Genomic DNA, 60,948 nt, shown 5'->3' on the forward strand with positions numbered 1-60,948 from the left:
CCTCCATTCAGCTTCTGGTCAGCAGACCTGTGCCCTTTGCCAGTTTCCTCCAGAATCCAATCACACTTAGGATGTCCTGGGATGGGTACCTTTACTAAGATACTAATGGCCAGGTGGGTGGGGCTCCAGGGCTCCCTCATCAGAGGGCTAGGGGGTGGCTCTTTAGCTGGGCTAGAGCTGAGGGCACATTGACATGAAAGTTGTCATCAGCCAACTGAGGACAGCACCAGAAAATAATCCAGAAAGATGTTATTAATAAATACTTTTCCGGAACTTCCCTGGTGGTGCAGTGGTTAAGAATCTGCCTGCCGATGCAGGGGACACGTGTTCGAGCCCTGGTCCGGGAAGATCCCACATGCCGTGGAGCAACTAAGCCCGTGCACCACAACTGCTGAGCCTGTGCTCTAGAGCTCACGAGCCACAACTACTGAAGCCTATGCACCTAGAGCCCATGCTCCACAAGAGAAGCCACCACAATGAGAAGCCTGCGCACCGCAATGAAGAGCAGCCCCCGCTCACCACAAATAGAGAGAGCCCGCGTGCAGCAACAAAGATCCAACACAGTCAAAAATAAATAAATTTAATTTTTAAAAAATTAAAAAAAATTTTTAAATAAATGTTTAAGTAAATAAATAAATACTTTTCCTTACAAACACGTGACTTAATAGGGTTTTTTAAAGTGGAATCTAGAATTTTCCCCTAATGACCGATAAATTACTCTGCCAGTACATTATCGTTTTCTCTTAATTTCTTCCTTTCATGAGTTAACCAGTAGTCCCATCAATTTGGGAACTTGAAACACATACTTTGCCAATTTTTTTATCCTTATTTGTGATTGCTGGAGAAGATGGGAGTGGATAAATCCCCTCCAAGTGCTGGCACTCAGCGTCCCTCAAAAACCAGGTGGCAGGGCCCTTCCCTGGACTTTCTGCCCCTTGAGGGAGGGTCCCAAGGGAGGACCTGTCTATATACCCAACCCTAGCAGTCCGCCTTAGTGGGGTGGGCTGTCCAGGGCTGGTGTGGGCTTTCCAGAGGGGAAGGGGTTGTCTCCTTCCACCTCTGGGGATGTGTCCTGGGAGAGCCCAAGGGGCATGGGGTAGGGGGAAATAGAGGACCAGGGGTAGGGTCTCCATCCCAGGTAGATTTGGTTATGGGTGTGTGAAAGGGTTTAGAGCAAAATCCTGCAAGCATCCACCAGTCCTGTCCTGGGGATGGCGACCCCAGGACCCGAGAAGAGGAAGCTGGAAGAAAACTCAGCATGGCCACCTTTGGGGACCCTGATTAGTACGTTATAAACCGCTGGCAAAGCAAGCTGCAGGCAGCTGCAGGGGCGAGTGTGGCCAAGAGACGGCCAGAGCGGCCGCTCCCAATGCGGCCACGAGGGGGCGCAGCGGTGCCAGCAGGAACTCAGGGAACTGACAATTCCCTCCCGCCACTGCTGTCCAGCTGTCAACCCCCGGCCATCCACCCGTGTCACCTCGGTAACCTTCACCGACGCCCACGGGAGGTGCCATCGCCATGTTACAGACAGCCACAGACTTGGCAAGTTTCCCCGCTGAAAAGTGATGAAGCAGGACTGGAGCCCAGATGCAGTCTGCCCACAGGTGGGAGACCACCCAGCCCTTGTTTTTTATTTTTGCTGCTGCTGCTGTTGTCGGCTGCTCGGCATGTGGGATCTTATTCCCCGACCAGGGATCGAACCCGCGCCCCCTGCAGTAGACGTGTGGAGTGTTAACCACTGGACCGCCAGGGAAGTCCCCACCCAGCCCCTGTTTTACAGTCACCGTTGGCGCCTCAAGTGTCCCCTCCAAGGCTGATGAGACCTGGGGAGATGAGGCTGAACCGGGCAGGCCTGGATGTGGGACAACGGCGGTCCTTCGCCTCTCTAGACAGCCTCTCCTGGGGTCCCTTCTCCTGTGAGCCCCAGCTTTCCTTCTACTCCCAGATCAGGGGGTGATGACCAGGGTGAGGGGTTTTGGGCTCAGTGAATAATTTTTTTTTTTTTTTTTTTTGCAGTACGCGGGCCTCTCAATGTTGCGGCCTCTCCCGTTGCGGAGCACAGGCTCCGGACGCGCAGGCTCAGCGGCCATGGCTCACGGGCCCAGCCGCTCCACGGCATGTGGGATCTTCCCGGACCGGGGCACGAACCCGTGTCCCCTGCATCAGCAGGCAGACTCTCAACCACTGTGCCACCAGGGAAGCCCAGTGAATAATTTTTTACTGGACTTTATATTTTAGAACGGATTTAGGTTCACAGCAAAATTGAGGGGAAAGTTCAGAGATTTCCCATTTTCCCCCTGCTCCCTCACACTCACAGCCTCCTCCACTACCACCATCCACCACCAAGTGTACAGTCAATGAACCTACGTTGACACATCATCACCCAAAGTTCATGCCTGACTGTGCGGTTCATTCTTGGTGTTGTACATTCTATGGGTTTTGAGGAATGTATAAGGACAGGTATCCAACACTGGAGTGTCATACAGAGCAGTTTGACGGCCTAAAAATCCTCTGGGCTCTTCCTATTAACCCCTCTCTCCCCCCATCCCCTGGCAACCACTGATCCTTTACTATCTCCACAGTTTTGCCTTTTTCCAGAATGTCATATATGTAGTTGGAATCATAAAGTATGTAGCCTTTTCAGATTGGCTTCTGTCACTTACTAATATACATTTAAGTTTCCCATAGTCTTGGGACTTCCCTGGTGGTGCAGTGGTTAAGAATCCGCCTGCCAATGCAGGGGACACAGGTTCAATCCCTGGTCGGGGAAGATCCCCCATGCCGCGGAGCAACTAAGCCCGTGCACCACAACTGCTGAGCCCGTGTGCCACAACTACTGAAGCCCACGTGCCTAGAGCCCGTGCTCCGCAACAGGAGAAGCCACCGCAGTGAGAAGCCCCGCACACCGCAACGAAAAGTGGCCCCTGCTCTCCACAACTAGAGAAAACCCACGTGCAGCAACAAAGACCCAACGCAGCCAAAAATAAATTTTTAAAAATACATTTAAAAAAAAGGATGATGTTAGCTGTAGTCTTTTTGTAGATTTTTTTATGAAGTTGAAGAAGTTCCCCTCTTCCTAGTTTGTGGAGAGTTTTAGTCATGAATGAGTGTTGGATTTTGTCAAATGCTTTTTCTGCATCTATTGATATGATCATGTGATTTTTTCTTCTTTACGCTGTTGATGTGATAGATTACATTCACTGATATTTGAATGTAGAATCAGCCTTACATACCTGGCATAAATCCCACTTGGTCATGGTGTTGAGTGAATAATTTTATGCACTAGCCTTGTGACACGTTATGCATCCCAAGTGCTACCACACCCGCCCACCCCAACAAAGTTGACGCATGAGATTGCAATGCTCGTCCTAACTCATGCCTCTGATTTGGAGAACTCCCTCCTTCCCTCAGTTTCCAACTTTTTAGAACAAGTAGATATGGCCAGGAGCCCACAATCCTGACACTTTCCTCCTCTCTCCTCTGCTATCTCAGGGCTCTGCCTACTTGAACTGGAAGCCACCCCAAACCTTAGGCAACAGATCAGGGGCCTAGCAGGTCTGGATCGCCCTTCTGTTGACTCTACATCCCCTACATGGTGAAACACAGGCTCCGTCGCCGAGCCCCTAGGCCCACACAATGTCCCCAGCTGGCCTTTTCAGCCTTGCTTCCTCTTACCTCCCCACTCCACTTCTCGGCCCCTTAAACTCTGGCTACAACAGACAATAAATCAACGGGTGGTGCATTCATCCTGCACATAATTACCAAGAGTCCCTTTATGCCAGGTCCTAAGCTTGGTTCTGCAATACAAGGCAAACTAGACCCAGTTCCTGCTCTCAGGAGCCTTCAGTGCTGTGGGAAAGAGATGTGAGTAAATCAATCCCTGTAACACAGTTGGGGAGTCAGTGCCAGAACAAGGGTGACACGGGGGTCTTTGGAAGCTCTGCAGTCTCCAGCTTCTCTGTTCCTTCTCTTCTACTCACCTTTTTAAATGTTCTTCCTGGAGAATTCCCTGGCGGTCCAGTGGTTAGGACTCAGTGCTTTCACTGCTGTAGCCAGGTTCAGTCCCTGTTGGGGAACTAAAATCCCACGAGCCACGGCCAAAAAAAAAAAAAAAAAAAAAAAGTTCTTCCTGGATTCTTGGTGCAGCAAACTCCTATTCATCCTGCAAAACCCAGCTCAAATGCTTTCTATTTCATGAATCGTTTCTTGGTTGTCCTTCCTGCTCAGGCAGACTTAATTGCCCCTTTGTCTTTGCTTTTACAGCATTTGATGCATGCTCCAAGGCCCACCTTTGGTTCACGCTACACTGGATATTCCTGACCCCAAGTACAACTCCCTAGGAGAGTGTAGTGCTGGTCCCTATGTGGCTACCATGTCCCACTAGGCAGCCTGGGCTTCTGCTTTCAGCTCCAACTGCATCCCCCCAATTCTCCCTCTGGTGCCAGCATGAGACCGTCCCCAGTCCCCCTCCTTTCTGCTGCAAGCACTTTAATCTCCATCCTTCTCCCAAGACTAGAGAAGCATCATTTAAAGCATCCTTGAAAGTGCTCAGTGGCACCGGGCATTGGGAGCCCGGACAGGGCCACCCCGTGCGGTCGGGCGGGATGTGCACATCGCACATCAAAGGGGGTACCATTCACATCATGGGCATGCTGGACATCATAGATTTGTATGTTTAGTGCACCAGTTTCCTGACCATCAAGGGTCTTGAGGAAGGGATGCCTTTTACAAATTTTCACAGGGCAATGGCCCTGAGCCTGGGGTAGCCGAGGCTGGAGGAAGCCAGCTGCCTCGGTGCTGAACAGCACTGAGGATGCTGGGCCCAGGAAAGTCGAGGGAAGGAGGGGGAGGGGAGAGCATGGCTCCAGATTCAGCCTCAGCCCTGGACTTCCCCCTGTTCTGGACTTCCTTCTCCTGGTGGCTCCCACTGGGCCAGGTACGAGTGGCTGCTGATTAACGGAGGCCTCCAGGCAGCTGTGTGCGGCTTTTACCATGAGCTGTGGGCGTGTAAACTTTTCAAAGTCAAGTGTGGGTGAAGAGGCATCTAGCATGGAGATGGAGAACAAGGCTGTGGGTGTGGTGAGCAACGGGTCCAGCCCCAGCTGTGTGTGACCTTGGACCAGTCACCTCATTTCTCAGCCTCCACATCTATGGGTTTGGGGCAGCGGGGCTACCACCCACCCCACGGGCCTTTGGCGGAGCAGAAATAGGACTTTGCATGTAAATCGCTTAGCACGTAAACCTGGATTCGGGTGACCATCAAAGAATAAAACAGCAGTGGGATGGAGGCCCAGCAGGAGGCACCAGGCTCTGGGACCTTTAGGAGACCACAAACCTGTTTTAATTACTTTACAAAATCGGATGAAAAAAAGTGAATATATTAGTGATGAATGTAGAGCCGCAAATCCAGCCTGAATTATGTTTGTCTTTATGCACTTATAAAATATATCTTAAAAAAATTTTAATGAAGGAAGGGACCCAGGAAAGCAGAAGTTCTCAGGGCCCGTGGAAGTCACAGCACAGCCCTGAGCCCTAGAGGGTGTGAACGTTCTGGACGCCCGTTCTTCGGGGATGTCAGTCCACTTTGCAAATAACAACGAAGCTCTGAAAAGGACACAGTGGAGGACAAATCTAGGCAGATGCTCTTGGGGCCCCCCCACCGTGCCCACAGCCCCACTGTTGTCCTGGGGGAGAGTGGAAGACAAACCACACATCTTTACCTTCGAGGCTTGACAGTGGATGACAGAAAGTATTGATCCAGTGATTTGATTCTGGGTTTCCCTGGCGATGTTCGGGTTCAGAGTCTCATTGGAGAAAGAGAAACAGGAAAACACTTGGCACCAGAGACTCAAACAAACCGCTCTGATCCAGGAGGGCTGGCGGCAGCCAGAGCTTATAAATAACTGTGGCGTGGCCCCAGCCCTGGAGCCAGCGCGTACAGGCTGTCCCGCCTGGGCCTCGGCTGGCACCCGTGGCATCAGCGAGCTGTTATTTGCTGCTGTAGAAGGAGGGAGTGGCAAAAGGCGGCTCAGGTGACTCTCATGGGTGCACTTGCTCTGGTCCCACAGGTAGACAGGCTCCCAGCCGGCCAGCGTGGGAAAGGTCACGGGGCTCATGTTACTTGCCTTTTGAACGAGTGTCCCTCAGAGCCCCGCAGCCTGAGACCCGAACGTGTTTATTATGAAATGTGTTTTAACAACCCGTGCTGCTTTCTTCTGGGGCGAAAGGATGCGAGAGGAGGGGTGCACGTGGGCAGACTCCTAAGAGCCATCGGGCTTAGAAGCTGTGGCTGTGTGCAGGGACGAGGGGTCGCCACCCTCGTGGGGCTCAGTGAGCCCACTGTCCCGTGGGCACTGTCCCTTCTCACGGGGCCGGGCTGTGCCCCGCCAAGCTGTCAACATCTTGCCGCCAATCCCGCTTACACACACCAAAAGGAAGCAACAGGCCAACCTGCCTGTCACCATCCAGGTTAGAGTCAGTGTCTCCCTGTACAAAGACAGGATGCTCTCTGGGGCCACTTCCGGGTCTGACCTCTGGTTCCCAGCCTGACTAAGCATCCCTCTCCTGGCTAGGGTACTTTAGGGGTGGGAAGAGCTGCCGAGGAGAGGACCTTATGGGCAGGGCAATAGATGACCCGCAGGACCACTTCCAAGGCCTGGCCACTGAGGTTTGGGTTTAACCCTTTAATCCCCCCCAGCCCCCCACCCCACGCCCCTCAGGTTCCTGCAGTGCTAGCTGGTGCTGGAATGGAAGATCTCAGGGAGAGGCCAGGCCAGAGTCTATCTGAATTAGATTCCCAGTGCTTTTTTTTTTTTTTTTTTTTTTGCTGTACGCGGGCCTCTCACTGCTGTGGCCTCTCCCGTTGCGGAGCACAGGCTCCGGATACGCAGGCTCAGCGGCCATGGCTCACGGGCCCAGCAGCTCCGCGGCATGTGGGATCTTCCTGGACCGGGGCACGAACCCGTGTCCCCTGCATCGGCAGGCGGACTCTCAACCACTGCGCCACCAGGGAAGCCCCCCAGTGCTCTTTTGAGTGTTAGGGAGCCAAGGGCAAGAGCCCTGGGGGAGCTGACCGCAGAGCAGGTCCCTGCCTGGCCACGGCCCGATCACAGCCTCCTACCGCCTCTCCCTCCCACGTGGGCAAAGCGGAATACTAGTGTCCACCGCGTAGGTTATTCCAGGGATTAGATGGTGTAAGTAGGTTAAGGCTTAGCCTACATAGTCCCTGACACATGGCAAGTGCTGCTTTATTTTAATATACCTTACAGATGAAGAACAGAGACTCAGGACTGTATTAATTTCCTGGGGCGGCCATAACAAATTTCCACCAACTGGGTGGTGGAAAACAACAGAAATGTACTCTCTCACAGTTCCAGAGGCAGAGTCTGAAATCAAGGTGTCGGCAGGACCTGGCTCCCTCCAAACGCTCCAGGGGAGGAAACTTCCTGGCCTCTAACAGCTTCCGGTGGCTCCAGGCCTTCCTTGCCTTGTGGCTGCCCCACCCCAGTCTCTGTCTCTGTTCCTCACGACCTTCTCCTCCTACTGACTTTTGTGAGAATACCAGTTATTAGATTTAGGGCCAATGACAGATAATCCAGGATGATCTCAAGTAGAAATCCTTAATTACATCTGCAAAGACCCTTTTTTTCCAGATAAGGTCATGTCTACAGGTTCTGGGTGGACCTATTTTTTTGGGAGGGGATGGCACCATTCAACTCACCACGGGACCTAACACCCCACGTGAGTTCATGGTGAAAGGGAAGGTAAACCAGCTCCTTCAATGCCCGCCGGTGGTGGACGGGGAGAACCGGGCACCAGGAAACACGGAGCGTCCAGATTCCCCACCAACGTGCTGAGAGGTTACAAGCAAGGCCAACAGGTCTGCAGGTAGAGCTGGAAATGGAGGGAGAGCGAATTCTTCGTAATTGCTCTGAAAAGCCACCTGGCCTCCCCCCTGCTTCCCCCGTGACAGGTCACTCTCATTGAGAACAGATGCGTGTGACTCTGTACATGTGACACTCCCTCTCAGATTAGCTTCTGGAACTGATTTCTTTGGCTGCTTTGCTATTTCCTAACCCTGCTGCTGTAATCACGTTTGATCTGGCATCAGAAAGTGGTCCCTGCCCCGAGGCAAGGTCACAGTCCTGCAGACAGGACTAAAATTCTGTCACTTGCAAAATTGTCCCCCATTCCAATCCCAATTCGCGTCTTAGAGCAGAGGGAGGTGAGGGTCCAAAGGTGAAACGACCGTGACTGTTTTCTTTGTGCACGACCTTCTCCACCTCTGGGACCCACAGCTAAGAGGCTTCACAGGTGTGCATGGCCAGCTCCTGTGTAAGGACAGATCTGGGCACCTTTGAATAAGCCTCCTTGGCAGGTCCTGAGTCAGCCTGAAGCCGAAGTTGGCGCTGTCATGAAAGTAACCCTGAGTCAGCCTGAGAATTCACCGGTGAGTGTGACTAATCTCAGTGGATATCACCTTAAAGCAATCGATAAGGGTATGGTTTTGTTTGTTTTGTTTTGTAACAGCTTCATTAAACTGTAGTTCACAAAGCATACTATTCACCCATCTGAAGTGTACAATTCAATGGTTTTTAGTAGAGTCACAGACTTGCGCAATCATCACCACAATCAATTTTAGAAGGTGTTCATCACCCCTTACCCCTTAGCCATCACCCCCTAATTCTCCCTCCCCTCTGCCAGTGACAACCACTAGTCTTTTCTTTCTGGTTATAGATTTGCCTGTTCTGGACATTTCATATAAATGGAATCATATAATACGTGGCCTTTTATATATATATATATATATATATATATATATATATATATATATATATATATATATATCTGATTCACTCTGCTGTATACCTGAAACTAACACAACATTGTAAATCAACTATACTCCAATAAAAAAATATTTAAAAAAGAAAATGAGCTATAAAGCCATGAAAAGACAATAACATAAAATAAATAAATAAAATGCAGAAGATGGAGATGGAAAACTGATCAGTGCTTGCCAAGGGTAGGAAGGAGGGCTGAATAGGTGAGGCACAGGGGATTTGCAGGGGGGTGTGAAACTGTTTTGTATGATACTGTGATGGTGGATGTGTGACATTGCCCATTGTCAAGCCCCCAGCACAGAGTACCTTAATGGAGACAAATTTTTAAAAACTTAATTAGGCAGTTGGGGGATGCCAGCACGGAATGCAGACTGGGAGAAGAGAATCTAAGTGCGTTAGAAAAGTGACATAACCTCCCTGAAGGCGGTGGGGGAGAAGAGGTGCTGATCTAAAGTCACCTGAGCAACTCTGGGAATGAGTGGCAACCGTAAGACTTTAGACAGAGCCTTCAGACAAAAGGGGCTGCATGTAGCACTGTGCTCTTGCTGATAGAGTCGTTTCTCATGGTAAACAGGCTAACAATCCTGAACCTCACGGATAAATAAACAAGTAAAGGGATGACGGGTGGTGGAAGCCTGGTCTCTCCCTGTCAGAGAGGGAAGTTACAGATAAGCCAGGGGGAAGCTAGAATGAACCCCGTGGTACTGGTTTAGGGCTGGAGATATCAGTAGAGACTCATGTTTAGCTTATATAAATATAGATGCATAAACACAGAAATCCTACGTATGTGTCTATACACAGGTTTCTTATATTTACACATACATTTCCAGTTTTGTCCCTTGAGAGGGCTGGAAGCAACGACACCCACATAGCAAGGAGCACACACAGCACCCAGACCTGGATTCCTAAGCCCGTTCCTCAGTAACAGACACCAGGGCTCCTTGGAGAAGTGGCTGATTCTAGCCTGGGGGAGGAGCCTGGAGCATCTTGTAAAGCCAGGAAGTAAGGAAGGAAGTGCTCCCAAAAACAAAGTGATGGGGCTAGTCAAAGGAACACAAAGCCAACAAAAGAGCCCCCAGTGGCAAACGTTGGAACAATTTGAACAAAAAATAATGTATGGGGGGCTTCCCTGGTGGCGCAGTGGTTGAGAGTCTGCCTGCTAATGCAGGGGACACGGGTTCGAGCCCTGGTCTGGGAGGATCCCACATGCCACGGAGCAGCTAGGCCCGTGAGCCACAACTACTGAGCCTGCTTGTTTGGAGCCTGTGCTCCGCAATAATAGAGGCCACGATAGTGAGAGGCCCGCGCACCACGATGAAGAGTGGCCCCCACTTGCCACAACTAGAGAAAGCCCTCGCACAGAAACGAAGACCCAACACAGAAAAAATAAATTAATTAATTAATAAACTCCTACCCCCAACATCTTCAGAAAAAAAAGAAAACCACAGCTTTAAAATAATAATAATAATAATGTATTTGATAAAAACTCGAAGAATAAAATAAATATCTGTGAGTCTACACTGATACAAATAAATGATTGAATAAGCAAATAAATGGGAGAGAGAAATCTCCCATACAGGAAAATTCTAAATAATTGAAGTAAATATTGACCCTTCAGGGGATGGCATGAATTGGGAGACTGGGACTGACATATATACACTACTCTGAGTAAAAGAGATAACTAATGAGAACCTCCTTATAGCACAAGGAACGCCACTCAGTGCTCTGTGGTGACCTAAATGGGAAGGAAATCCAAAACAGAGGGGAGATAGGTACACGTATGGCTGATTCACTTTGCTGTACAGCAGAAACTAACACAACATTGTCAAGCAACTATACTCCAATTAAAAAATATATCTATCGACCCCCTCAAGGATGTGAAGCATGACTCCCCACCCACTAAGTAGGGGCTGCACCTAGTGACTTCTTCCAAGGAGCACAGTATGGGAGGACAAGGAAGAACTTCACAGACATCACCTCAGCCAGGTGATCAAGGTCAGCGTCCACGGTGGGAAGTATGCTGGCAGCAGACACCCTCGATATGATGTGACGAGAATGGCATTTTGCCTGTGTGGTCTTCCTCCCAAGAGCCTACAAACACCAGTCTAGTCATGAGGAAAAAACAAAAACCACCACGCAAACCCAAAACGAGGGGAAGTCTACAGAAACACCTGACCCGCACTTCCAAAAACTGTCAAGATTATCAAAGACAAGGAAAGCCTGAGAAACTGTCACAGCCAAGAGCAGCCTAAGGAGGCGTGACAACGAAATGTCATGTGATGTTCTGGGTGGGATCCTGGAACAGAAGAAGGACATTAGGTAAAAACTAAGGAAATCTGAAGAGAGTATGGACTTTAGTTAATAATAATGTATAACTGGGTGGGAGGGCTATGTACGGGAACTCTCTGTATACTTTCCTGTAAATCATAAACGATTCTAAACATAAAAGTTCTATTTGAAAACAAAGCCACAACATATAAGAGGGGACCGGGATGGAGCTGGAGGGGCTGTGGGAGCTTTGGGCTCCACCCCCTTCCACCTCCCAGGAAGGAGGGGAGAAGTGATGGTGCCGTGTGCATGGGTCCCTGGCAGGAAGCCACAGGAGTTCAAGGCAGCAGCCTGTCATCTGTTTTCCCTTTGCAGACAAGCTGGCGTCTTTTAGGGGCCGGGAAGGGGGGTGGGTGGAGTCTGAGCAAAGAGGAGGTTTGCAGAGGCCATTGCTGGGAGAGCACCCAGCGGAGGGCACAGAGCTTGAATGTGCTGGCGTCATCTACTAAACTATGGAATATGAGCATTTTGCCTCCCTACTCTTGGAAAAGAAAAAAACGCAACTATCTGGGGCTCTCTCCCTTTTGCCACCTTAAGACATACCGACTGGGCTCTGGGGCTGGACACTCAGAATTCTCTGCTCTGGGACAAAGTTCAGAGGTTTTTTACTCTCCAAAAAGAGTTGAATTGTCTGCAGCCGGGGGCTGAGGGAGTGGCAGGCAGGGAAAGGGGAGACTGAGGGCTGGCCTGTGTCCTTGGGGGCCCAAGTGGAAGAGCCACCTGGAGGATGTGGGGACCAGGTGGGACTGGGCCTCCCAGCTTCATCCAGAAGAGGGCAGCTAGGACAGAGGGCAGAGCAGCAGTGACCAATGAGGCCAGAAGTTCCAAGGGTCCTGCCCCAACGTCTCAATGGCCTGAGAGGACGCTCAGCGTCTCCGAAGGTGGGAAAGCAGGAGGGCGAAGCTGCAGTAAAGCCTGATAATGAATTTCCCTTCCATGCTGCATGACCCAGCCCCGGAGCAGATACACTTTGATTTAAAGAAAATTACGTGTCCGGGGACTTCCCTGGTGGTCCAGTGGTTAAGAATCCGCCTTCCAATGCAGGGGACGTGGATTCGATCCCTGGTCAGGGAACTAAGACCCCACATGCTGTTGGGCAACAAAGCCCACGCATCTCAACTATTGAGCCCAAGTGCTCTAGAGCCCACGCGCCACAACTAGAGAGAAGCCCGCGCCACAAATAGAGAAGCCCACGCATCTGCAACAAAGAGCCTGCGTGCCACAGCAAAAGGTCCTGCATGCCAAAACTAAGACCCGACGCAGCCAAGTAAAATAAATTAATTAATTTTTTTAAAAAAGAATAAGTATGGCATGCTACCATTAAAAAAGAAGAAGAAGGGCCTCCCTGGTGGCGCAGTGGTTGAGAGTCCGCCTGCCGATGCAGGGGATACGGGTTCGTGCCCCGGTCTGGGAGGATCCCATATGCCGCGGAGCGGCTGGGCCCGTGAGCCATGGCCGCTGAGCCTGCGCGTCCGGAGCCTGTGCTCCGCAACGGGAGAGGCCACAGCAGTGAGAGGCCCGCATACCGCAAAAAGAAAAAAAAAAAAAAAAAAAAAAGAAGAAGAAGAAGGTCTTTCCTGGTGGCGTAGTGGTTGAGAGTCCGCCTGCCGATGCAGGGGACACGGGTTCGTGCCCCGGTCCAGGAAGATCCCACGTGCCGCGGAGCGGCTGGGCCCGTGAGCCATGGCCGCTGAGCCTGCGCGTCCGGAACCTGTGCTCCGCAACGGGAGAGGCCGCAACAGTGAGAGGCCCGCGTACCGCAAAAAAAAAAAAAAAAAACTTTTTAATTAAAATAAATTTTAAAAAGAAGAAGAAAATAAAGTGTCATGGAGTCAACTGTCCCCCCAAAATTCATATGTTGAAGTTATTGTCGAACCCAAATCCATGTGCCTGACTAACAGTGGGACCAAACAAACCAAAATGTCAGAGAGTTTGAAGCAAAGAAAGGTTTATTTGCAGGGCACCAAGGAGAAGGGGGAGTTCATGATTAAAAGACTCAAACTCTCTAATGGCTTGTAGGCAAGGGTTTTTAAGACAGAGTTAGGGGGTAGGTTGCCTGATCAGTTCATGCACCTTCTTCTGACTGGTTGGTGGTGAGGTAATAGGGAGATGTTTCCAGAATCTCAATCATCAACCTCTGGGTCCAACCAGTCTGGGGTCTAGTGCTTGCGGTTAGCATGTCGTCATCATCCTCCACTAGGTGGGAGTCTTAGTTTCTGCAGAACAACTCAAAGGTATGCATCAGATTGTTATCTCCGTCTCTTCAGGAGGAACTAGGAGTCCTGTTGTAACTGTATTGTTATAATCATTAACTGCTGGATCTGCTCTTTGGAACGCCGGGGAAGCCTAGGAGACTGAAGTCTTTTTTCTACAGAAAAGAAACAGGGGACACGGATGGGCTTTTGTACCCAGGAGGACCCCGGAGGGTCCTGCTTACTTTCAATCCCCCTTTTCTGGATGTGAGGGCGATCTGGCTGCGACATCTGTCACCCCATTGATCGCCAGGGTTGATTCGGCTGATCTGGCTGGCTAGGCAGGTGTCCCCTTCCTCCCTCACCACTCCACGTGCGTCCCTCCTGAAGCTGCATGCTGGGTCGAAGAGGACGACCTTCCCCAATAGGGGAGGATGGTTCTTCGGTCAAGGGTATACGAGTAGCTGCGCTCCCCTTCCAGAACCTCCAAACAAGCTCTCAATCCCCCTTTTCTTAGATACTCCTCAATCCTGAGGGGAACAGGGGACAGGGCGAGAAAGAGAATAAAGTTTTGGAAAAAGAGGTTAATCATAGACTGGGCAGGAGAACTCGGTTTGAGACGGACTCAGTTTCAGAAGTCCTAACTCCTAGGACCTCAGAATGCAACTGTATTTGCAGTCCGGGCCTTTAAAGATGTGATTAAGATTGAGTGACGTCATATGGGTGGGCTGTCCTCCAATGGGACTGGTGTCTTCCTAAGAAAAGAGGGAGACACCAGGGAGGGAAAATCAGGTGAGGGAGAACGCAGGGAGATGGCAGCTGTCTGCAAGCCAAGGAGAGAGGCCTCAGGAGAAACCAGACCTCCGGCACCTTGATCTTGGACTTCCAGCCTTCAGAACGATGAGAAAATTCATGTCTGTGGTTGAAGCCACCCAGTCTGGTACTTTGTTCAGGCAGCCCAAGCAGACTAAGACATTAGGTAACCTGACATTTGAGAAGAGGGAGTGGCACGGACACCCACTTGGATGGGAGGGGTGAATTCCTGGGTAGAGTGGGTGGGTTCCTGGGTGGCTGGCCAGGGGCCAGTCTCCTGATGCCCTGAGTCTCATCACGCTGGCATGAACCCTCGTTCTCCAGAAGTGTGTGGGTTTCCAGGGGGCCGTGACCACCACGTCCTCTTTCAGGCCTTGACATTGGTGCAACCTGGATCTGGGAACAAGAGCACTGGTCTCCACGTGAGGCCGGGTGACCTTGCTCGCTCACTCCATCCATTCCTTCCGTCTGTCCTTCGATATGCAAGGAATGCTCAGTGTAGCGGGGTGTTTTACCAGGTGCGGCGGCATCATTAACTCCTTTATCACCAACATCCCAACCCAAGGCTCAGTGAACTTTCTGCAGAGTGCCAAAGAGTAACTTCAGCTTTGCAGCCATCCCATCTACGTCTCTATGACATGGCTCTGCCTTCGTAGGGAAAGCAGCCACAAGCAATATGTAAATGAATGGGCATGGCTGTGCCCCACCAAAACTTTAAGAACACAGAAATTTAAATGTCTATAGTTTTCACCTGTCACAAAATATTATTCTTCTGGTGCTTCTTTCCCAATCCTTTAAAAATGTAAAAACCAGGGCTTTCCCTGATGGTCCAGTGGTTTGGACTCCACGTTCCCAGTGCAGGGGGCACGGGTTCAGTCCCTGGTCAGGGAACTAAGATCTCACATGGCATGACCAAAATTTTTATTTATTTCTTAATAAACAAAAAAAAATTAAAAATGTAAAAACCATTCTTAGCTTCCGAGACATACAAAAACAGACCTACAGGCTGTAGTTTGAGGACCCTTATTCTAATTAAAAAAAAAAATTCATCAAGCCAGATGTATAATAAGATGACCCCGAATCTAACTGATTCATCAGGGTTCCTCTGTTTCAGTCCTTGTTGATGGATATGATTCTTGATGTCATATCTGAGCTACAAAAATCAAAGTTAAGATGGGGCTGTTTCTACTATTCACAATCGCCAAGACATGGAAACAACCTAAATGTCCATCGACAGATGAATGGATAAAGAACGTGTGACATACAGATACAATGGAAAACTACTCAGCCATAAAAAAGAATGAAATAATGTCATTTTCAGCAACATGGATGCAACTAGAGATTATCACACAAAGTGAAGTAAGTCAGAAAGAGAAAAACAAGTACTATATGATATCACTTATATGTGGAATCTAAAATATGACACAAATGAACTTGTCTACAAAACAGAAATAGACTCATAGACATAGAGAACAGACTTGTGGTTGCCAAGGAGGGAGGAGGAGGGAGGGAAGGATTGGGAGTTTGGGATTAGCAGATGCAAACTATTATATATAGGATGGATAAACAACAAGGTCCTACTATATAGCACAGGGAACTATATTCAATATCCTTTGATAAACCATAATGGAAAAGAATACTAAAAAAAGAATGTGTATACATATATATATATATATATATATATATATATATATATATAAGAATCACTTTGCTGTACAGCAGAAACTAACACAACATTGTAAATCAACCATACGTCAGTTAAAAAATAAAAAGATGGCGGGACTTCCCTAGTGGTCCAGTGGTTAGGTCTCCGCGCCTCCACTGCAGGGGACACTGGTCGGGGAACTAGGATCCCACACGCTGCTCAGCATGGCCCCCAAAAAAAGAAAGTAAGAAAAAAAAAAAAGATAGGAGTTTTTCTGCAGGATAGGTACCCCCACCTCCACCTCCTCCTGGGAAGTTGATTCTGGAATGAAAGCATTCACTTAAATTCACTTTCCCAGTTTACTCCTCACTCAAGACTTGTGACTTGTGACCAATCTGCTTCTCAAATTCTGGGGATGGAAATGTGATCCATGACTGTGGGGTCCCCTGTGAGGACACAGATGGGGGCCAAGTCCCTGCCCGGTGTCCCTAACAATCAGGGTTGAAGTGCCAGGTCTGGTCCTCAGTTGGAAGACTGGCCTGGCCCTGTGGTTGCCTAAGAAATGCTGGCAACCCCAGGCTTATCCTAGAGCATCAGCTGAGCCCCCCATCCTCCCCCAGGGGAAGCCCTTTGGAGAGAGAGGGCAGAGCGGAGGAAGGAAACATCTCCAACCTCACAGCACAGCAAGTTCCCGGGACCACTGCCAGGACCAGCTGGTCTCCCAGGGATGGACAAACAGAGACGGAAAGGAAGCAGCACCAAGTCGGCCAGTGCATGCCCCAAACCAAGAGACACATTTAAAACCTCACTCTATGCATAAACAACGAGGCCCTACTTTATAGTACAGAGAACTATAGTCAATATCCAGTGATAAACCATAATGGAAAAGAATATGGAAAAGAATGTGTGTGTGTATATATATATATATATATATATATATATATATATGTATAACTGAATCATTTTGCCGTACAGCAGAAATTAACACAACATTGTAAATCAACTATACTTCAATAAGATAAATTTAAAAAAACAAAACAAACCTCACTCTACACTGAACGGGAGGTGAGTCTCACCTCAATTTAAAACAAAGATAAAAACATAGATATCCACACTTTAAAGGGAGACCTGGTCTAAAATTCACAGACTGTTTTAAAGAATTAAGTGTTATTATTTTCACGGACACAGGGTTATTGAAACTAAGTTGACCAACTTTTCCATAGCAAGGCTCACCCTTGACAAGGGGATGAGAGGGAGGTCTGGGCAGGTCCCCAGACCTGGTCCCCTTTCACCACTCTGTTATCTACTCACTTCACGTGTACTTCCTGGGCTGGCCACCGGCTGGGCAGTAAACACTAAGGCAGGAAAGACAAATGTAAACAAATGGGACATCTGGCTGAGGTGTCCTAGGGGTGCAGAGGGAAGAATGCTTGGGTCGGGGAGAAGGTAAACCTACAGCACGGAAAAGGGAAAGAGTCCCAGGCTGAGGGTACAGCATATACAAAGGCATGGGGGCATGAAAGAGTGTCACGTGGCAGAAGAGTCTGGGAACACTCCCGGGGTAGATTGTGCTTTTTTTTTTTGGCTGCGATGCAGGGCACGCAGAACCTTAGTTCCCCCAGCAGGGATTGAACCCGCGCCCCCTACGGTGGAAGCACGGAGTCTTAACCACTGGATGGCCAGGGAAGTCCTGATTGTGCTTTGAAATGGTGGTTTTGAGTTCACACTCAGCTTGCGCCTTAGGATGGGAATCCTGCAGAGCCATGGTTGAGGGTGTAGGGCTTCTGCTAGACGCCCCCAACCCCGCTCCCCGGACTATTTAACTTAATGGATTAAATGTTTTCAGGCATCCACCTGCATCCCCTCAGCCAGCCCCAGAGTCATGGCAGACACTTCCCAGGCAAGCCCTAGTGGCTTCCCGAATCCTCCATGAGGACATGCCCGGGCTGGGGACACACACGGTCGGAGGGAACCAGGAGCTGTTTGCCCAGGAGCAAATCTGAGGGAGAGACGCCCAGCCCCCAGCCCCCTCAGGGACGTCCTGAGCTGCATCCACTCAGCCTCCCTGGGGCCCCGTGGGGTCTGGCTCCAAATCCCCACAGTGGTAACAGCTCGTTGGCACCCGCTTACCCTCCCTCCCTCCACTCACCTCCCTGCCCAGCCTGGGACCATGTGCCCCACCAGCTGCCCACAGCCAGGCTTTCTCACAGGCCCTGGGGTCTTTCTGGATCACCAAGGCGGTATAACTTCAAAGCCCAGACTCACATGAAGGCGGGCCTGTGGGCACAAATTGTCTTTTTTTAAAAATAAGTTTATTTATTTATTTATTTTTAGCTACATTTGGTGTTCGTTGCTGCACATAGGTCTTCTCTCTCGTTGTGGCGAGTGGGTGCTACTCTTCGTTGCGGTGCATTGGCTTCTCATTGTGGTGGCTTCTCTTGTTGTGGAGCACGGGCTCTAGGTGCGCGGGCTTCAGTAGTTGTGGCACGTGGGCTCAGTAGTTGTGGCTCGCGGGCTCTAGAGCGCAGGCTCAGTTGTTGTGGCTGGCAGGCTCAGTAGTTGTGGCTCATGGGCTCTAGAGCACAGGCTCGGTAGTTGTGGTGCAGGGGCTCTAGAGCGCAGGCTCAGTAGTTGTGGCTCACGGGCTCTAGAGTTTAGGCTCAGTAGTTGTGGCTTGCAGGCTCAGTAGTTGTGGCTCGTGGGCTCTAGAGCACAGGCTCAGTAGTTGTGGTGCAGGGGCTCTAGAGCGCAGGCTCAGTAGTTGTGGCTCGCGGGCTCAGTAGTTGTGGCTTGCGGGCTCTAGAGCGCAGGCTCAGTAGTTGTGGTGCAGGGGCTCTAGAGCGCAGGCTCAGTAGTTGTGGCTCGCGGGCTCAGTAGTTGTGGCGCAGGGGCTCTAGAGCGCAGGCTCAGTAGTTGTGGCGCAGGGGCTCTAGAGCGCAGCCTCAGTAGTTGTGGCACACGGGCTTAGTTGCTCCTCAGCATCTTAGTTCCCTGACCAGGGCTCGAATCCGTGTCCCCTGCATTGGCAGGTGGATTCTTAAGCACTGCGCCACCAGGGAAGTCCACAAATTTTCAGAGGAGCTTTTTTTTTCTTTCCTCCTGAGTCCAGCTGCACAGACACATTTCTTCACCTGTCTTTGCTGGCAGTTATGTTAAAATCCACCTTCACAGAGGCTCTGGGCCCTGGAAGGGCCCTTGCGCCCTTATTCCTTCAGTCTCCTCATGCCAAACGTCCCAGCTACAAAGTTCAGCCAACAACTGAAGGGTAGTCGTGATTCCCTCTCCATAGACCCCCTGGAGTAATTTCTCGAAGTTTTATGGAAGACAATATGGCAGCTCCTCAAATAATTAAAAATAGAACAACCACGTGATCCAGCAATTCCACTTCTGTGGAATACCCAAAAGAACTGAAAGCTGTCTGCAATCCTAAACAGACATTTATTTATACACCCACATTCAGAACAGTCTTATTCACAAAAGCCAAAAGGTGGAAGCAACCCAGGTGACCATCAACGCATAAATGGGTAAACAAAATATGGTACCATATTGTTCAGCCTTAAAAAGGAAGGACTGGGACTGCCCTGGGGGTCCAGTGGTAAAGAATCCACCTTCCAATGCAGGGGACACGGGTTCGATCCCTGGTCAGGGAACTAAGATCCCACATGCCACGGGGTAACTAAGCCCGCACACCACAACTACTGAGCTCGCGCCACAACTAGAGTCTGCGTGCCTCAAACTACAGAGCCCACGCGCTCTGGAGCCCGTGCTACAACTAGAGAGAGAAAACCCTCACACCACAACTAGAGAGAAGGCCGCACGCCACAATGAAAGATCCTGCGTGCCACAACTAAGACCCGACACAGCCTAAAATAAATAAATAAATCTTTAAAAAAAAAAAAAAAAGGAAGGACCAACAAAAACAACATGGACAAACCCTGAGGACATGATGCTGAGTGAAATAAGCCAGTCACAAAAAGACAAATAGTGTAGGATTCCACGTATAGGAAGTACTTAGAGCAGTCAAATCCATAGACAGAAAGTAGAAGGGTGGTTGCCAGGGGCTCAGGGCGGGAATGGAAAGATAAAGTTTAGAGGGGACAGGATTTCTGTTTGAGAGGATGAAATAGTTCTAGAGATGGATGTGGGCGATGGTTGGACAACAAGGTGAATGTATTTAATGCCACTGAACTGTATTCTTGAAAAAGGTTAAAATGGTAAATCGTGTGATGTCTATATTACTACAATTAAAAATAAATAAATGAATCAGAGAATAACTTGGTTTTGTGTTTTAAATGTTATCCTTTGTGTCTCATCTTGGATTTGGAGGAGTTTTGTAGCAAAGGGTGTTTTGGGGACCTCAAACCAGCCATATTTCCAGAAACAGAGGCTCTGGGACCAAGGAGTGAAGGGCCTTGAAGGTCCCTCGGCATCCCTGTCATCATCTCCTTTACACACTTGTAAACACAGTTGGTTTGCTTTGCGAGCCTGTTTCTCCCTGACTGTGTGATTCAGCCATGTCTGTACTGCTACAGACTCACGGGGCTTGAATCAGTGAAGTTTCGGCATATGAACTAGGAGGTATTCAGAATGTAAGTTGCTGCAAGCCAATCCCCAGACTCAGGGGGAGGGGGTGGGGGTGGGGCAAAAACAGGTCCTGAAGGTTGGAGTCTGTGTCTGTGCACACAGCCTGCCTGGCCTGGTGAGGACCTACCTCTCCATCCCCTGGCATCTCCCCTCCCCTGCTCACCAGCCCCCAGCCACACAGACCTCCTTCTTCCAGCTTCTCACACAATCCAAGCTCACTCCCACCTCAGGGCCTTTGCACCTGCTATATCGCTGGTGGGGACACTCACCCCAGGTCCTTACATGTCTAGCTCCTTTGCATCCTCCACATCTAGCCTAATGCCACTTCTGCAGACAGGCCTTCCCTGACCACCCTCTCCAAAGGGAATGTTAGCTACTTAAAGCATTTACCATCACAGTGTTCCACTTACTTCCTTCGTGGCATTGGACACGAGGTAATAGTTTACCTCTTGTACCATTTGTTCCTTTGTTTATTGACAGTCTTGTCTAATGGAATTTGAGCTCTGTGACGGGTGGGGACCACTTCTTGTTTTTACCTGAGTCCCTAGTCCCCAGATCAGAAGGAATTCAGCTAGAAGCTGTGAAAAAAGAAAAAAAAAATCAGACTTTTCGTGATTCAATGACTCCATTAAGTCCTGAACTGATTCCAGGCCTAGAAAGCAACACGTGGGTGGCGATGTCCTTCTGATGGAGACCATCCAGTGGGGCAGATGAGGTGGGCTGGGGAGGATGGGCTGAGGAATCAGTAGACGGGCTTTGTCAATGTTCATCCCCACCTGCCTATTCAATCCCCATCTGGAAGTGTCAAGTAGGCGGATATTCCAGAACAAATCTAGGGAAAGGGTGGAGCTGCAGATAGAAATTGGGAGTCAACACGAATGTCATATGGATGGTTTTTAAGTCTTGGAACTTGATGACATCACCTAGAGAGAGGGTTTGGCCCCCAGTCACAGCACTGGGTGGCTTAGCTGTCTTTGAGCGGTAAGGACCACATTTAAAACACTTTGTCAACCACCCAGCACGTAGCCTTCGGGGATGGGCATCGGGATCCCATGGAATCGGGAATGATAAGACTCAGGTCTCCTGTTATTTCTGTCCCTTACGATCTGTAGAGCTATCGAGATGCAACGTCTCTAAGCCTCAGTTTCCCCATCTGTAAAATTACTGGGGGCACGTGACTGACTTTATTTATCAATAATCCAACTACACTCCCCCAGTGTCCTCACATGCTGGTGTTGGGAACGACCTGTCCCCGTCCTGGACCCCACAGTTTAGTGGGAAAGCTACAAGGAAGGAGTGGGCTGAGTTCCAAGGAAGCAGGAGGGGCCACTTCTAACCCTGAGAGAGGGTGTGTGTTGGGGAGATTCTGAACAGCCCGGTGAAGTAAGCATTTTAAGCATCTTTTTATAAAAGAGGAAAGTCAGGTTCATTCCAGGTCACACAGCCCGTAAGTAGCAGAGCACACAGTGACATGCTCAGCTATCATTAGCTTTGATGCTCGTGGCCATGGCCGTGGCAGCCAAAGCCCTCTGGTAATGAGAACCCAGCTTGTCTTCTTTCCCTACCCCTGCCTTTCTCTCCCTTCACTGGTAATAGATGTACAAATCAGCACAAAGAGGGGTGATCAATGGCAAGGTGGTTTACAGATCAGGGAGAAAGAATAACTATGCGTTCTGCTGAGAGCCCCTAATCCAGTCCTGAGAGGCTGGAACATAGAGTCTGGAGCCCAACCAAACTGGTTCAAAGCCTCTGTGCCTCAGTCTCCTCATCTGTAAAATGGGGACAAGACTAACATTCTCCACCTCACGGGTTGTTGGGACAGTTGAGTGAGTTAATACAGGCACAGGTGCTCTATAAAGGCTACTAGGATTCTGGCTCCCTTTTGTACCCCTGCCCCCTCCCTTGACCTGGGCCCAGGGTAACAGCAGCCCAGCTCTGCCCCACTTAGACTGTGGGGCTGCCAGGCCTGCAACCAGAGCCAGCTCCCCCTGGGAGGACAGCAAACGTGGGATAATTTCCAAGAGCTAATGAAGCCTTCAAAGCCTGGTGCCCTGGTTCCCCCTCCCTGGGCCAGGCACCCCAGGAGAAAAGCCCATTGAGAAGTCAGCCGTCAGAGCCTGAAGGACAGTCCCAGGATACACAGGCACCTGTGCCCTCCTGCACGTCTGCAGGGACCCACCGGGACTCCAGCCCTACTCTCATGTCCCCTGTCTACCAACTCCCCTGTGGTCCTACAGGAAGCCAGAGAGAGCTGTAATTTCCCCCACTTCTGTCAGGTACAACTGAGCTGAAGCTGCCCCAAGAAAAAGAGCCCTTCTCCACCCAGCTTCCCCAAGGCAGATCCTCAGTGCATTTCTCCTGTTCTGCTTACACGGGTGGGTGGTTTTCAGAGCAGGGTGAAGGGGAACTCTGGGGTCGTCACTGGGCTCTGACATCCGCCATCATCAGCGTTGGAGTTGGCACGAGCACCCTGGCTCTAGGCCATCTACGTTGGGCCCACACTTTTTATTTTATTTTATTTTATTTTGGCCCTGCTGCGCGGCTTGTGGGATCTTAGTTCCCCGACCAGGGATCGAATCCCGGGGCCACAGCAATGAAAGTGCCGAGTCCTAACCACTGGACCACCAGGGAAGTCCCTGGGCCCCCACTTTAAAATCATAACTGGTTCAGGCTAGGCCAGGAGAGCCCAGCATGACAGTCAGCAAGTTGGCGGAAGGAGGTAGAGGAAGCCATGCCCCGCCAGCCGAAGGCTGTAACAGGAGTGCCCCCCACTCCATTATACGTGAGCTCAGAAAACCAGCTGTCTGCCACAGGGACCACGGTCTGTATCCCCACCTCGCAGCCGTCCCTCACACAGTCTGTCATCTAAATAAATGCACAGTCCTTTCCTCTGCCCCCTATGTCTTGACCCTGCTCTAGGCTACCACTCTTTTCTTGTCTGCACCATCCAAACATCTCTCTGATTCTAATCTTCCACCAACCAATTCTTTAACCACACAGCAGCCAGAAGCATCTTCAGAAGTCTTCTCAGGTCCTACCACTGCCCTTTTGAAACCACCACCCTTCAGTGGCTTCCCATTCCCCCCAGGATAAAGTGCAAAATCCTGGGCCTTTTTGGTTTGACCTGGCTGCCCTCTCTCCCTGCCATTCTCCGGCCCCATGGGACTTGTTTTCTCTCCAGGCCTCAGGCCCTTTGCCCCGGCTGCTCTTCCTCCATGGGCCATTCTCTCCCCTCCTTTTAGCCTGGTTCATTCAACGTCAATCTTCAGGTCTCCAAGAGACTGAAGCCCCAGGCATGCAGGACCCTATAAAATTCATCCACTAAGGATGCCGTGTGCCAGGCTCAGGTTTGCAACAGAGAAGCGGGCAAATCAGTATTTGTTCACGAATGAATGAGAAGTGTCTGCCCTGTTTCTCTCTCCTGCTCAGCCCCATCCGCCTCAGTGGTTGGAAGCTGCTTTGGGTCTAGACACCGTTGCCTCTCCCTGTGGGATGGCTGCATCCACGCTGATGCTCCTGGCCCAGCACCCCTCAGAGGTCAGCACAGTCAGCACTGGGTACCAGGTTGAGAAGAACAAGGGGCCTCTCCCCAGTTCAAGGCCCCACCCTGTGGACAAAAACCCAGACCCCGCTTCTCAAAGTCTCTCACCCAACAGCCTTGCCAACTGCCAGCAGCAGCCCCCTCCCCAATCAATGTAGCTTAAACCCATATCAAGGGGCTGGGGAGCCAAGAGCATGATAATAATGAGACTTAGGTTTACTGGCAGTTTCTCTGGCCAAGGCACAATTCGCTTATGGAATCCTTTCCACAGCCCCGAGAGGCGAGCGCTATTAGTATCTGTCCCTCTTCATAGTAGGGGAACAGATGCTTAGAGAGGTTAAGTGACTTGCCCAAAGTTCTGGAAATTGAACCCACATGGCCTGACTCTAGGTGGGTATGGTTAACCTCTGCCGCCACTTGGTGGTAAAGCACTCCCATTCTGCAGGCAGGGTAGCTTGCTTAACCTCACCTAAGCTCAGTTTGCTCAGCTGCAAAATGGGTATAATAAGAGGTCGTGGCTTGTTGGGAGGATTAAATGAGATAGCACTGGACCTGGCTAGCGTGAATGCTCTTGCCATTGTCTCTCTCAGGGCTCTGTGACCTCAGGCAAAGTCCTCAGCCTGGCCTCTCTGGTGGAATAATACCCACCTCCCAGGCTTGATGGGAGGCTGAAGTGAACCACTGCTCCACAATCCCTCATCCACCATCCTAAAACGCAGAAAGCCCCCAAAATTGGAAGCTAACTCCCTTGGCAGCAGAACCTGACCTGGAGCCACCTCATGTGGCGGCAGACTCTGACCTTGCTGGATCAGGAGGCTATTTACACAGTGTTTTTTAATCCCACACGGTGTGACTGTCCAGAACTGTTCTGTGTTTGCTGATGGAGTGCTGCCCTGGGCCTGGGGTGTCATCTAGCATGCAGTATACGCACTGTCCAGTGTTTCTAAGCTCATCAGAATAGCTCTGACTTGCGACACACACCCCAGGGTTTTGGATACAGGGTTGTGTTTATAGCACCCTCTGCACAAGGCTGGCGTGTAGCAGGTGATCAGTAAACAACCGTTCTCTCTTCTTTCAGGTCACGCATGTCCTTAACCCCTCTCTCCAGCCTGCTCTGCTCTGTTAAATTGGAAATGAGAGTCCTTGTGCATTTCAATGGATGCAAATAGATACCTGGTGAGAATCCTGGTCATAACTACTGTGTATTCAGTATTGATCATGGGTAGGGCTCCAAGCTCTTCATGTGTCCTACCTCAGACCCTGTAGTTGGGTGGGTAAGCGCATTCCCTTTGTTCAAATCCCAGCTCTGTCACTTATTAGCAAAGCCTGCTGTGTGATGACCCCCTCACCCCATGACATAGTAAATGGGGATACAGTCATAGTTCCAACTGAAAGTGTCCTAGAAAGACTTAGAACAGCATGTAGCACATACTCAGTGTTAGCAGAATTATTATCATTAACCTTCACTTTGAAGTACATCCCATAACTAGCCTGGTTGAACACGTTGGGTGACTGAGGCATGAGGAGACTAAGTAACTTGGCAGTTGGGTGACACAGTGCTATATTCGACTGCCTCCCAGAAGTCAGGACAAAAGGAAGAGTGGGAGGGAGGGAGCAGGGAAGAAAAAGGGCCTTATCCACCCCGGCAGTGCCTGCCCAGCCGGACAGACTGTCCAGTCAAGTCCCGAGCTTTATTCAAAATACATCAGAAGCACAAGTCTGGGCCTCCTAGAACTTACATTTTACCGAAGGCGCTTTCCTTCTAAGAAACGGTCAGGAAAGCGTGGTGTCGGGAATAATGAGCTCACAAAGCATTTGGAAAAACAGGTTCCAGCCTGTGGACAAGGAGAGGGAGACCCACAGGCAGTGGCTTACCCTTGAAGCAGCCAGAACAACACAGCCTTTCATTAGTGAGAAGGCTTGGCTTGCAGAGCCTCATTAGGACGGTAACCAGAAACCCGACTCAGGCTGGGTCTGGTAAAGAGAAAGGAAAGGAGGGAGAGAGGCTGCTGGCCTGTGTCCTGTGACCCCAGTCACACCACCTGCCCCTGCTTCCCTCCAGCCCCCAGGCGGGCACAGGCCTTTCAGCATCTCCTGAGATGTGGGACCCACCAGGAGAGACTTGTCCCTGCCCCAGCCTTAGACTCTGCAAAACTGAAATGCTCCTTACGAATCTCTGCAAAGAAATGAAATCTCAGGCCCTGGGGGTGGGATGGGTGGTGGGATGTTTTCCCAATAGTGTCCCTTTTTCAGAAAAACAAGGATTAAAGAAGCAATTAAAGGTTTGACAGCCAACTGTCGGAAGAAGAAAGCAAAAAGAAACCGGTAACAGGTCAGCAGGAAGCCTCAGGACCTTCAAAACCAAAACCTCAGGTTTCATTACCAAAAACCCAAGCAAGTCTCTCCTCCAGACCCCACCAAGTCTGGGAGTAGTCCACGTCTGAAACTAAGCAATGCCTAAGTGGATGTCCGGGTGTAACTATCTGTCTGTGCCCTTCCACATTTCTAAACTTGATATGATGTACACATATGCATTTATGTAGTCTGCCTTACTTTTTTCTTTTTAAGGAATATTATTGAGATATAATTTACATACAATAAAATGTACCCATTTTAAGAGTAAGTTTTAATGAGTTTTGACAAGTGTGTATACCCTGACCAGAATACAGAACACTTGCATCACCCCAAGAAGTTCCTCTGGCCTCTTCGTAGTTAATCCCCTTACCAGCCCCAGGCATCTACTCATATGTTCTCTGTCCCTGTAGATTATTTTTGCCTTTTCTAGAATTTCATACATAGAATCATGTACTCCTTTATGTCCAGCTTCTTTGTTGTTATTGTTGGGGTTTTCTGATGCTATTGTAAATAAAATTTTTTTAAACTTCATATTCACACTGTTTGCAGCTAGCAAAAGAAGTATTTCTTTTTTTGTATATTGACCTTGTCTCCTTTGAGCTTGCTACATTTACTAATTAGTTCTAGCAGCTGTTATATAGATTCCTTAGGATTTCCTAGCAAACTATTACATCACCTATGACTAAAGACAGTTAGAATTCTTCCTTTCCAATCTTTATGCCTTTTATTTCTTTTTCTTGTCTCATTGCACGGACTATGACCTCTAGTACCATGTTGAATAAATGGCAAGAGCAGACATCTTTCCTTGTTGCCAATCTTAGGGGGGCAGGCATGCAGTCTTATGCCGTTAATTATGACGTCAGCTGTAGGTTTATTTTGACACCCTTCAGCAGGTAGAGGAAATCCTTGCTCCAGTTTGCTAAGAACTCTTTACAGGAATGGGTATCCTGTGTTGTCAAATGCTTTTTCTGAACAGAGTCGATACTCAATAAAAATGTCTTGAATGAATGAATCAGATAGCTTCCTTGACATGGGGATCAAACAATGTATGCTTTTCAACATTTTGTCAGAAATGTCCAGACTTCCCTCTGAAAATGTCCCAGTCTTCTCTCCCACCAACACATACATCAGGGAATGAATGCTGGTCCAGCTCACTCCCACACGGCACAGCAACATGGCCTGGTAACCACAGCCACAGTCCCTTGGCTGAGCCGTGAGGAACAGGAGAAAAAAAGCACTTCATTTCCCCAGGCAAGCAGGGGGCGGCTTCACAGAGAAGGTGACTTCTGAGCTGGTCTCAGAAAAGGTCCAGAGGAGTCTGGCCAATGGAGGAAGGGGACATCCTAAGCAACAGCATGTTCCAAGGCAGGGAGGCATGAAAGATTGTTGCATCAGCCACTAACTAGATGTGTGACCTTGGGCAAATCTATCCTGCTTATCCATAAAAAGGGAAGGAAAACAACAGGGCTGCCAAAGAGTGTGAGTGTCCAGTGAGATAAATACATGAAAGACCTTGCAAAAACTCTTAACATGAAGGCAGCATTACTATTAACAAGGGGATGGGGAAGCCTGTTTATGTGTCCAGCACAGCCTAGACTGACAGTCCTTAGGGAAAGAAGGAGGGGGCAGGGTGCTGCTGTGGTGTGAGAAGTCTGGGTCCCAGTCTCAGACACCTCTATGGGAGAGCAGCCAAGATGGAGGGCGGTGCTCCAAGGAAGGAATCTCCTTGGGTTTAGAATCCCACCCGGATGGGAACAGCTCCCTCCTGGTTAATAGGGTTGCATTACTCTCTCCTGTTTCTACTCATGCCTCATAAATCGTCTTCAGCTAAAACCAGCACTGACTTTCTGAGCAACTGAATCAAGGGATTTGGGAGATCCAGGAAGCATGAAGAAAAACCTTTCTTTCTTCCCTGCCTCCCTCATTTCCTTCCTTCCTTCTTTTTCCCCAAATATGGAGCACTACTATGGCTTTCCCCCTTCCCAGGGGGAGTAATGGCTTTAATATACAGCATTCATTGTATTTGTATTTTGGATGACTGCTCCTAAGAGCTGTTTTTAAAGAGTCCTCCCAGCAATCAAATACCTAGCTCCTGTGTTTGCACACAATTTCCCTTCTGCTCAAGCTCTTGTGTTTACACACAGGACATCTAGCAGCTTGGTCTGGTCAAGGTACTGCTTTTAGCAGCTCTGGGAGACTGAAAACAAAGTGTTGGTATATTCTGTACCTGGTGCCTCTGGAGAGGGGTGAGAGTGGAGGACGACGGACTAAAGGGTTGAAGGGGTGGCCTGTGAGAGCAGGTAGAAGAGTTTTGTTACAAGAGACATGAAGACTTGAAACCAGCAGCAGCAGTGGAAGGAGCACAGAGAGGGGGATAATTTGGGAGGATTCCAGGAAACAGAAGTGCCAGGTGGACTGTGGGGGGTGGTGGTAGGGGAGAGATAGAGAGAGGAATACAAAGTAACAGTTAAGTTTCTGGCGTTGGTGACTGTGCAGATGGTGGTGTCACCATCTTCCAGGACAGGAAATACAAGAAGCAGACAGGTTTAGGGGAGGGGAAGAATTAAGTCACGAGTTCTGTTCAGGACATTTATTCATTCGTTTCTTGGGCATTGCTAGTGGCAGATACCTTGTCAGGAAAAACCGTGAACAAAAGAAACAAAGTCCCTGCACTCCTGAAGCTTACGCTCCAGGGGCGGAAGGACAGTTTACACAAATAAAACAACAAAGTAACTGCAGAAGCCTATGTGAGGAAATTAAGCAGAGTCATGTGGTTGAGTGTGCTGCAAGGGGGGCCAAGGAAGGCCTGTGTGTCCAGACTTGGAGTTAAGAAGTTGCCAGGCTGAGTTTGACGGTGACCCAAGGACATACAAGCAGAGAAGCAGCTCGGATAGAGATGCTCAGAAATCTGGGCTGGAGATGATCAGAAAAGAGGCCAAAAACCGTATCTCAGCATAAAATGCTATTTCTAGAAAAATCAAAGATACACAAAATGATACCACAGGTACACTGGGGGTTAAGGCTATTTGGATCTTGTTTTTCCCCTAAACTGGGTGATGATTACAGAGCTGTGAGATGTCATATGTAATTTATATACTGTTTTACACAGCGTATCCCAAAGTAAACTTGACTAAAAAAAGGAAAAAAGGCCAGGCGCAGCGTCTCAGTACGCTCAACGAAGACCCCATTTCTGTACCTCCCTCATCAGGGACCAGGCAGCCTTGGCCGGTTCTCGCTTCACGCGCATTGGCTCAGGCAGTCGCCCCGCCCATGTCCTCCCGCCAGCCAATGGGTGTGCGGGATCCGGGTCCACACCCCCGCCGCGCACCGCCCCGGGCCCGCGCCGCCGAGTGACGTCACGGCCCGGCCCCCGCACGTGACAGCCGCGCGCCGGGCTCCCGCTGGCTGCTGGGCTCCCGCTGGTTGCCGGGCTCGCGCCGCAGAAGCAGGTGAGGCGTCTGTGGCCACGCGGCAGAGGGCGCGGGCCGAGGGAGCCAGTCGTGGGGGCGCGCGCGCATGGAGGCGGTGCCGGCGGCCGCCTGAGAACTACCGGGAGAGCGGAGCGGCCACCTCGTGCATCCGTCAAGCCGCCTCGAGCCCGCGGCACCCGGCGGCTGCGGGCCGAGGAGCCGGCGCGGCCATGGCGACGGGCAGTCAGCAGAAGGAGAACACGTTGCTTCACCTCTTCGCCGGCGGGTGAGTGTCCCGGCCCGACTCCGCGCCCCCGCCCCGCGTCCTCGGTGCGCCGGGGCCGGTTACCGGCCCTCCCGGGGCTGAAGCTCCGCCTCCCGAAAGAGGAAGTCCCGGCGTGGGGGTGGTGGGGAGCCCCGGGGGGAGCAAGGCCTGTCCCACCTCCTGGTCGCATCCCCGGAGGGTGATTTTACGCCGCGTGCGCCGCGCCCACGCCCATCCCCATCCCCATCCCCATCCCCATCCCCACGGCACCTCCAGCTTTTTCTCCTTTTAAACAGTTAGTGGCTGGTCTGACGAGTGTCACTCGGGGGCGGTCCTGCCTGGCCACGCTGCACTTAACGACCCTCTGCCTAGATTCTCCTCCTGGGCCTTTTCCCGAAGGCTCTGGGCTGTCTTGGGGATGCTCAGTTTGGCCCGGGAGTCCCTCAGGGTAGCGCAGGGGCGAGTTCACATGGTCGAGAGGGCTGCCCGTATTGGGCATCAGCAGGGGCCTGGAAAGTGCTAGTGAACCGTGATGCAGCGGACAACAACCTGTGGGAGAGCTGATGGGGGACCTCGGGACTAAGTGAAGTCGGGAAGGTGTGCTGAAATGCTTCTCACCTGCTGGTTGAAGCGTCCAGCGTCAGAAACAACATTAAATCTAAGATGTGCCCTGTTTTGAAAGTATCATTAGTTTAATCGTCATGGCACCTTGTATTTTTTCAGCGGAGGCAACGTATTTTTAGGGAGGTGGGGTGGTAGGGGGTTAGGAAGGGAGCTGGTGTTTTTGTTTTTTTTCAGAAAATAAAAGTAAAAATGTTTTGTATTAGTAATTTGTTTTCTTTTAATACAGCCTTTGGGTCCTTTTGGAGTCTTCTAGATGTCTGGAGTCTTATTTGAGGACCTCACAGGCCTGGCACAGCCATTTTTAAGTGTAGGACATTCTGCATAACCTAGACTTTATCCTGGATTATTATCTTGATTTGTGTATTTTAGTTGCAGCTTAGTGTTCTAGTTACTCCCCAGATATGTTCCTTATTACAAACAAGTAATGGTTGAGAATTTATTTGCAAAAATGACCATGATGAAAGTGTGTCTGAGCGCTCTGTACTTCTTATCGTAGTGGATTACCCAGTTACGTTGTTTCCCGGTCAGAAAATTGGTTGTTCTTCATACACAGGAACGATTTCTCATTCAGCTCTTCCCTATCAATCCCCCTCCTTTTGCTTCATCTCCCCCTTGATATATACTTTGAGAGTAACACAAGGTTTGGGGAGGGATTCCTAAATTAAGACAGTACATTAATTTGTCCTTGTGGGGAATTTTAAACAAGTTGACCATGTTACTTAAGTCATTTCTCAAGCTAAGAAGGATAGCTAATCATTTTTTTTAATGATTTTATACTCAGTGATTTTGATTTACAGTTTTTAAGTGAGGTGGTCTTTTAAAAAATTCTTGTATTCCGAACTGGGAGAGTTACTTGCTCTGGAGCAGCCTCTGTGAGGCTTGCTTGGTAATTGATTCCCCTGTCGACATGAATCTTCCTACACGCCCTTCACAGTGCCCTCTGGCTGCTGATTCTCCTCCCGGAGCACCAGCCTCTTACTTGTGATGGAGGAAAACTGCAGTAGCCACACAGCTCTGGACTGATTAAAACTTGGAGTTTATTAGAGGGGTGCCTGGGACTATTGTATTTAATAGGTTTCCTTTCCTTCATTAGCAGTTCGGGATTCCTTGCAGGTATGCAAGAAAGAAAATAAATCTTCGAAAAGGATGCTTTCAGAGTAACTAATTGGATTTCGACTCATTCCCACTAGCCTAAAATATACTACTACTTCCATTTCTTTTAGGGAAGATCATTAAAGGAGCTAAGTATCAAATGGGTGTATCATGCAGTTAAAATCAGTCAGTGCAATTGCCCCCCCACTGTGTGGTAGAAGGCTGTGCTGCTTTGCTCCAAGTAACTAGTTTCCACTGTTAAGCTGGCCTCTTTCCAAAGAACTGAGTACTTTCTTTGAAAAGGAGCCAGAGCCCCTGCTTTTTAAGGGGGTCTCTGTGACATTTCTCCTGACTCTTGAATAGCCATTGGAAACTAACATCGAACAAGTTTAATGCTATAACTAATTAATGATACTGAGTAAATATTTTTATCAGATATAACAGGCTTATGAATAGTTGAAAATTAATTTTAGATCCTGGAAAGTAAAAACTACACCCAAAATAACTCACTGTCTTTTAAATTTCTTTAAAAATTTTTAAAGCAGTTTTATGTGTTCTTCGCAAGGCAAAAATACTCCTAAGTTAACCTGTAATAGTCATCTTTTTAATACAGTGTTGCCCTTTAAGAAAGAACAGAACTGGAGGAGAAACACCCACAAACCAACACCTAGAAATAAGCACTTTAGAATCAGGTCTGTGTGTGTATATGTGCACCAAATTACACCAAATGTGTAATTTCATAGTTAATTTTAAAATAGGCTCCCGGGCTTCCCTGGTGGCGCAGTGGTTGAGAGTCCGCCTGCCGATGCAGGGGACACGGGTTCGTGCCCCGGTCCGGGAAGATCCCACATGCCGCGGAGCGGCTGGGCCCGTGAGCCATGGCCACTGAGCCTGCGTGTCCGGAGCCTGTGCTCCGCAACGGGAGAGGCCACAACAGTGAGAGGCCCACGTACTGCATGCATGCATGCATGCATGCATAAATACATACATACTTACATACATACGTACTCCCATTCTTTATACATTACTTCCTCCTTAGAAATACGTTGGGTTTTGATGGCAGCATGGTAGTGAATTCTCTGAGTGTACTCCTAATGAAACGTTACTGTTCTGTGGTTGCAGTGAAGAAGGTAAACACAGTTTCCAAGCCCAGTGACAGGAATTCAGGGAGGCTCTTATAGTGATTTATGACAGGACTACCTAATTTATTCTCATTACATAATTTCTTTCTGATCTTTCATGGCTAATTTTTTGCCGTTATAAACTGGACATCCTTATGTGTACCTGTGTAGTTGTCTGATTATTTCCTTAGGATAAACCATTAGAAGTACAATTGCTGAGTCAAAACACATTTTTAAGGCTTTTGATAGCTACCAGCATCTTCATAAGCCATCTCTTAGGGTGGTTTGCTTCTGTGTGAGGGAACCTCATTCATTTGATGTCGATTTTTAGTATTTTTAGGGATTCTGCTGTTTTCTGCTTTCTCTCCTCCTATCCCAAAATCTGGGTAGTATTGTTGTCAAAACAAAAAACCTAAACAAATTTTATCGTAAACCTATCATTCCTTTTCTACTGTTCAAACCAGACCATTAAGAGAAACACTGAAATCCTCTGAAGTGGCCCTTCTGTTGCGGAAAACCTCTTTCCTTTCCCTATCAAAATGACTTGGGAATTCTGGTTGTGTGTGTAGTGTTAGTGACGTCCTTCGCCTGCTGAACAAGCGACAACGCGGCAGGGTGGCGATTCAGGAGAGTACTCAGCACCTGAAATAGCTGTGCTGAGCTGCCCTTAGATTAGAGGTGGATGGCCTCGATAGTGTGCATTAAGTCTTATTTTTATGGCATGGTTTTGTCATTAAATGTACTTACATAGCCTTTAAAATGTATTTTAATGGGGATATGGTATGTCTTTAAGGTTTTTAAAATATGTAACCTAAGATAATGTTCATAATTCAGTATTTCCCCCCACTACGGACAGCTGTCACCTGGTGTACTCCTATACTGTCCTTGTCCCTGCAGATTTAATCTGTATCAGCTAATGGTTAGTTGTGAAGTGTTAGGCACATGTTAATATATCTGCTAAGGGGACTTCCGTGGTGGCGCAGTGGTTAAGAATCTTCCTGTCAATGCAGGGGACACGGGTTCAAGCCCTGGTCTGGGAAGATCCCACATGCCACAGAGAAACTAAACCCGTGCGCCACAATGACTGAGCCTGTGCTCTAGAGCCCATGCTCCGTGATAGAGTACCCCCCTGCTCGCCGCCCGTGGCAGCAACGAAGACCCAACGCGGCCAAAAAAAAAAAAAAAAATATATATATATATATATATATATATATCTGCTAAGGAACGATGTAGAGAAGATGCAAGATTTATTTGCAGTGATAAAAGAAGTTTTGATATAGTGTGCCCATTTGTCTTATATAAGGCTTATATAAATGTATTAAGCCTATAAATTAACTTTGATTTCATCCAGTGTATTTCATATATGTGACATTTTAAAAAATGTATTGTGTTTGGATGAAAGATTCCTGCTAGAATTCAAGCTTCATGAGGGTAGCACCCATGTCTGTTTTCTTCACTGGTCCATCCTAAGTACAGTGCCCACCCCACATGTTAGAGATACTTCACTGATACTTGTTTAATGAGTAACTAATTGATGTGGCCTGTTAACTTGTCCCAAATAAAGAAAAGCAGTACTTTATTTGTGAATTATGAACATGGTTCTGTAGTAAGATTTGCTGAAACTGAATTGGCATAAGGTAATATTATTTTGGATTTGTGTGTTTGTGAAAGATAATGATTCTCTTCAGATTCAGCAGGTACTGTAGAGGTTTTTTAAAAATTATTTTATTTATTTTATTTATTTAGTTTTGACTGTGTTTGCTCTTCGTTGCTGCACGCAGGCTTTCTCTAGTTGCAGAAAGCGGGGACTACGCTTCGTTGCAATGTGCGGGCCTCTCATTGTGGTGGCTTCTCTTGTTGCGGAGCACGGGCTCTAGGCACGCGGGCTCGGTGGTTATGGCATGCCAGCTCAGTAGTTGTAGCACAGGGCTCAGTAGTTGTGGCTCGTGGGCTCAGTAGTTGTGGCTTGCAGGCTCTAGAGCGCAGGCTCAGTAGTTGTGGCCCATGGGCTTAGTTGCTCCATGGCATGTGAGATCTTCCCGGACCAGGGCTCGAACCCATGTCCCCTACATTGGCAGGCGGATTCTTAACCACTGCGCCACCAGGGAAGCCTGCAGAGTTTTTTTATTCGGGTACTGTTTCAGATTTTTTTTCTAAATGAGGTAGAATATAGAAAATGGCATCTAAAGGATAGTTACCTGCATCAAAAAATATGCGTTTTGCTTTTACTGAGTGAATACAGAATTTGCATAATCAAAATCTTCTAAGCCCTATGCTAGGTATTCAAATAAAACATTCCAAAAAATTTTGTTATAAAGAAGCACTCTTTTTTTTTTTCAAGTAGTGACAATAGAGGTAGCAGATGAAAGGAGGAAATTACCAAAAGCTCCAAAGATTGGGATCACAGGGTGTCTGACCGTATTATTAGTTAGTAGAATCCATATTGTAGTTAATGTATAAGCTGTGAGTCTGGAAACCAGTTTACTATCAGTTGGGTAGCAATTATAATAAAGAGCATCTTGGTCTTGGCTTTAGTGTCTAAAATGAGTGAGTGTATAGAAAACAGCTTCTTGTTGAAAACATCTAGGTTTTAAAATCCTTGTTGCTTGAAACTCAGAGTTAAAAGGTAAACATTTGTGTACATAATTTAAACATTTTGTCTCTGACCACATAAAGATTGTAGATTAACGTAGTGTACATTCTGTAGTAGTAATAGTCCAGTTTTGTTCTGCTATAAAGGGGAGGGGAGGAGTCTAATCCACAGGTGGAAAAAACAAGCAAGGCCTATGTGGGTAAAGGTAAACAGTTAAATACATCTTTATGTAATAAACACAAGACTTCGTTTCTGAGCAGGAAGAATGAGAGAAGGTAGAGAATGAGGGGAAGGGGGAGGAACAAGTAGTAAAAGATGAAAAAGGTGCAGAAAAATACAGGTTATAGGGGGTTTTTTTTAGAAAATTAGGCAAATAGGTTTCAGAGAACAACTACCTGTTGTGGCTGCTTTGAGACGTGTAATTTAACTGCTGAACAAGCAGCAACGTGGCAGGATGGTGATTCAGGAAAGTACTCAGCATATTTTAGTGGTCTAAGATACAGGTATCCAATCAGAATTAGTCAGTTTCTTGACTGTGTGATGCCAGGACTGCGTCACCGTGAAGCTCAATGTCGAATGTGACTTTTCCTGCCTTCTGAGCATTGGCTACCAGGGCCCTCAGCTGAACCTACTCTAAGACTTAGAAGGAAGTGGCAGAATTTGCCTGACTGCCATTGACCGCTGCACCCCAGGCTGTATATGCAGAGCAGAAAGGTTATAGTTGTCAGCATTGTGGCATTTGGAGTGTTGAGAGAGGCTTTTCCCATCACTGTCCCCTTCCCTGTCACCAGCCCCTACTGGTCATAACATTCTCCGAGGCCACCAGTATACGGAACACGTGGCCAGGTGGACCCACAGCTACACCTGGACCATTTACATAAGAGTGCTTCTCTCCCGGTCCTCGGTCCTCATGCCCAGAGAGCCCTAAAAGGAAGGGAAGAAAAAAAAGACGAAAGAGCAGACCAAGTCCCCTCAATGTGTTCACGAGACTGAATTTGAACACCTGCAAGGATAGGAGAGGCAGGATTCGGTGGAGCACAGCTGAAAAGCATTGCCGGGGAGGCCTGGCAGACGGAGCGGAGGTCTACACCGTCTATGAAACGGAGATTCCTGAAAAGCTCCATTAATGCCTTCTGCAGGGTCACGGTGGATGGGGCTTCATCCCAGCTAGTTGACCGGGTGAGGAGCCGGGCTGATATTGAAGGTCTTTGCATTGAAGAACTGAGAATTGACAGGACCTTTTTTTCCTACAAAGAATATAATTTGTTGTACTCTGAAGTGCTTTGGACCCAACTTGACTAACTATCTCTAGAAAATTTGGAAAGCCAATCTAGAGAAGGCAGTGTTTTGATTCATATGATGTTATCTCCTCAGAATGATGCATGTCCAGCACGTGTGGTTCATGAAGAAAGAAAAAGCAGTTGAACTGAAAGATTAACTTTTAAAATTCTGCTGTGAAATGTCTTAAATTTCAGGAAGAATCTTCTTTGGACAATTTAGTTTAATGTCAGAACTTGTCTTCTAATTAAGAGTATTTTCGTGAATTTGTATCCAACACAGCTTAATGATTTAAAATATCCTTTGGGGGGACTTCCCTGGCGGTCCAGTGGTTAAGACTCCACACTCCCACTGCAGGGGTCATGGGTTCGATCCCTGGTCAGGGAACTAAGATCCCGCATGCCAAGCTGTGCAGCCAAGAAAAAAAACAAAAGTCCTTTGGGTGTTTTCATCTAAGATTTTTTTTCCTGGTAGATGAGGAAGGGCTTAGCTACTGAGTTTACAGCTGACAGTGCTTTCCCAGTTTTTAGTTGTTCCCCGGGATGCTGTGAGGCTGGAGAGCCTCAGCTTGCCCTGAAGGAGGCCGGGACCTTTTCACCACCCCACCCCTGCCCTGGGCACGGTGTGTAATGTGTAGAACGGTGGCTGTGGAGTGAGTGTGGCCTGCCATCCCCAGGAGGTGCCCAGCTCGCTATCGCTGGGCATTCGCTTTGTTAGCGGGCACCGTCCGGCAGGCCATCCTCTGATCGGTGGCATTGGTGTGGATGACAGTTGGCCGAGGTAAGGAGCACTGCTGACCTGGGGACAAACCAAAGGTGGTTGACCCATATCATATTGGAACTTGTTGACTTTCTGATGAAAGAATTTACCCAAAGCTCTATTTATTTTTTTATTTTTATTTTTTTTCAGCGACATGAAGTCAGGTTATTGACTTCAGATATTTCTTTATCTTACTCTGGAGCTTATAAGTTTTCCATTGTTTAAAATGTTACACTGTTTTTCAAGCACATGGCTCTTTTTTAAAAATATTTATTTATTTATTTGGTTGCACTGGGTGTTCATTGTGGCAGGTGGGCTCTTCAGTTGCGGCACGCGGGCTTCTTAGTTGTGGCACGCAAACACTTAGTTGTGGCATGCATGTGGGATCTAGTTCCCTGGCCAGGGATCGAACCCAGGCCCCCTGCATCGGGAGTGCGGAATCTTAACCACCAGAGAAGTCCCGAACCTGTGCATTTTAATGCCAGGGATACAAAGATGAATACAACGCAGGTCCTGATCTTCAGTGTTTTCCAAAGAGTAGAACCTGTGTCGCTGGTGGTATGGGGGTGGCTTTAGATGGTACAGGACATTATTACCTAGAACCAGCCCATCAGACGTGCAGTTTCGTGGATATTATTGTTTAAGAAAAGATGAAAGTAGGTATTCTAGGATAAATAGGTGAAAATATTTAAATTTTAAGTTCAGGTAATATTTCAATATGAACAAATTGTAAAGGGTAGTTTGGGGAACGCTGACCCACAGAGACAGTGCATCTAATGAAATTCCAGAGGATGAATTGATTAGTTCTGACTGAGGGAAACACAAGGACTTAATGATTAAAAAGTAAGCTTTAGTTTGGTTTTCAACGGAGTCCAAATTAATCAGATTTTAATGAAAATCTGGGTTGTAATAAACACTGATTTTCAAAATAGTAGCATTACCTGAATAACTATTTTGTTTCACTGTGAAAAGATGCATTCTCTAGAATATTCATTGCAACATGAGAGTGAAATTGGAAATGACATGAATGTCTAACGGTAGGAAATAGGTTAAAATAGTATACACTGATAAAGAGGAATAGTATGCAACCATTAAAATGGTGGCGTAGGTGTATATTGACATGGAAAGACATTCACAATATCTAGATAAGAAGAAAAATATGTGAGATTGAAAAACCACTAATGAAAAGCCCTAAAGGATGTACCAACGTGTTCACTAACAGTGGTTATGTTTTTAAGCTGCTGGGGTTTCAACTAATGTTTTTTTAAACTCTTGGTATGCTCTAATCATGAGATGAACATAGGTGCCTTCTCTCTTTTTTTTGACAGAGCACAGTTCAGTTTCCCATTTCATCTGTGTACGGAACAGTATAGCTTTCCTGATCGTGTCGTGGTTTCTTCTCTTACAGGTGTGGAGGCACGGTCGGTGCTGTTTTCACTTGTCCACTAGAAGTCATTAAGACGAGGTTGCAGTCTTCAAGATTAGCTCTTCGGACAGTCTATTATCCTCAGGTTCATCTGGGAACCATCAGCGGAGCTGGGATGGTGAGACCAACGTCAGTGACGCCTGGACTCTTACAGGTTCTGAAGTAAGTTCAGTCCCGGTTCCAACTCCTGCCCCCAGCCCCCCGCCCCCACTGTCAATGCAGAATGTTTATCAGGCCCATCGGATGGAATGTTCTGTTTGTACAGGCTTTGTCCAAATTTAAGAATTAGGTTTCTGTACCAATACCTTTGAACTTTGACCTTTCTCTCGTGGCCTGAGGGCTCCCTGTGTGCACGTGATCAACGTGCAAGGACAGTTAAAGTAAACCTAACAAAGCAAACCCAACATCCATGTTTAAACTGTTGCATCAAAGTGTTGCTCTTGCCCCAAATCTTCTGAGGGCTAGCGAGAAGCTCTGAGGTGGTAGTGAAATTAAAATGTTTTAAATTACACAAGAGGAGGGTTGTGAATATTTTTAAGAGGAAGTAATGTGGAAATAAAATGTTGCAATTTTTTACTTTTTATTAGGAAATAATTTTACATTTATAGAAAAGTTGATGTATATATTTGGTAAAATGGTCTTTAAAATTTTGGTTTCATACCTGGGCTATCTGCCTAATTTGTTATTTTTACTGCATTAAAATATCTCATTTGTTTACAAAGTAGCTAAATATTCTTAGGTCGAATTTGGCTTATCAGTCTCTGTGTAAGGCAAAATCAGTAATTCAGAAGAGCGCTTGGCAATGTCTGCGTCTTATCTTGGGGCCTTGTGCTTTAAAAGAGATGTTCAGTGAATGATAGTTGAGTTTGACCACACTGATACTCAGAACTCTAGCACTGATCATTGGGAGAGCGTGGGTTCAAGAGAGACACGGCTGGGTGTCGGTGTGCGTGTTTAATTGGGAAGTGTTAGGAAAAGATGCAGTAAAGTGGAAGTGCTCTGGCTTAATAACCGCGACACTTCGCACTTTGGGCAGAATTCCGTCACATTTTAGATAAGGTAGAATGGATTGGAAAGCGCTTAATTTATTTTTAGGTACGTTTTGTTTGTAAAGCCGACTTCTGGGTCACTCAGGCACCCATGCCAAACACACGTACGAGGGTGCATCCAAGCTCGGGCAAAACTGGGCAGCAGGGCCGGCTGCCGAGGGCAAGGTCCCAAGTGGGAGGATCAGAAACCCAACTAGGGAAAGAGGCGGCTGGTACCCAAGACTTGAGGAGAATCTTTTTTTTTTTTTTTTTTTTTTTTAATTGAACACTGAGAAGGGTTGGGGAGGCACAAAAGGCAGAAAGTTAGGGGCAGGCGCAGGGAAGGCGGAAGCACAGCGACGAGAGGCACGCGTTGCCCTCAGTAAGGAGAGAGACGAGCCCGTTTCCTCCAGAAACATGGCTCTGAAGACACGCCGTCTCAGCTCGCCTGTTTATAAGTGTAGTCACTAGCAGCGTCTCAAATGACACCTTTCTTCTGAGGAACTAAAAATGCTTTGGACCTAGTGAAACAGGTAATTTGCCAACTCCGCTAACATCCAAGGTGAACTTCCTCCTACATGCCTGCCAACAACGCATGACTAGTGGATTCATCTACTTAACTGTAACTGGGAAGCTCTTGCCCGGAAGTTGAGGGTGTCACCGGGGCCAAGCCCGTAGATAAATGGGACTGCTTCTCTAGTTCAAGTGTTTCAGGGTGCGTGTTCTGCGCCCCCAGTACCTCTGTCTCTCTGTCTCCAGTAAATCTCTCTCCATGTATGCTTTTCCCCAATTAGGACAATTGTTTACTAAAATGTAAACCAAAGGGGAAGAAGAGCCTCTCCATCTTTTAAAACACATGAACAGTGCCCACACCGCACGCAAGAAAACCCATTTTCCTAAGTGGTCTGGCGAGAGACCTTGCCCCTTTCTCCATCCTCAGGAGGGAGCAGTGGAGAAACTTCTGCCCAGATGCCTCCAAGGCCCAAGCCCCACCCCCCAGTAAAAGCCAAAGCTACCTCCGGGGCCTGCCAGTCTCAGCACCCCCGTCACCCACCTCTCCCATTACTTCCCTGACTTCACCTCCTCATATTTCCCCCTCCCGAACCCTTTCGGCTACACCAGCCTCCTCCTGTCCCTCTAAAACACTGGGAACTCTGGAACATTCCACATCAGGGCCTTTCTACTGGACATTATCTGCATGGCTGGCCCTCAGTTGTCACCTTTGCAGGAAGACCTTGCAGTGAGCATGCTGTTGAAAACTGAGCCCTTCCATCACACCCTGTGCCTCCTTCCTGCTTTGTTTCTATCCACAGCACTCACCTCTATCCAACACACAGTGTAGTTTACTTATTTATATTGTTTCTTTTCTCTCCCTGCCCCCACCAGAACGGAAGTACCTCAGAGGCAGGGACTTTGGTTTGTTTTGACCACCAAGGTATCCCCAAGCACTGAGAATGCTGCCTGTCACACAGCAAGAATTCAGGACAAATAGAATGTGGCACATCAGTAAGATACTGAATGTAAAGAGCTTAACACACAGTCCTCCCCCCACCATGTAAATAACAAATATTAGCTGCTATCATAATACATACTTTCTGTACTTTTGAAACATAAGAATTATAACTGAGTTTCTTGGTAGCCAAGGCAAAAACGGGACTATCACACTACATAATTCTCATCTGGAGAAAGCACACTTGCTCTTCGGGGCAGATGTATGTCATTTCCTGTTAATAAGTTCTGAAAGCAGTCTGTTACCCAGTACTTACATCAGACGGTGTACCAGCATAAGAAGCCTATCTTTTAGGATGCTTTAATGGAAGATGACTACTTTTCACTTTACCACCACCCTCCTGGCTCATCTGGATCATTGGACTGCTTTCTGATTCTTCCATTTATCACCCCCAGGCTAGGGCAGTGATGATGGTCTTCAGAGCCTGCTCTTTATCCAGGAAATAGTAAACCGAGGACAGAGATCCAGGCCTTTTCTCTATGCCACAAAGCCCATCAAGGTTGTCTGTTCACAGTTTTAGAAGCCATTGGGTTTATCAGATGATTATTCATTTAAAACTAAGCTGCTTATTATTAGTCTTACTCTTCCAAGAAGTACTGCATTTATCTTTTTTTTTCTTACTTCTTTTTATTTATTTATTTTATTTATTTTTATTTTTGGCTGCGTTGGGTCTTCGTTGCCACATGCGGGCTTTCTCCAGTTGCGGCGAGCGGGGGCTACTCTTCGTTGTGGTGTGCGGGCTTCTCTTGTTGCGGAGCACGGGCTCTAGGCACATGGGCTTCAGTAGTTCTGGCACGTGGGTTCAGTAGGTGTAGCTCACGGGCTCAGTAGTTGTAGGTCACGGGCTCTAGAGTGCAGGTTCAGTAGTTGTGGTGCACAAGCTTAATTGCTCCGCGGCATGTGGGATCTTCCCGGACCAGGGCTCAAACCCGTGTCCCCTGCATTGGCAGGTGAATTCTTAACCACTATGCCACCAGGGAAGCCCAAGAAGTACTGCATTTAACGACATAACAGACAACAGAATTTGTGTACAGGAAGTTTATTTTTCAAAGTACAAATCAGTGTTTGCTTGTGTCTCGTGTTAGGTTAACCTATTAGAGAAAAAATATTCTCCAATGGAGCATCAATTACCTTTATATTTTGAATATAGTTACTTAAAAAGAAAATAGACAAGGTGTTAAAACAATTAGGCTCTCACTATTAAATTTACCAATGGGTAATTAATAATCCTTTTATTCAGGTATCTGCCTTAAAAAGTCTTATGACTTAGACTTCTTTTTTTTTTTTTTTTTTTTTTTCCTAATCAGAACGCCTGTTCTTTAAACTACTTCAGGTACTTTATTTTTGTTTTTTGAAGTACCTCTTTGAAAAGTAATATGTTAGTGAGGTCGTTTCTCTTTTAAAAACTGATGGGTTCAGATGAGAGCCTTGTCCTGGATTGGTCTGTGGTATGCATAGTATGATCTAAAATAGTGAAGAGAATGAAATGCTCCAAACAGGACCCTAATTTCTTTCTGCATTTCTTTCCTAAATGAAAGTTTCTGTGACTGTGGGAAAATTAGTCTGGGTCCTAACAAGCTGAGGAGTACCATTTATAGTAGGAACTTGATTGTTGCAGAAAAGTTTTGTAAACATCCAGCTAGGTTAGCAGTTTGAATTATGTAACAGATTTGACTTTTTGCCCACTGTTAATATGCGTAACTATGGAGACAGCCTTTCTGCAGTTCTTAAAAGGCCTGAGTCATTTGAGGACATGAGTTCCCTACTGCATTATAGATGAGCGGCTCCCAGCTCCCTGGAGCCAGAGATTCCCTTAATTGTGTGTAGGTGACCCCTGGGCCGGCTGCACGGTGAACAGTCGTGGGGACCAAAGATGGAGTCTGAACTTTAAAAAATGTTGAATGTATTGACCATTTGAAATCTTTTACATGCTATACTATAAGGTGTAGGTCACTTCAGGGTGTTATTTGAGAGAAGTTTTGGTTGAGAGAGCCTCGCTTTTTAAAAGCCCAATCCTGTTTTGAGAAAGAGTTAACAGTAAAGTATTTAAAGTTGAAAACACTAAACTCTGATGCCTGTATTAAGGACCAAATGGCTTGGTTTTGGCCAGTGTGAAAATGCACTGAAACTCCGTGTCCTTCATTTGGAGTGTTAGGTTTACAGAAACCCACGAATTGTCTTTACCCCAACCCTTGTTTCGTGGCTTTGTGGGCTACAAACATGAGTTCAGTATTTTTATAACCTATGACCTATAGCTTTTTTTAAGAACTTTTTTTTTTTTAAAATAATTTCTAACTTACAGAAAAGTTACAGGATCAGTACAAATAACTTGCTTATATACTCTACCTCAGGTCACTTGTTTTTAACATTTTGCCACATTTGCTTATTTGTTTTTGCTCTATATACATATGGTTTTTTTTTTCTGAACCATTTGAAAATAGGTTACATTGCATTATGTCCCTTTACCCTTAATTCTTTAGCATTTATTTCCTACAAAAAGGATATTCTCTTAAAACCACAGTTTTCAAATTCAGGAAATTTAATATTGATATACTGCTTTTTAACTAATCTACAGTCTATATTCCAGTTTTATCATTTATCTATTGTTAAGCGATTGATTTAGCACAAGGGTTAAATTTTGTTTTAAAACTCTGTTCCTACCAATATGTCTTCTGTTTTCAAGAACTTTTTCAGTGAGGCTTTCTGGAGGTTTTTTTGTTTGTTTAACTGCTTTATTAAGATGTAATCTACATGCCATACAATTTGCCCACTTAGAGCACACAGTTCTCCTGTTGTAGTATGTTCAGAGTTTTGTGCACCCATCACAACAATTCTACAACGTTTTCATCCCCACTATAAGAATCCCCTAACCTGTTTTCAGTCACTCCCCATCCCCAGGACCCCAGCTCTAGACAACCAACTACTAATCTTCCTTCTGTCTATATAGGTTTGTCTCCTGGATATTTCATCTAAATGAAATCGTACAGCATATGGCCTTTTGTGTCCAGCTCCTTTCACTTAACCTACTTTTTTTTTAAAGATTTATTTATTGTTTATTTTATTTATTTTTTGGCTGTGTCGGGTCTTAATTGTGGCACGCCGGATGTTTGTTGTGGTGCACGGGCTTCTCTCTAGTTGTGGCTTGCGGGTTTTCTCTTCTCTAGTTGTGGCGCGCAGGTTCCAGAGCATGTGGACTCTGTAGTTTGTGTCACGCAGGCTCTCTAGTTGAGGCACGCCAGCTCAGTAGTTGTGGCGCATGGGCTTAATTGCCCCAGGACCTGAACAGATATTTGGTAGCCAAAAGGCAGAAGCAGCCCAAGTGTCCATCCACGGATAAATGGGTGAGCATGTGGGGCATCCACATAATGGATTTATAATTTAGCCTTAAAAAGAAGGAAATTCTGACACATGCTATAACATAGATGAACCTTAATGACACTGTGCTGAGTGAAAGAAGCCAGTCACAAAAGGACAAATACTGTAGGATTCTACTTGTATGAGATCCCTAGAGCAGTCAAATTCATAGAGACAGAAAGTAGAAGGGTGGTTGCCAGGGCTGGGGTTGGGGAATGGAGAGTTAGTGTTTACTTGGGTATGGAATCTGTTTGAATTTTTGAATTTTCTTTATTTTTTTAATACAGCAGGTTCTTATTAGTTATCCATTTTATACATATTAGTGTATACATCTCAATCCCAATCTCCCAATTCATCACACCCCCGCCACTTTCCTTCCTTGGTGTCTATGTTTGTTCTCTACATCTGTGTCTCAATTTCTGCTCTGCAAACCAGTTCATCTGTACCATTTTTCTAAGTTCCACATATATGCGTTAATATACGATATTGGTTTTTCTCTTTATGATTTCCTTCACTCTGTATGACAGTCTCTAGATCCATCCACGTCTCTACAGATGACCCAATTTCATTCCTTTTTATGGCTGAGTAATATTCCATTGTATGTATGTGCCACATCTTCTTTATCCATTCATCTGTCTATGGACATTTAGGTTGCTTCCATGTCCTGGCTATTGTAAATAGTGCTGCAGTGAACATTGGGGTGCATGTGTCTTTTTCAGTTATGGTTTTCTCTGGGTATATGCCCAGTAGTGGGATTGCTGGGTCATATGGTAGTTCTATTTTTATTTTTTTAAGGAACCTCCATACTATTCTCCATAGTGGTTGTATCAATTTACATTCCTACCAACAGTGCAAGAGGGTTCCCTTTTCTCTACACCCTCTCCATCATTTGTTATTTGTAGATTTTCTGATGATGCCCATTCTAACTGGTGTGAGGTGATAACTCATTGTAGTTTTGATTTGCATTTCTCTAATAATTAGTGATGTTGAGCAGCTTTTCATGTGCTTCTTGGCTATCTGTACGTCTTCTTTGGAGAAATGTCTATTTAGGTCTTCTGCCCATTTTTTGATTGGGTTGTTTGTTTTTTTAATATTGAGCTGCATGAGCTGTTTATATATTTTGGAGATTAATCCTTTGTCTGTAATTTGCAAATATTTTCTCCCATTCTCAGGGTTGTCCTTTCGTCTTGTTTGTAGTTTCCTTTGCTATGCAAAAACTTTTATGTTTCATTAGGACCCATTTGTTTATTTTTGTTTTTATTTCCATTACTCTAGGAGGTGGATCAAAAAAGATCTTGCTGTGATTTATGTCAAAGAGTGTTCTTGGGGCCTCCCTGGTGGCGCAGTGGTTGAGAGTCCGCCTGCCGATGCAGGGGATACGGGTTCGTGCCCCGGTCTGGGAGGATCCCATATGCCGCGGAGCGGCTGGGCCCGTGAGCCATGGCCGCTGGGCCTGCGCGTCCGGAGCCTGTGCTCCGCAACGGGGGAGGCCACAGCAGTGAGAGGCCCGCATACCGCAAAAAGAAAAAAAAAAAAAAAGAGTGTTCTTCCTATGTTTCCCTCTAAGAGTTTTATAGTATCCGGTCTTACATTTAGGTCTCTAATCCATTTTGAGTTTATTTTCATGTATGGTGTTAGGGAGTGTTCCAATTTCATTCTTTTACATGTAGCTGTCCAGTTTTCCCAGCACCAGTTATTGAAGAGACTGTCTTTTCTCCATTGTATATCCTTGTCTCCTTTCTCATAAATTAGTTAACCACAGGTGTGTGGGTTTATCTCTGGGCTTTCTATCCTGTTCCATTGATCTATGTTTCTGTTTTTGTGCCAGTACCATATTATCTTGATTACTGTAGCTTTGTAGTATAGTCTGAAGTCAGGGAGTCTGATTCCTCCAGGTCCGTTTTTTCCCCCTCAAGACCACTTTGGCTATTCAGGGTCTTTTGTGTCTCCATACAAATTTTAAGATTTTTTGTTCTAGTTCTGTAAAAAAAAAATGCCATTGGTAATTTGATAGGGGTTGCATTGAACCTGTAGACTGCTTTGGGTAGTATAGTCATTTTCACAATATTGATTCTTCCAATCCAAGAACATGGTATATCTCTCCATCTGTTGGTATCATCTTTAATTTATTTTATCAGTGTCTTACAGTTTTCTGCATACAGGTCTTTTGTCTCCCTAGGTAGGTTTATTTCTAGGTATTTTATTCTTTTTGTTGCAGTGGTAAATGGGGGTATTTACTTAATTTCTCCTTCAGATTTTTCATCGTTAGTGTATAGGAATGCAAGAGATTTCTGTGCATTAATTTTGTATCCTGCAGCTTTACCAAGTTCATTGATTAGCTCTAGTAGTTTTCGAGTGGCATCTTTAGAATTCTCTATGTATAGTATCATGTCATCTGCAAACAGTGACAGTTTTACTTCTTTTCTAATTTGTATTCCTTTTATTTCTTTTTCTTCTCTGATTGCCGTGGCTAGGACTTCCAAAACTATGTTGGATAATAGTGGTGAGAGTGGACATCCTTGTCTTGTTCCTGATCTTAGAGAAAATGCTTTCAGCTTTTCACCACTGAGAATGATGTTTGCTGTGGGCTTGTCATATATGGCCTTTATTATGTTGAGGTAGGTTCCCTCTGTGCCCACTTTCTGGAGAGCTTTTATCATAAATGGGTATTGAATTTTGTCAAAAGCTTTTTCTGCATCTACTGAGATGATGATATGGATTTTTATTCTTCAGTTTGTTAATATGGTGTCTCACATTGATTGATTTGTGTATATTGAAGAATCCTTGCATCCCTGGGATAAATCCCACTTGATCATGGTGTATGATCCTTTGAATGTGTTGTTGGATTCTGTTTGCTACTATTTTGTTGAGGATTTTTGCATCAGTATTCATCAGTGATTTTGGTCTGTAATTTTCTTTTTTTGTAGTATTTTTGTCTGGTTTTGGTATCAGGGTGACTGTGGCCTCATAGAATGAGTTTGGGAGTGTTCCTTCCTCTGCAATTTTTTGGAAGAGTTTGAGAAAGATGGGTGTTAGCTCTTCTCTAAATGTTTGATAGAATTTACCTGTGAAGCCATCTGGTCCTGGACTTCTGTTTGTTGGAAGATTTTTAATCACAGTTTCAATTTCATTACTTGTGATTGGTCTCTTCATATTTTCTATTTCTTCCTGGTTCAGTCTCGGAAGTTTATACCTTTCTAAGAATTTCTCCATTTCTTCCAGGTTGTCCATTTTATTGGCATAGAGTTGCTTGTAGTAGTCTCTTAGGATGCTTTGTATTTCTGTGGTGTATGTTGTAATAACTTCTCTTTTTCATTTCTAATTTTATTGATTTGAGTCCTCTCCCTCTTTTTCTTGATGAGTCTGTCTAAGGGTTTATCAATTTTGTTTATCTTCTCAGAACCAGCTTTTAGTTTTATTGATCTTTGCTATTGTTTTCTTTGTTTCTATTTCATTTATTTCTGCTTTGATCTTTATGATTTCTTTCCGTCTACTAATAGTTCCTTTAGGTGTAAGGTTAGATTGTTTATTTGAGATGTTTATTGTTTCTTGAGGTAGGATTGCATTGCTATAAACTTCCCTCTTAGAACTGCTTTTGCTGCATCCCGAAGGTTTTGGATTATCATGTTTTCTTTGTCATTTGTCTCTAGGTATTTTTTTATTTCCTCTTTGATTTCTTCAGTGATCTCTTGGTTATTTAGTAACGTATTGTTTAGCCTCCATGTGTTTGTGTTTTTTACATTTTTTCCCTGTAACTGATTTCTAATCTCATAGCACTGTGGTCAGAAAAGATGCTTGATGTGATTTCAGTTTTCTTAAATTTACTGAGGCTTGATTTGTGACCCAAGATGTGATCTATCCTGGAGAATGTTCTGTGTGCACTTGAGAAGAAAGTATAATCTGCTGTTTTTGGATGGAATGTCCTATAAATATCAATTAAATCTATCTGGTCTGTTGTGTCATTTAAAGCTTGTGTTTTCTTATTAATTTTCTGTTTAGATGATCTGTCCATTGGTGTAAATAAGGTGTTAAAGTCCCCCACTATTATTGTGTTACTGTTGATTTCCTCTTTTATAGCTGTTAGCAGTTGCCTTATGTATTGAGGTGCTCCTATGTTGGGTGCATATATATTTATAATTGTTATATCTTCTTCTTGGATTGATCCCTTGATCATTATGTAGGGATCCTTGTCTCTCCTAACATTCTTTATTTTAAAGACTATATTTAAAGACTATTTTATCTGATATGAGTATTACTACTCCAGCTTCCTTTTGATTTCCATTTGCATGGAATATCTTTTTCCATCCCCTCATTTCAGTCTGTATGTGTCCCTATGTCTGAAGTGGGTCTCTTGTAGACAGCATATATATGGGTCTTGTTTTTGTATCCGTTCAGCAAGCCTGTGTCTTTTGGCTGGGGCATTTAATCCATTCACGTTTAAGGTAATTATCGATATGTATGTTCCTATTACCATTGTCTTAATTGTTTTGGGTTTGTTTTTGTAGGTACTTTTCTTGTGTTTCCCACTTAGAGAAGTTCCTTTGGCATTTGTTGTAGAGCTGGTTTGGTGGTGCTGAATTCTTTTAGCTTTTGCTTGTCTGTAAAGCTTTTGATTTCTCCATCGAATCTGAATGAGATCCTTGCTGGGTAGAGTAATCTTGGTTGTAGGTTCTTCCCTTTCATCACTGTAAATATGGCATGCCACTCCCGTCTGGCTTGTAGAGTTTCTGCTGAGAAAGCAGCTGTTAACCTTACGGGAGTTCCCTTGTATGTTATTTGGCGTTTTTCCCTTGCAGCTTTCAGTAATTTTTCTTTAATTTTTGCCAGTTTGATTACTATGTGTCTCAGCGTGTTTCTCCTGTATAGGACTCTCTGTGCTTCCTGGATTTGGGTGGCTATTTCCTTGCCTGTGTTAGGGAAGTTTTCCACTATAATCTCTTCAAATATTTTCTCTGGTCCTTTCTCTCTCTCTTCTCCTTCCGGGACCCCTATAATGCGAATGTTGTTGCGTTTAATGTTGTCCCAGAGGTCTCTTAGTCTATCTTCATTTCTTTTCATTCTTTTTTCTTTATTCTGTTCCGCAGCAGTGAATTCCACCATTCTGTCTTCCAGGTCCCTTATCCGTTCTTCTGCCTCAGTTATTCTGCTATTGATTCCTTCTAGTGTATTTTTCATTTCAGTTATTATATTGTTCATCTCTATTTGTTTGTTCTTTAATTCTTTTAGGTCTCCGTTAAACATTTCTTGCATCTTCTCAATCTTTGCCTCCATTCTTTTTCTGAGGTCCTGGATCATCTTCACTATCATCATTCTGAATTCTTTTTCTGGAAGGTTGCCTAGCTCCATTTCATTTAGTTGTTTATCTGGGGTTTTATCTTGTTCCTTCATCTGGTACATAGCCCTCTGCCTTTTCATCTTGTCTGTCTTTCTGTGAATGTGGTTTTTATTCCACAGGCTGCAGGATTGTAGTTCTTGCTTCTGATGTCTGCCCTCTGGTGGATGAGGCTATCTCTGGAGTCTGTTTGAGAAGATGAAAAAGTTCTGGAGATGGATGCTGGTGATGGTTGTACAACAGTGTGAATGTACTTATTGCCACTGAACTATATACACTTAAAAATGGAAAATGGTAAAAAAAAATGTATGTATATGGTACCACAGTAAAAAAGTTTTTAAAGAAAAAGCAGGCACAGTATTCTCTTTGAACTTGAGATACTAAGCTTTGGCTTTAAAGAGCAATCATCCGTCCCATGAAAATTACTGGATTTTTCTATTCCTCATTTCCCTGTTTAGGGCTCTCCTATAATAGGTAAAGATCTAGAAGATAGGATTATTAGAAATAAGGAATAAATCCAAAAGAAATACCATCCGAAGAAATTTCTCAACCTGTTTCTCAGTGAATCTTGTCATAACAAGGACATCATTTCCTATATCAGACCCTTTGTTGCTCTCTGCCTTCCTAGGATGTCGGTGGGTAGTGCAAACCCTGAACACCTTGCTCCTGCCTGAACAAGGGAGATTTTGAAGCATGTTTTTTCACTGTAGTAATGAAAGCAGTATTCATCAGTCTTCTGATTTTGTATTGTAATATAATCAGATAAGACCCTGGGGTTTTGTAAACATTCTGTTCTTTATTCAGGGAGCTAATGTGAAGGCTGACCCCTTATCATTTTGCACAGGCCTTGCCTAAGGTTTTTAAAGATACATCTTTTCTCGTTATTCAGGTCGATCTTGGAGAAGGAGGGACCAAAGTCACTTTTTAGAGGCTTGGGTCCAAATTTGGTTGGAGTTGCACCATCAAGGTAAGCATTAATCTTTCAGCTAGCTCACTGCATACAGTATCTAATACACTGAGTCCTTTCTTACTGGAGGGGCAATACCGCTAGATGTCTAGTTTCTTTTTCTGTGGGGGATTTGCCGAAGTGCATCTGACATATAGAAGTAGTGATAACTGTTGGCGTGTCTTTCAGTGTGTGCGTGAGAAAGAGATTCTTAGTTATTTTATTCTTAAGTTGAGAATTATTCTGCTCCCATCACGTGGTGTCTTCTCTGAGTGTTTGCTACTCTAAGTATGGCGTGTGGTCAGCAGCATTGGCTGTTAAAACTATGCAATCTCAGACCACACCCCACACCTACATCAGAATTTGCATTCTGCCAAGACCCACAGGTGATTCATATGCACTTGGAAGCACTGATCTAAAGCAGTTTTAAAGGCTTCCAAGCTTACTTTATTTAAAATATTCTTCTTTGTGTTACAAGGTTTAATTCTCTTTAAAGCGTATTTGGATATATCAAGCTACATTGTCCCAGTGCAGTAGCCCCTGGTCATATGGGGCTACTTAAATCAATTAAAATTCGGGACTTCAGTGGTGGCACAGTGGTTAAGAATCAATTAAAATTAAACATTTAGTTCTTTGGTCTCACCAGCCACATTTCAAGTTCCTTAGCATTCCTATGTAGCTAGTGGCTCCTGCATTGGAGATCACAGGTACAGAACATTTCCATCTCTGCAGAAAGTTCTTTTCGACAGTGCTGATACAGAGGATAAGCTGTGTGGACATGAAAGTGAATGTCTCTGCGTGTGTGTGTGTGTGTGTGTGTGTGCGCGCACGCGCTCATAGCAGCATATCTCTGCAAAGTAGGTAAGAAACTGCTTCTAGAAATTGCCTCCTGGGAGGGGAAGCTCAGTGACAAGGGTCACTTATGTGAATCCACATAGTACTTGAATAGACTTTAAGCAAAATTAATCTTTATAACAAAAATGAGAATTTTGTTTTATACAAAGTGAAGACTAAAAGCTTCTAGAATACTTGCTCCAGTTTATACACAGATTTCCTGAGGATGTTGTAAAAATGCAGAGGTCCAAGAGGGAGGGGATATAGGTATACATATAGCTGATATACTTCATTGTACAGCAGAAACTAACACAACATTGTAAAGCAATTATACGCCATTTAAAAAATGCAGATTCTTATTAAATCCTTTTGTTCCTTTGGAATTCTGTAGCTTATGTGTATAATCTATTGAAAATATAGAAAGTACTAGTCTGTGAGGTTATATGAGGTATGCATTATTAAGAGAAGGCAAACATACTGCATATATGTAGTAAATTTTTTAAATGGAGTCAGATGTGCTTGTGGACAGTGCTAATTTGGTAACACCTGTCAATCTGATATAGAGTTCTGGCCACCACACCCATTTAGAACAGTTGGGACCTAGAAAAAATGAAAGACTGTTTTATAACACGTTCATGATACGTAGTCAGGATCCTAAGTTGAAAATACATTCTATAATTGATCCACGGTCCAGCTGAAAAAAAGCATTTTGCCTGACATTGCTGGTGAAGAAGCAGGGACAATCACAGCCAGGCTCTGCTCTCCAGCCCCAGCAGGAGAGGAGGCAGAAGCGGGGAAGCAGACAGAGGCAGAGAAGAGAAGGCTGGAGAGCCAAGGTGGGGGGCCCGCCACCCCCTGCGGTCCCTTTCTGGGGCTGGGAGCACGTCAGTGGAGGGTGCACTTGACGAAAACACGTGTGCCACTGTACATGTTCCTGTGTGATCCTGAGTCATCAGGAAAAGAGTTCACAGTACATCTGACATACTCATTTTGGTGTAAGACAGGGCAAGTGTGGTATGTTTTAGAAATGTATTATAAATTTTAACAGTTGTGGTATATGTTGGTGCTTAAAAGGATTGGCATTCATCCAGGATGAAGACTGTAAACGGACTTTGTATGTATATTACCAAAACCTCATTTTCCTCAGTTGTTTTGGGCACTCCCGTCATCATTGAGTACTTTCTGGAGAGCCAATCAGGAGCTTCCTGGAGATGCCTGCAGCAGGTTTTGGTTTTAGCACAGATAAGGTCAAGCTTTCGGTTACATGTTAACTTCTTTCCCACATTGCTAGATTTGTCAGGGGTTGCGGAAGGACATACATATTATATAGTGTCAAACCAATGTCTTGATAGCATTCTCTCTTTGTTCTAACAGGGCTGTGTACTTTGCATGCTACTCCAAAGCCAAAGAGCAGTTCAATGGCATTTTCGTGCCTAATAGCAATACTGTGCACATTTTCTCAGCTGGCTCTGCAGGTATGTTACCGTAGTGAGTGGAGATGAGTTGCTCACTTTCCTAAAGCATGTGTTGTACCAAACAGCTTTCTCCAGGAATTAGAAATTAGGTCTCTGCTTCTTTTGCATCCAAAATCATTTTCCTAAAGCTTTATGTTAGAAGTGATAAAACATGAGTGTTTGAGAGTGGTTTGTAACTTGCTTCCGTTTTCTTTTACCCCTGAAGCTTTTTATTCTCCCTCAAAATTGACATGTTCTCATGCATGCTACTGGTTAGTGTGATGTATCTTTTAAAGGAATATTAATGTGTTTTCATGCCTTTTTATTACATTATTTTCTAAAATTCGAGCTGCTTTTTCTGTGGCTCCCGACAGTGTCTAGCCTACCCTGAGTACAGTTGGCACATCTGTCCTTAACCGTTGGATTCTGTGATGAGGGCTCAGGGCTTGTAGTGGGATTCCTACAGTAGGACCAGTGATAGATTAGGTAGCTTCTGTTCTTTTTTGAGGGAATCATTCCAGCTACCATGGAAAATTCACAAAAGGATTTTTTCCCCAGGAAATACTTGGCAAAAACATGGACATGTAGATTGCTGAGAGAAGGCTATGTCTTTTTCGATGTAAATTTTATGTCTATTTTAATAGAAGGGTGTTTTAGGTAATTAAATTGGCATTTTATGAAAACTTTCTACCCTCCAAGTTGTACGTATCAGTCTTGTCCCTGTTACTCCAAATAAAAGTACTAGTAATCCATCTGAATAGTTACGGATAATAATTTCTGGACCCCAAGTGGGAAATGACATTAGCAGAGCTGCTTCACAACAAGAAAGGTGTTTTACAGGATATGGAGCTCTGAGAGGAGTGTGTGGGGTTCACAGGAGGTCAGGCTTCACTGCCAAGGCCGATAGAGAGTTAGCCATACGCGAAAAGCTGTGCCCCAGTTTTGTAACTTTTGCAAAATTAACATAGAGGAACCTTGGTAAATAAAACAGACCTGGAGGGAGATTTTTTTTAATGAAGTCTTTAATTTGCTGTTTTAAGGAGCTGATGTTGCTGTTATTGTTTTTTGTTTTGTTTTTTTCCCTCCTTCCTGGTAACATTCAGTTTTTTGGGTTTCTTTGTAATTCTAGTATAGTTGATTTACAAAGTTTTGTTAGTTTCAGGTGTACAGCAGAGTGATTCAGTTTCTTATGTATACACACACACATATATATTCTTTTTCAGTTTCTTTTCCATTATGGTTTATTATAAGATATGGAATATAGTTCCCTGTGCTGTACAGTAGGTCCTTGTTGTTCATCTGTGGAGGGAGATTTTTAAACCACTATCTAGGGTCCTATTATCTAATCAGTCTACTTAGACTGTGGAGGGGATGAGGTATTCCAGAGGACTCACTGCGTGTCAGGTCAGTACTGCTTTTTTGGTTGGTCTGGAATGATTAACAAGATTAAGATGGAGAAGACTTACTTTAAAAATGATTACTATAGGCAGATCGGTCTTAAAACTTTGATTTCCTAAAATGGTCAGGTATTAAAATGTCAAAGTTTGGATTCAGGTAAATGGAGATTTAGTTTCTTCTATTTTAAGTTATATATCAGGTACCCTTTTGGATAAGATCAGCAACTTTTTTTTTTTTTTTTTTTCCACGGTACGTGGGCCTCTCACCATTGTGGCCTCTCCCCGTTGCGGAGCACAGGCTTCAGACGCACAGGCTCAATGGCCATGGCTCACGGGCCCAGCCGCTCCGCGGCATGTGGGATCCTCCCAGACCGGGGCACGAACCCGTGTCCCCTGCATCGGCAGGCGGACTCTCAACCGCTGCGCCACCAGGGAAGCCCCCAGCAACTTTTTTAAACAAATTATTTCTGAACCTGAACCTCTCAATTGAGTTTTAGAATAGTTTCATATATATTTACCAATGGAACCACATTAACAGGAATATCAACAGCACCACCTAGCGGCCGAATGGACTAGACAGGGCTCTAGAAAATTGAGAGATATATGTTAGGTCCTACATACCAGTAGATGTTACATTTTAGGGGACTATAGCTTTCATCTGTAGTATGGAAATATAACTGCTTCCTACCATCCGTTTTTATTATTAAGCCATTGAAAGCCTGATTTCAAAGTTTATCACATGGAGTAGACAGCTTTAATAAGCATTGACTCTGTTCACTGATAACATTTTCTATTCTTTTTTTCTTCCAGCTTTTGTCACAAATTCCTTAATGAATCCTATATGGATGGTTAAAACCCGGATGCAGCTAGAACGGAAGTAAGTTGTTAATTGTTCCTTCCTTAATATAAGAATTCTTAGGGCTTTTTTTCTTCCACCAGTTCCAGCTGTGGAGGGAGATCGTCCTTAGCCATCCCCATCCTTGTTTTGTCTGAATATAAGCATATGTAGAAACTCCTTTTGTCTTGAGGTTGATACTGCCAAGCCTTGTGGGGAGACAAAGGCCAACAGAAATAACACACAAGGGGGTGTCGGAAGTTTGCTCAGTTGTGGCCCCTGATCTGCAGGGTAGTCGGTGGGTCTCTGCTCCTGGATGACCCCACCGCCCCCAAGTTGGAGTGCTGCGGGCTCTCCTCCAGGTGGCCTCTCTTTCAAGTGGGAAGATGGCCAGGAAGGGCAGAACAGCAAATACCCCTGGTCTCAGAAGGGGCATTCTAATCTCCAAGGCCCTCAGATATCTGAGATTCCTGTGCTGAAACTAGCCAGGGATTCTTGAGATTTTTCATGCTGTGGGTTCTCTTGGCAGTCTCTGGAGAAGCGTACAGGTGCTTTTTAGAACAATATTTTTAAAAGCAGTGAAAACCAATTATTGAAATACAATTATCAGTGGGTTCTTTTTAATTGCAATATAGTAATATAATTCTTTAACACATTAAATAACAAGATCAAAGAGCATCCCCATAACTACTGTAATTTCAAGTTAGTGAAGATGGTAAACGATGCTTTGTGATAGGATTCTAAGAACCCTTCTGTTACTAGGTTGCCTAGAAATGTTGTGTGGGGCGCTGGAAACTTCCAGCTAGTCCAGTCTAACCTTAAGCTTCCCAGTAAAGAAAGCACGGGAGAGAGCGAGCAAGAGCGCCCCCTGGAAGTGGAGGTGAGGTCTGCCTTAGCTTGTTGTTCTCTTGAATGACCCCCCATAGCCTCTGAATTGGTCTTTGATTCTGTGTTCCCCCTAATCAGTTCTGTCTGAAAGAACCTTCTAAAATGCATCAGGTCTAATCATTTTGAATAGATTGCTTGCTCAGAATCCTTCGATGAATGTCACTCTCAGGGTTAAATCCTCACTTGGCTTAACATTCAAGGTCCTTTGCGATTTTCTAAAAACGTCATGTGCTCTCATGCTTCCATCTCCCTGAATCTGCCATCCCCTCAGCAGGAATCCCGTTTTTCCCCTTCTTGTCCCTCAAGAACACCTTGTCCTGCAAGCTTCAGACCAGTGTCCTCTCCTGGAAACCTTTGGCAATCACTCCCAATTCCAGGTGTGCACACAGTGTCCTAACGTCACTTCTGTTTAGCAGTGGATAAATGCATGAGTCAGCTGAGAGCCTTCCTTTATATGCATTCTTTTGAATCTGGCTGGTAATGACCCGTGCTTAGGACATTTGAAAGCTGTGTTTGTGTGGGCTTTGTTAACATAGCCCTCGACAATGAGTATTTGTTGCATGCTTCCTGTGCAACTGGTCATAGCAGAAACAGCAGGGAATGAGACATGGGCCCTGCCCTCCAGAAGCTCACAGCTTCACAGAAAATAAAGAGAATTCTAGGCTGGTGGGATTAGAGGCCTGAGGTGCTCCAGGACCCTGGAGGGTCCTTAATGCAGTCTGGGCAGGACATGCAGCCAGGGAGGGGCTCTTGTGGCATCCACCCTCCCATCTACAGGATGGCCGGTGGGCCTCGGCAGGTGCGAAGGTGCCTCAGGCAGGGAATCTGCTGTGCAGAAAATCGGAAAGCAAGAAAGCATTCCGAGCAGCAGAAAGAAGGGGTGTGTCCTGCATGCAGATGTGCTGGAGAAGGGGGGAAGTGCAGGGAGATAAGACGGGAGAAGCCCAAAGAGAGGGCCACATCCTTAAAAGCCCTGGGGAGGAATGGGCGTTTGGACTCGGCTTTATTTTGAGGCAGCAGAGAAGCGTTAGAGCGGTGGTTCAGGGGGCCTGTCCGTCCTCCGTTAGAGGGTATCTGGCCATGTCTGGAGATGTCTCTCTCACGACTCAGGTGGCATCTAGTGGGTGGAGGCCAGGCCGCTGCTAGATCTCCTACCACGCATAGGCCCGCCCCCAGCGGACAATTACCTGGCCCCAAATACCTATAGCGCCGAGGTCGAGCCGCCCTGCCCGAGGGGATGTTAAGCAGGGGAGCGAGGTGCTTGGCGTTTGTGTCACAAAGGTCACGCCAGGTAGGGGGTGGGGCGGGGGGGCCCAGGACACGGTTCTGCTCCCCACAGGGGGGCCTCCCACGTGCGCCCTGTGTGAACGCCGTCCAGTCCTGGGATTCTGTTTGTATCCCGACGGTTTATGAAAACTTCCTGTCGTGGGGTAGGAGCATCCAAGCCGAAGGCTTTTTAGTTATTGTACAGGCTATTCTGTGTTTATAATTTTACAAATATAGAAATAATGGAATCAAAATACACCATTTGGAGACTAGAACGATAAGAAAGAATACTCACGCTCACCACCCTGTCAGAACGTTGGGGAGTTTTCCTTCAGTATTTTCTTAAAGCATATTTGTACAGCGATCACAATTATACTTCACATGTAATTTTGTCCGGCTCTCCACTTTAAGCACTTCCCCGTATCTGACTGCCTTCACAACTGTTTTAATCTAGTATATGTACCACGGTTTACGTATCTATCCCCATGTGTAGACGTTGGGATTGTTTTGATTCTGTTGCAGTCGTATTTTCCTCTGTGATGAACACCTTGCATGTAGCTCTTTGCAAAAGTAGATCAAAGACCCTGAGCACGAGTCTGTGACTCAGTACAGGTGCACGTCCCATCCTGTGGACCTGTCAGGTGTCCCGGCTGATGGGCCTGGCCTCACAGCAGGCCGGGCTCAGCCAACCACAGACCAGGGAAGACTGTGGCGCCCACCATGCGATTTCTCTTCAACTGATCTTTGTGGCTCGGCGCAGCAGGCGGACTCCTCAGCGTGTTGTCATAACGGCCTCTCGTTGGTCTCCTTTGTGCAGAGTGCGAGGCTCCAAGCAGATGAACACGCTCCAGTGTGCTCGCTATGTTTACCAGACGGAAGGCATTCGTGGTTTCTACAGGGGACTAACTGCCTCGTACGCTGGAATTTCAGAAACCATCATCTGTTTTGCTATTTATGAAAATTTAAAGAAGTATCTGAAAGAAGCTCCCTTAGCCTCTTCTACAAATGGGACTGAGAAAAACTCCACAAATTTTTTTGGACTTATGGCAGCTGCTGCTCTTTCCAAGGGGTGTGCTTCCTGTGTCGCTTACCCCCATGGTAGGTTTTGCTTTTCCTTCCGGAGCAGGAAAATAGCCATCAGTGTGTGTCAGTATATGCAGACCTCCGTAGCTCAGGTGGACGTGCAAAAGCACCTGCAGGTGACAGGGTAGCTGAGCACAGCTCAGCTGGCTTCAGCTCATGAATGCAGCTCACGCGGCAGCGGGAACTCCGCTTTACTTGGCTCCAGCAGACTGTGGCCAAAACCTGGCTGTGTGGAATGTGGGCCCTGGGTTGTGGAACTTCTGATGTTTCCAAAGAAGCCAAAAATCTGGATTTTATTTAAAATTCCTCAATTTAAAAAAATGATGTAGGAGCCAAGCTTTAAAAAAAAAATTCAGCTTCCATTTTGAATGGAGTGCTGAGGAAAACTACTTTGGGTAAGTTTACTTTTTAAGGAATTAATAATAGACCTAGTGTTCTACTGAGCTACTTTAAAAAGAAAAAAAAACAGCTTATTTTATTGTGCCATGAAAAACAGGTTTTGTTTTCAAACACCCGCTGCACTGTCAGCTGTGACAAATGCACACGGTCAACTTCTCATAGGTCATTGAGTCTCCGTCGTGTGCTGGGGCACCGAGCAGCCCCACGGGCTTGCAGAGAGGGGGTTGGATGCTTCCCGGGTCACGTGCCCTGAAGTCCGCTTGACAGGCAGTCACAAGTGTCATGCTGTGGGTGCCAGGGTGAGGCCGGGCCAGGTGGGCAAGGGTCTGAAAAAGGAGGAGGCTGGACCAAGTGAGAAGGGTCCTGGCAGGAGGAGAAAGTTGGGGAGTACATGAGAAGAAACTTTTGTTGGAGATGTCACCATACATAATACAAAGACACCTCCAGGGAAACAACGGTGTTTACTTCACTGGGAGTAGAAAACCATAATCTATCTTAAACTTGAGTCCCATTCAAACTAAGCTTATTTTTTAAACCCCTAGAAGTTATTTGGTACTTTTGTATGTGTACATCAGTCTTGGGACAATGGACCAATTCCCTAATTGACCAATTCCCAGAGTTAGAAAATGTTCTGAAAAGAACTTTTTGTTGTCTCTCTGTGACTACCCCAACCAAATAGAGCTGAGATGGCAAAGAGCCATAGCTGTACATTAACGTTTATAAAGCTGTGTGCTTCGCGTTCTCTGCACATATTGCTTGGAAGTACAGTTCATCTGTAGCCTGACGTGTGTTTCTCTCTGCAGAAGTCATAAGGACACGGCTCCGGGAGGAGGGCACCAAGTACAAGTCTTTTGTCCAGACTGCTCGGCTGGTCTTCCGGGAAGAAGGTTACCTAGCCTTTTATAGAGGACTCTTTGCCCAGCTCATCCGGCAGATACCAAATACTGCCATTGTGTTGTCTACCTATGAGTTAATTGTGTACCTGTTAGAAGACCATGCTCAGTAACAGACCAGAAAATTGTGCTCTAGAAGAATAAAACTGAGAAACTCTAGAGAATTTTTTTTTCCATTGATGTGTAGAATGTTTGAGACCGAAACAGGAAAGGCCGTAGAATATCTGGCTTGTATCACCTGTTGGACGTTTCCTTTTGGATTCATGCTTTCTGGAAGGTTTAAATTCATTAACGTTAACAGTTAATTATAACTTTTGGTGGTTTTTTGTTTTGTTTTGTTTTGTTTTAACTTAAGAGAATTCAGGATTAAGCAGCCAGTAAATTAAACCATGGTATTTAAGTATAAATTTGTTTTGTGTCCTCTTTTATGTCCACCATAGGGTAAACTGTAGCTAAGGACTTCAGTGAAGCATAAGCCTAGAAACGCAGAGAAAAACTATCAAGTCAGGGTACAGTTGTCTTCTAATCTGACTGTAAGATCCTGCACTGTGGGACAGGTAGGAAGTGTCACATCTTGTTGGCACAGGGCAGACCAGGACAGACTTCCCAGCTAGTCTCCAAAAACCTTCCACAGATTGATCATTTAAGCTTTCCGGCTGCTGAGTTTAAAAAAATAAGTACAGCTTCCTGACACTAAATATTTTAAACTATAAACCTTTTCCAGAAGTTATCCTCTATCCCCAGTTTGAACCAAAGGCAAGAGTTTTAAAGAATGGTTTACCAATTACCTTGGCCCTGGATGTACTTCCCCCAGTTCAGCCTAGTCAAGCCCAGGTCCCTTGTGAGAGTGTCAGAGGGCAGCC

The 60,948-nt window shown here is 45.9% G+C and overlaps 1 protein-coding gene across 1 annotated transcript; it reads left to right on the top strand.

Moving 5' to 3' along the window:
* The first annotated feature begins 29,693 nt into the window (after positions 1-29,693).
* Positions 29,694-60,515, top strand: SLC25A33 (solute carrier family 25 member 33). Its single transcript, XM_082612308.1, has 7 exons — positions 29,694-29,994; positions 38,849-39,028; positions 50,980-51,057; positions 53,245-53,345; positions 55,532-55,598; positions 58,528-58,808; positions 59,996-60,515. Exons 1-7 carry the CDS (start codon positions 29,939-29,941, stop codon positions 60,196-60,198), a joined length of 966 nt encoding a protein of 321 aa, XP_082468434.1. The 5' UTR covers positions 29,694-29,938; the 3' UTR covers positions 60,199-60,515.
* Positions 60,516-60,948: the final 433 nt, after the last annotated feature.

The sequence above is a fragment of the Mesoplodon mirus genome (genome assembly GCF_964341445.2).
Source record: "Mesoplodon mirus genome assembly, chromosome: 3".
Lineage (NCBI taxonomy): Eukaryota > Metazoa > Chordata > Mammalia > Artiodactyla > Ziphiidae > Mesoplodon > Mesoplodon mirus.

Bases quoted from the DNA above. Each gene is read 5' to 3' on its own strand.
- SLC25A33 (XM_082612308.1), top strand. From the start codon at position 29,939: ATGGCGACGGGCAGTCAGCAGAAGGAGAACACGTTGCTTCACCTCTTC. The intron at 53,346-55,531 runs GTATGTTACCGT...TTTTTCTTCCAG, and splicing joins TTTCTCAGCTGGCTCTGCAG to CTTTTGTCACAAATTCCTTA. The intron at 55,599-58,527 runs GTAAGTTGTTAA...TCCTTTGTGCAG, and splicing joins CGGATGCAGCTAGAACGGAA to AGTGCGAGGCTCCAAGCAGA.